The 71,269-nt window shown below is 45.1% G+C and overlaps 5 protein-coding genes across 5 annotated transcripts; 4 read left to right on the top strand and 1 right to left on the bottom strand.

The window, feature by feature from the left end:
* The first annotated feature begins 636 nt into the window (after positions 1-636).
* On the top strand, positions 637-5,067 carry fgf8b (fibroblast growth factor 8b). The gene is made up of 5 exons (XM_079998463.1): positions 637-1,201; positions 1,290-1,326; positions 2,553-2,733; positions 4,006-4,112; positions 4,228-5,067. Exons 1-5 carry the CDS (start codon positions 1,146-1,148, stop codon positions 4,522-4,524), a joined length of 678 nt encoding a protein of 225 aa, XP_079854589.1. The 5' UTR covers positions 637-1,145; the 3' UTR covers positions 4,525-5,067.
* Positions 5,068-6,795: 1,728 nt separating this feature from the next.
* dpcd (deleted in primary ciliary dyskinesia homolog (mouse)) lies at positions 6,796-9,204 on the bottom strand. Its single transcript, XM_079998534.1, has 6 exons — positions 9,122-9,204; positions 8,506-8,586; positions 8,267-8,388; positions 7,993-8,126; positions 7,727-7,829; positions 6,796-7,187 (listed from the first exon to the last, which is right to left on the bottom strand). Exons 1-6 carry the CDS (start codon positions 9,183-9,185, stop codon positions 7,083-7,085), a joined length of 609 nt encoding a protein of 202 aa, XP_079854660.1. The 5' UTR covers positions 9,186-9,204; the 3' UTR covers positions 6,796-7,082.
* A 1,034-nt stretch (positions 9,205-10,238) lies between these two features.
* Positions 10,239-16,037, top strand: poll (polymerase (DNA directed), lambda). Its single transcript, XM_079999692.1, has 9 exons — positions 10,239-10,371; positions 10,479-10,624; positions 10,775-11,072; positions 12,486-12,600; positions 12,847-13,179; positions 13,387-13,560; positions 13,707-13,835; positions 14,580-14,748; positions 14,861-16,037. The coding sequence occupies exons 2-9, from the start codon at positions 10,498-10,500 to the stop codon at positions 15,220-15,222; spliced, it is 1,707 nt and encodes a 568-aa protein (XP_079855818.1). The 5' UTR covers positions 10,239-10,371; positions 10,479-10,497; the 3' UTR covers positions 15,223-16,037.
* Positions 16,038-17,103: 1,066 nt separating this feature from the next.
* wbp1lb (WW domain binding protein 1-like b) lies at positions 17,104-28,418 on the top strand. Its single transcript, XM_079999926.1, has 4 exons — positions 17,104-17,203; positions 23,314-23,413; positions 25,034-25,195; positions 25,849-28,418. Exons 1-4 carry the CDS (start codon positions 17,144-17,146, stop codon positions 26,697-26,699), a joined length of 1,173 nt encoding a protein of 390 aa, XP_079856052.1. The 5' UTR covers positions 17,104-17,143; the 3' UTR covers positions 26,700-28,418.
* A 14,302-nt stretch (positions 28,419-42,720) lies between these two features.
* cnnm2b (cyclin and CBS domain divalent metal cation transport mediator 2b) lies at positions 42,721-69,079 on the top strand (the record flags this gene model as incomplete). The annotated part of the gene is made up of 8 exons (XM_079999130.1): positions 42,721-44,206; positions 60,454-60,597; positions 61,420-61,557; positions 63,008-63,177; positions 64,081-64,174; positions 65,090-65,152; positions 67,769-67,947; positions 68,786-69,079. 8 exons carry the CDS (start codon positions 42,721-42,723, stop codon positions 69,077-69,079), a joined length of 2,568 nt encoding a protein of 855 aa, XP_079855256.1.
* Positions 69,080-71,269: the final 2,190 nt, after the last annotated feature.

Below are 71,269 nucleotides of genomic sequence, written 5' to 3'. Positions count from 1 at the left end.
TGTATCTATCTATGTATCTATCTATGTATCTATCTATCTATCTATCTATCTATCTATCTATCTATCTATCTGCCTGTCTGTCTATCTATGTATCTATCTATGTATCTATCTATGTATCTATCTATCTATCTATCTATCTATCTATCTATCTATCTATCTATCTATCTATCTATCTATCTGCCTGTCTATCTATCTATCTATCTATCTATATATCTATCCATTTGTGTGTAATCTTTGGCAAATTCAAGGTCCATCCACCAGTTTAATTTTTTATATTTTGAATAGTTGTGAGTCAGTGGTGCACAGTTATATTCTACATTATATTAATTAAAGGCGGGTCGTTTGTTTCAAGTGGGCCCCGGCATTTAAATGCATTTAAATACATTTAAATGCATTTAAATACATTTAAATGCATTTAAATGCTGAGGGAGGGAGGTGAACACACACGTGTGGGAGGAAGGTTGACAGTGGAGTCCTGCCAGTCCAGCAGCAGCAGCAGCAGCAGCAGAAGCAGCAGCAGCAGCAGCAGCAGCAGCAGCAGCCCCACCACCAGCAGCAGCAGCACCACCACCAGCACCACCAGCAGCAGCAGCAGCAGCAGCACCACCACCACCACCACCAGCAGCACCACCACCAGCAGCAGCAGCACCAGCAGCAGCATGGGGGGACAGCAGCCGCAGCAGCAGCCACATGCATGCTCACGGCCCTTGGCTTCCAATGGCGCTCGTTTAAATTAACCGACCGTCACGTTTTGTCCCCGAGGTTGATTCCGGGTGAAGAGCTCAGCCTCGAACGCCGCCATGCTCACCCCCACCCCGGCTTCTGTGCAGAGCTCCATCCAGAGATGCAGAGATGGAGACTTGTCACTGGGTCTGATGGAGGAACCGCCTCACTATCTCCCCGGACTTTGACTTTGGGATTAGTTCAACCGCTCCTCTAGGTCTTCTGGGACTTTTTATTTATTTATATTTTTATTATTATTATTGTTATTTTTTCCACATTGCAAAGAGTGGATTCTACACCCGCTGCCTGCCGCTGCCGGGGACTCTCAGTTATTTTCGGGTGTGCGGGGAAGAAACATGCAGCTGAGGTGAAATTCCCACCGGGGCTTATTTTCGGGCTCCTGCGCTCCATCAGTAGGATTCATGAAGCAATACACTTATTTCAAGATGAGGCTGAGGACATCCAGACCAGGTTATCTGTAAGTAAAGACGCCCCGAGGGTCAACTGTGTTCAGTGCCTGTGGACACTATATTCAGACTGCAGGTGTTTTCTCTTCTCTCCATCAGGTTACTGCAGTTTGCAGCGCTTTGTTTTTACGCCCAGGTAGGACATCCCACATTTTTACACATTTAAAAAAAAAATTGCCATGGTCGGATATTAGTTCATATCCATGTGATTTTTGTTGTTAGTTATTTAGAAATATATATTTCCATTTGAGGCAAAAATATGTTCTGGGAATAAAGTCAGAATTCTGAAATTAAAGTCCGAATTCTGGGAGGAGAAAAAAAAGTTTGAATTCTGAGAATAAAGTCGGAAGTTGTAGATTAAAATCACGATCCTGACTTAAAAAAAAAAGAAAATGTGGACGAATCAGGATTTTTGCGGAAAGTCAGAATTATGAGATTACACTCAAAACACTTTCTTCTTTTTTTTTTTTTCCTCTCTAACATGTGAATATTTCTTCCCATGGGGCCCTAATGCGCAATTTCAGGACAAAGTGAAGCTTTGCAGGTATTAAGGCTGAATGCTTAGAGATTTAGTCGTCAAGCCTTTACAACTGCAATAGTGTGCAATAACAATGAAATGGTTTTTACTATGAGTTCTGTGGCAATTGGCCACAATTCAAACATCTTGAAAAGAGGTAAGGCCCAGTCTAAAGGCTAAGTGTAAAAACATGTGCGCATGGCGTATGGCTGTAGTAAAAAACCTTAAGGAAAGAGTCCAGGGAGAGAAAGGGGTGAAAGATCATCCGTGGTATAAAGACAGGCTATCAGTGGGATGTCACCCCGAGTGAGGACTCCCTCTAAGCATCCACCTTTCCTCCACCCTGTCCAAGGCCGCTCGGACTTTATTGTAGACAGTTGGACATAAAGCACAGAAAGCAATTAGTGTCCCCATACAGATTTCTTTACTGAAATGCACTGAAGGATCCAAGTCGACTCACCTCGCAGACTTGGATTCGCCACAAAGACTTTTTTGAATTTCTGTTCGTGGGATTTTAGACTTTAAATGTCATATCAGCCTGAATTTATGATAGACCTACAGGTATTTCACACTGACAGCTGAAAATGAGAATCGAGCTTCATTGGCCGGCCATGCTTACACATACATACAAAGGAATTTCCCTCCGGTTGTCGGTGACTCTCAGTTTTCATCCAGACCATAAATCAAATGTAAAAGGAAAAAAGTCAAGAAACATATACACACACGGAGCACAACCGATAATAAACAGCGTTTGCAGCGGATGCGACAGGAAAGCAGCGTATCCGTATCATCATATCCATCATCATGTCCCAATGACTTACCAGTTTGATGATGGGTTTCTGCAGAACTCCGTGCAGTCCCCTCCGAATTTCAAGCACCATGTGACGGAGCAGAGCCGACTGTCGGACCGGATGAGCCGCAGGTTGACCAGGACCTACCAGCTCTACAGCAGAACCAGCGGGAAACACGTGCAGGTCCTGGGGAACAAGAGAGTCAACGCCAACGGAGACGATGGGGCCGTGCACGGTATGACCCCCACCGGCTCCCAGGGCAGATACTCACTTGACATCCCTTTACGAAACGATCATCGTATTATAGGATATTATCATGTTCCCCAGTGTGGCTCACAGTCTCGGCCCCCTCCTTTTCATTTGGGCCTCGTTTCATTCAATCAGCCGATACAGTTTAAAAAACATAACTATTCTCAAATTTTAGATGACACACTCGACAAGCGAAGTACTGAACAGTTTCATTTAACATTTAAAGAAATGAGAGTTAAACCCTAAAAAAACACTTGTGCTCTCTTGATGACCAATAGCCAAGTATTGTGGGAGAATTAATGTCATTTTGTGGGAAAATGTTCCAAGGGCAATAAAAAAAAAGAAAGTGTCACTGTAATTATGTGGTGTGTTTGAGTCTGGAACCAAGACACCTGTTATGAGGGAGTCAAGACAAGCAGGCTTTTCCCACTCGCAAAGGAAAACTGTCTCACATTTTAAGGGAGTGAATTCCTGTCACCAAAGTATTTTTCTGTGTCTAGCCATCTTTCCACCACAGCTCCCACCATCCATCCACGTCTCAGTGCCCACCGCTCGCCTTTTTTTTTTTTTTTTTTCAAGGGTCGTTTCGCGAGGAATTTTTATTGCTTTACAGTTCAATGTATGACTCAATTTATAAGGACGGGTGAAGTCAGCATCTTCACTTTATCCCTTTTCCCTTTGGTCGTCTCCGTGGTGCGATCCTTTGTCCTTTGAATTTCTCTGCATTCACTCACACACACACACAGGCACGCGCGCGCGCGCACGCACGTACACACACACACACACACCAAGCGAGCAGGGGTCGCTCCCAAGTGGATGTTATTCTCGTTTCAGGCCCAAACCTGTCCACCGCTCTGCTGTGGTTGAGTCTGTGATGGCAGCATTCCCACTGATCTCTATCCCCTCCGAACCCTCAATTCTGAATTCTAATTTCTCAAATGATGTTATAACGCTTATTTTATTGTTCCACAAAAATAAAGGCCCGAGCCGCGCCACAGAGGAAATAAATATAATAATAAATAAATAAGGATTAGAGTTCATTCCTTTCAAGTGTTCTGCGTTGAAATCCTTTAGAAAATCTGAGTGCACGTCTTCACGCAAGACATCAAGTCCTTCATGATGTAATGATAAAAAAACAAAAAAAAAACAAGGAGCTATTATATATACGATGCATCCGTGGGGTTAGTCGGAGGCAAAAGCGTGATGTTTGTGTCTCATCGCTGAGATGTGTCATCACGTGACTTCCGTTTCTCCGCAGCCAAACTGGAGGTGGAGACGGACTCGTTTGGGAGTCGCATTCGGATTAAAGGGTCAAAAACGGGCTACTACATCTGCATGAACAAGAAGGGCAAGCTGATCGGCAAGGTATGCTCAAATTGACCCTATTTAAGCTTCACGTACTGTAAGTCGGCGGTGGAACTTCAAATTTAAGTCCTTATTTGCAAAACAACTGCTGCGGTGCTGTTTTCCCTTTTCCCAGCGCAAGGGGCGAGGCAAAGACTGCATCTTCACCGAGATAGTCCTGGAAAACAACTACACGGCTCTCCAAAACGCCAAGTACGAGGGCTGGTACATGGCTTTCACGCGCAAGGGGCGTCCCAGAAAGGCCTCCCGGACCAAGCAGCACCAGAGAGAGGCCCACTTCATGAAGCGCCTTCCCAGGGGCCACATGTTGAGCGAGAGGAGGCCATTTGACGTCCTTCCCCTGCCTGTTCCCGTCCAGCCCTTGAGGAGGAGGACAAAACATTCCCACCACCAACGCCCAGTGGAGCACTGAGGCGGGGAATCCAGAACGGGACAAACCAATGAGGAAGAACCACTACGGGATAAACACAAGAACTCAAGCCAGTATTCAACCCTACATTTTAGCACTCCGCCGTGTGAAACGATTTTTTAATTCTTTGTCCTGGTTTTTTTATTTTTATTTTTATCTAGAGTTGCCTATCTAATCCGCTAGTTGTTTGCATTTTGAGAGAGAGGAACTTAGAAAAAGATATACGTCTTATTAATTCAGGGCACAATTTAAGTACTGAACAGCTCAATGGAATTGAAAATGAATGGACATGAATGGACAATTCATGAATGTTATGGAAAAAGGGAAAGTGCACACGGACATTAGGCATGGCAGCTATCTGTGGATTACCTTGTGGTTGCAGCATTTATGAAGACAATTTTCAGTAGACATTATTTTTCCTTTGGAGAGACCTTTTGGAGAGACATTTTAACCTGTTTTTTTTTTCTACGTATATGAATATATTTTTATTGTAAAAATTGTAAATTACTTTAAATGATGACATATTTATTTTATAGGGTATATTAAAACCACTAAAGAATGAATAAACAGGCTTGTGTTTTTTTTTTTTTTTTCCCTCTAATGTTTGGTGGTTTTAGGATGCAAAGCCAGCATGGAATGGTGGTTGCCCTAAGAAAAGGTGTTTTTTTTTTGTTTCCCCCCCCCCCCTTCTGCTTCTTCCTCAAGCTGGAGACCCAGATAACTAAGGGGCAATATCTGTGACAGGCTACTGAATTCAATGTGCTCAGCAAGTGAGACCTGGCGCTGAATGGCCCGGGCTATGCATTAAAAGCGATGAGGTCAGCCCACCATTTTGGCCTAAACAAAGGTTACCACCATGTAGTTGCATTTCTCACGATCGCACACCGTAACCCCCAGATCAAATGGGCCCTTTGTAAAAAGCTCATATAAAAGGGCATGTTATACAATAGTGGGTTCGAATAATAACACAAGGAGGGGTCAGTTATCAAAAAGAAGCCAGTCACACAGGGAGGGGTGAGGAGTGGGAGTGGGAGTCGAGGTGGTGCAGAAAAAGCACCAGAGCCTGTGTGGCAAAATGTGGCATCGACTCAAAAAGGGGGAGCGGCTGGGAAGAGGCATTCTGGAATGAAAGGGAGCAGAAAAGAAACCCAGGGGCAGTTGAGCATGACCATCAGAGGCCAAACGACAGGGTAGGAAGAAGACCTTGAACAGGGAGACTGGGCTGATCTCCCAGTGCACGGAGCCGGGAGACCAGTTTATTACTTGTTTGATGCCGCTGGAGAACTCCCAAGCAGGAATTTGTTTTGGTGGAGCTTTGAAGAGTGTAAAGTAGGGAAACCACTAAAGCTAAGTCAGAAGAAAGAGATGCATATACAATGCATCTGATCGGTCACACAAAAGGTTCAGCCCATTTAGCAATGAGGGATCAACAAGAGTACAAAAACAAGTACATTTTACAAATGTTTAAATGTCTCGGAATCTATTTTGCAATTAGCAAAAATTTTATATTTTGGTATAAAAATCCATCACTATTTTGGAGAACGACAAGACCGATTCAAAGATGTTTTTGTGTATCTATGTTTTTCCGCTGCCAGTACACAAAGCACAATAGTGAGAGGGACTTGTGGCTTTATGTTTTGCCTTTTGCACTTGCTCACTGGGTTTTGACCAGTGGCCAAAAAAAAAAAAAAAAAAAAAAAAAAATGCAAGGAATCACAAGGTGGAAGAAATCTATATTTAAATGGTATTGCCTCTTGTTAAACGCCATTGTTCCTTTTTTTTTTTTGCCACATTCCAAGTCTGTCTGACAGAACCTTTCTGCCCGGCGAAGAATTTGGCAAATAAGCCAACGTGAAATACATTGTGCACGTGTTATTGTTAGCGCTCGTACAAGGTCAACTCTGGAGAACGGCAACACAAGGTAGGTAACAACCAAACCGAGGCCCCTATGAATGGTTTTCAGGGTGGCCCCCGCTACATCCAAGGGACATCAGGGTATTCACTTAACACAAATGGGAACTTTGTGTGATGGTGACCCCACCGTGAACAGGGACGACGCTTTGTGTGTTCAGAGTGTTTTACAAGGACCTCAGGGAAGAGGTGCTGGTCGTGCGGGGAGGGGGTTACGTGACCCCTTTCACAATTACGGTCGCCTCGTCTTGGTAGGTGGAGGGTCACACGTCGCAGGAAGCCGGAGGAGATACGTCGCTGAAATGTTAAGGAACGCCAGTTGATCCTCGAATGGACGACAAAGGCACGGCATTGAAATCAAACGCTTTGCGAAAGCACTCACCATTTATTAAGCGTCCGCCCGTTAGTGGAGCAACAAGCACCATCACAAAGTTAATGATACGTCACTTACTGGCATAACTGGAAAGTAGAAAATTTAACTCCTGCATTAATTCATCAGGCGCTCCCGCATTTACATGAGGACTTAAGAAGTCAAATGAATCAATTTTATGGAAACAATGAGAGGCGCTCAACCGAGGCACCGTGTGGAGAACTTCGCTTTGAGTTCGATGCAGTGTCCCTTCCTTCCCTTTCTTTCTGCCACCGGATTTTTACTGCGTTTTGCAGTCCACGTCCCCTTCACCGGTCGCCTTCAGCTTTTTCAGCTCCCGCAGTAGCTCATGCTCAAGGGTTAAGATCTCCTTTGGTTTCTTGTACTGGGGGAGAGGGAGAGAGCCATTCATTTTGGAGCCTCCCGTCGTCTTCCAAACACAATGAACTCACATTTGTAAAACAACAACAAAGAAATGAGAAAGAACAAATCAAATATCCTGGTGAGACTATGATGGATCACACCATTTTAAATGTGTTAAGTTGACTTTTGTAGTTGGCTTATTAATTATTGTATTGTGTATATATATATATATATATATATATATATATATATATATACACACACACACACACACACACACACACACACACACATATATATATACACACATACATATATACACACACACACACACACACACACACACACACACACACACACACACACACACACACACACACACACACACACACACAAACACCATTCATAATAAATCATACATATATATATATATACACACATATGAATTCAATTTAATTATGAATGACTTATTTTAATATATATTTCCCATGCTTAATTCTAAGCATGGGAAATATATTTTCACAGCAGACATTTCATTCTTTCTCGTTGCTCAGTACTTACACTGATAATTAAAGTGTTGTTGGCATGAGTGAAGCTGAGGGCAGAACAGTCCAACGGCAGCTGACATCGGTCTAAGTCAGGAACGCTGAATTTTTTGTAATACCTGGAAAGACAAGAAGACCACGTAGGTTTCCACTTTTTCGAGCTGGACCAATGTATTGTCAACAGCGCCATCTGTAGGGGAGCTATACAAACACGACATGCAACAGTTGGGTAAATACACAGAAAGACACAAATACTGCTAAAATGTCTGCAAATCACTTTACTTTTTATTTGAGGTCTTGACAATGCAGCATCTTTCCGAAGGCTCCGCTGAAACACTGAAAACCTCTTTTGGATAAGGAAGGTTGCGGATTCTCCACTGAAAACTAGTCTTTGTGTCTTTACGTATGAATACGGGCTGTGGAAGTGACAAGAAAATACACTTTATAATCAAATCAAGAACTTCAACCCTTCCTTTATTATTATGAACTCATAGGAACACATGAACCATTTTTAGGGGCCAGCAATGACTTGAAATGCATGACAATACAAACCCACATTGGTGCAGTTTTCCTTGATCAATTCCGGGTCTAAAGGTGCAACAGGTGCAAGTGAATCTCCAACCTCTATCAGCCACTGGCCTTGAGCCCCGAGAGGACTTTTAGAACGCCACTTTCGCACTGCAGGGTGCGATCACATATTAGAAAAGATCAGAAACTTCACGTCTTTAAAATAAAAAAATATTAGCAACAAGTTGCCACAGAACAGCGGAAGAGCTTTCACAGAATCACTCTTACCAATCAGCTCATCTGACATGAGGTCATATTCCTCTGCCATTTCTTTTCCATCTGTAAAAAGGTAGTGGACCTTTCTTCTCCCTACAAAGGGAAGTTATAAAGGCAAATATGCAATATATGTGAATGTTACTAGAGGGTGGAGAGTGAAAAGTAAAAATGAAGCAGTGAAAACATGAAAATAATATTTTAAAACAGTTGACTGTAGTTCATTTCAGGTTCTATGTTGATCCTAGATTATCTCGCGTTCCTCAAAGATAAAATACATTTTCACTTGAGGTTTAAATAAAACAACAGGATTCAACCTGAAATGGGGATCCAACCATCATTTAACCTGAAATGGGGATTCAGTTATCATGTAACCTGAAATAAGGATCTAACCCTCATTTAACCTGAAATGGGGATCCAACCATCATTTAACCTGAATTGAGGATCCAGCCATCATTTCACCTGAAATGAGGATCCTGAAATGAGGATCCATCATTTAACCGCCACCGTTCGTGCTAGCTTGCACGCTTGGAACAGCACAAGAACATCTACAAAGGGAGTTCAGCCAACGCGGCATTTTCAACTTCATAAAATGTTGTTGAGCTACCTAACAGATCATTACTCCACTCACCATCGTGGATCAAAGCAGTTGTTTTGGCAGATTTGAGGAGATTTGACCACGGCTGCACTGCCATGTCCGCGCTGCAGAGCTCCACTTCCTGCAACAGTACGTAGCCACGGCAACCGAGGTCAAAGTTTAGGCTGTTTCCCTGGTTGTGACGTCACTGTCCCCACCGGAAGTGGTTCGTTGGGTTTTAAACGGTTAAGGCGGTTTATTATCTGTATTATCAGCAAAAATCATAGGTAAAATAGAAGACACGCTTCTATTTGTATTTATTTATCTTTTTGTTCTTTTATCGTATATGTAATGTTGAGAGGGATCCACGGGCCCCTATGGGCTACTACTTTCTCTCAATAAAAACCTTTAAAACACTGCACTTGTCACACTGCAACTGTCCCTTTGTCTTTGCCCCGTTTCACATATATTACCCAAACACTGATGATAAATTGTTTGGGTTTTTGTTTCCCCCTCATCGCAAGCACACTCTTCCTCCAAATTAAATACACAAATGGAATAAACCCAGAGGGTTCATAAGCAAATACTACTGTCATTATACGCTTCAAGTGAATAAGTATTATACTGTCTTCATACTTTGGTTTCATTGAAACAAATCCTTTTAGCGTGTACTCTGTAGACAAGACATTCAAAGCTTTTATTCATGCAGACATAGGTAATAATATATGCATTTATTGCAGAACTTTGACGACCGAACACAGATATCAGGAGGTCAAAATGAAAACACGAGGCCGTCTTCTGGGATTTTATTGCGCACATGTGAGATTAAAACTATGAAATCTAACAGCTCCGTGTACGCGCGGGCTCCAGATCAAGCGGCTGCGATACCTCCCGCAGACCACCGGGGGTCGCTGCGTTGCCCGTTTTCAACGTCCCGAAGCTTTGAGTTCGTCCGCAGCAACCGGGGTCAAAGTTCAGAAATAAGTCACATCTCAATTATATGTATGTATATATATATATATATTTTTTTTAAATAACATAGACATTTTTTTTTGTTTTGTTTTTGGGTGCTTTTTTGGGTCAAATTAAACGTTAATAAAATTTGAAATTATATTTCACACGAAAATCTCGGAATTAACCCGGAAGCAAAACAACTAATTCGATTTTTATTTTTTAGGTACGAGTCGAGTAGAGACCAAGAGAAGAACAAAACATGGAGCTTTCAACGGTGTAGTGATTCTACTACACACACATATGAAAGTTTCAAAACAACAGATGTAGTGAAACACGGATTCCTCGAACGAGTGAGTAGATTGGACCCAATACTTGTAGTACTACGTAATACTCGTCGGTGTCCATCTTTGCTGACGTTAGCTTTGTTGTTACGGCTTCCCGGTGTTGGGGTGTGCAGGCCGCTCTCTCGTCCCAGAATGGAGCCTCTTCGCGGGATCGTCAAAGCTTTCCCCAAGGTGAAAAGAGCCAGAGCCCAAGAGGAGAAGGACGCGCCGTCTTTAAAGAAGAGATCTGCGGTCGATGAAGTTACAGGTTCTGACAGAGGTTTGTTGTTAGTGTGGCTGTCAGTGGGTGGGGTGGAGTCAGGGGGGCTGACTTTTTTCAGACAGCCTTCAGAGTTTCCCCTTTATCATCACGCCATACTCGTATGACTGCATGTGACGAATGCCCATCTCAAATCTTTTTGTATTTCAGGAGATATCTTCAGGGGTGCCACAGTATACATCGTTCCCGCCGGCATAGGAAACGCCAGATGCCAAATCTTCCGAAAGCAAGTCCAGCAGAACGGAGGAAAGACTGAGGGCTCACTCGGCCCCGCCGTCACTCACGTGGTTGTGGACGAGAACATGGACAGTGGTCGTGCCCTCCGCCTGCTGAAGGTGGATTGCATGCCGCCTGCAGTCTATCTGGTAAAATGCAACTGGTTGAGCTCTTGCATCACTGAGAAACAACTACTGGATACGGCCGACTACAGCCTTCTCATCCCTGATAGGTAAATACAATTATTATGTTTACAGACTGCAAGATGTTGCTGTAAGTTTTCTTACTTGTAGATGTCACATATATTGTTGGCAATATAATAAAACTTGTGTATGTCAAGACTGGAAAAAAAAAATTACTTCTATATTCACCGATCAGCCACAACATTAAAACCACTGACAGGTGAATTGAATAACATTGCACGATGTTGGATATATACTGTATAATATATTGGATATATTAGGCAGCAACCAACAGTCAGTTCTTGAAGTTGTCGTCTGTGGCAAAGATTAGGATCTGAGCCACTTTGCCAAGGGCCAAATTGTGATGGCTAGACGACTGGGTCAGAGCATCTCCTAAACAACAGGTCTTGTGGGGTGTTCCCAGTATGCAGTGCTTAGTACCTACCAAAAGTGGTCCAAGGAAGGACAACAGGTGAACGGGCGACAGGGTCATTGGGACCCAAGGCTCATTGATGCACGTGGGGAGTGAAGTCCAGCCCCTCCCACAGAAAAGCTACTGTAGCACAAATTGCTGAAAAAGTTAATGCTGCTATGATAGAAAGGAGTCAGAACACACAGTGCATCACAGCTTGCTGCGTATGGGGCTGCGTAGCCGCAGAACGGTCGTAGTGCCCATGCTGACCCCTGTCCACCACCGAAAGGGCCTACAATGGGCATGTGAACATCAGAACTGGACAATGGAAGTAATGGAAGAAGTTGGCTGATGAATTCCCTTTTCTTTTTCATCATGTGGATGGCCGGGTGTGTGTGCATTGTTTACCTGGGGAAGAGATGGCACCAGGATGCATTGACCATGGTCTGGGCAATTTTCTGCTGGGAAACCTTGGGTCCTTGCATTGATGTGGATGTTACTTTGACACTTAGCACCTACATAAACATTGTTGCAGACCAAGTACACCCCTTCATGGCAACAGTATTCCCTGATGGGAGTGGCCTCTTTCAGCAGGATAATGCTCCCTGCCACACTGCAAAAAATGTTCAAGAATGGTCTGAGGAACATGGAAAAGAGTTCAAGGTGTTGACTTGGGCTCTAGATTCCCCAGATATCAATCCGATGGAGCATCCGTGGGATGTGCTGGAACAACAAGCCCGATCCATGGAGGCCCCACCTCACAACTTACAGGACTTAAAGGATCTGTTGCTTGCTAACGTCATGGTGCCAGACACCACAGGACACCTTCAGAGGTCTTGTGGAGTCCATGCCTCGACGGGTCAGAGCTGTTTTGGCAGCACGAAGGCGAGCTACACAATATTAGGCGAGTGGCTTTAATGTTGTGGCTGATCAGTGTAGTAGCTAATGTCAATTATACATTTTTAAACCCATAAATAATTATATAAGTGTGAATGTTGTCGTGTCCGAGGCTGGATTATCTTCTAACAATTTTATTGAACTTTCCTGTTAGGCAATCTAAATTACAACATAAAGTTAAAGAAGATTTACCCAATGTCCATCATGCAAAGCAAAATGAAGTGGAGCAACTGTTGGATCCTACAAAACAAAAGGAGTCCAAAGACATGGTAAAATCACTTTTTTGTCTAGGAAAAAAAAATTGTGCATATATATATATATATATATATATATATATATATATATATTTTTTTTTAATCTAATCACATTGTTTGGTTTCTTAAGTCAGCATTTATAATGGTAAAAAGCAGAGTCCATCCTACAAATTGATTGATGTGTACCTCAGCTAGTTTGTGTTCTTACATTTTGCATTTCAGCTTTGTTGTAATCTGTTATGTTCTTTATTTTTTAAATAGGCCTCAGCGAGCAAAGAAGATGTGAAAGACGAAGATGGGGTCTCACAGAGTGACTTGGAAGCACTACTCACAGGCCAACACCCCATAGAGGAGACTGCTGGCATCAGCCTTCATCTTGTTCCAGACATGGCTCAGCAGGAGCCGCTCTCAAAGAAGTGGGTCTGTGCCCAGTCCTCCGAGTCCAAAAGTAATAATCACAACAAACACATTACAGACAAACTGGAATTGCTGACCAAGGCCTACACTCACCAAGGGGACAGGTGGAGGGCCCTGGGATACTCCAAGGCTGTCATTGCACTAAAAAGTTACCACAAGCCCATCACATCATATCAGGTACTATGGAGATCAGATATCAGATATAACCACTGTGACTGAAGTGCTTATTTTTTTTTACAGTTTGCATTGTGTATTGGATAATATGAAAATGTATTTCTACCCACAAAGTGTGGTTGTTTATTTTCAAAAGGCCACCCGTGGTTACCTTTGATTATGTTAATACCTATAATTTTGCATTTTGCGATTTGTTTCTGTTTGTTTCAGGAGGCTTGCCAGATTCCAGGCATTGGAAAGCGCATGGCCGACAAAATTGATGAGATCATGGAAAGCGGTCACTTACGGAAACTAGATCACTTTGGGGAGGCTGTACCCGTTCTCGAGCTTTTCACTAATATCTGGGGTGCAGGTGCCAAGACTGCACAGCTATGGTACCAACAGGTGACAAATACACTGATTATGTTGGGGCTGAGAAAGAGAATCATGCATTGATTCCCTAGGGTTGTGTAATGAAATAACAGCTGCAAGACGGTATCTTTGGCTTACAAATCTTGAACGTTCCTGTCTGTTTAAATTTTCTTGTTCAGGGATTTCGCACTTTAGAGGACATCCGGGAAAAGGCGAAGCTTAGCAACACTCAGAAAATAGGGCTCAAGCACTATGATGACTTTCTTGACCGGATGCCCAGAGAAGAATCTTCTGCCATTGGAAAACTGGTAATGTAACAATAAGTAGTATGCCTTATTGAGACGCTTAATTGTAAAAACACTGACTTGTCTTTGCACTTATTCTCTTACTGCTGTTAAATTTTAAATATGTTTTAAGAGCGAGTCAACTCATTTCAAAATGCCCTCCTTTGTCTCTTGCTGCCACTTGTGGAAAAAAAAACAAAAAAAAAAAACTGGGGCACTGTTTAGAGAGCAATAGGAGGCAGTTTTGATTTTAAGGCCTGCCGTCTCTTTACTATATGCTGATTGGAAAAACAGACTTCGTTCTTCCAATGTAGTGCTTCCCAACGGGGGAAAACTTGCTCTTGAAATTTGCGGCACCATAAGTCAACCAGATAGCTGTTAACTCTCAGAGGGCTGTGTACAAAGCATGTTGTTTTCATACAGTATTACTTGGATTTTCAATTTTGCTTAAGCACTGCCAGATACAAAAGACAGATATAAAGATGACTAAAGCATGTGTCCTCCCTTTAGTTTGTTAAAATATATGCTGCCTCAAGCATACCTCCCACTGTCGGGTGCATATAACGTAAACATAAAAACGGTTCTAATTGTATGCAGTCCGCCATTCAGGAAGACAGGAAATCTCATTTGTGATTTTTAGTGGTGACATGTATCAATTGTATTCATAATTATTATTATTTTTTTAAGTTAATCTCTTGCTGACTTTTATAGTGGAAAAAAATGTAATAAACGTTTGTGGTTGTGGTGGGGGCTGTGGTGGGGGCCCAGGTAAGAGAAGCGACCCAGGCCCTGGACCCCAACCTGCTGGCTGTGGTATGTGGCTCCTATCGTCGGGGAAAGGCAACATGTGGAGATGTCGACGTCCTCATCTCTCACCCTGACGGCAAGTCCCACAAGGGGGTCTTCAGTAAAATATTGCAGAGCCTACATCAAAGTGGTAAGACATGTCCTTCTCAAAGCACTGACGATACTTCCCTTCCTTCTTCAAATGTACTTAACCTCATATGACACAAGCCGAGACGAATATGCGGTTCCCCTGTTTTTCACAGGTTTCTTGACGGACGACCTGGTGAGTCATGAAGAGAATGGCGAGCAGAAGAAGTACATGGGCGTGTGCCGCTTACCAGGACCCGGCCGCCGCCATCGCAGGCTCGACATTATTGTTGTTCCCTATAACGAGTTTGCCAGCTCTCTCATGTATTTCACCGGCTCGGCACACTTTAACCGCTCTATGAGGGCCCTGGCAATATCGAAAAACATGAGCCTATCAGAGCATTCGCTAAACAAAGATGTGTTGCGTCAAGGTAGTGTGAAGGTATATAGTGGAATTCCAATTCCCACTTCTGCAGAAAAGGACATTTTTAGCCTTTTGGGCATACCATTCAGGGAACCTCATGAAAGAGACTGGTAATTTATTGTCGATCATTTTGAGCCAAACAATATACCTTGTCTTATTTTTGATAAGGAATAGTAGGGATAGTGCTACAATTAAGGCTGATGACCAAACTGTTTTTATATTGCGACATCAAAGTTGGTGACATCCTGGGGGTTGGTTGTATGTGTGCGCCCCTGGGGTGCGGCGGTCTCCTCGTGCTCCCTGGGACTGGGTAATGCTCACCTGTGGTGATTCTCTCCCTCTTGGAGTAGTGATCAGTTGTTTATAGACCCAAACATGATAAATAGTTCTCCAAAGAGGGGGGTTGTTTGTGGTGATGTATAACCAAAAACTGTGCTCTTGTCATTCTACAGGTTGTCCACAGGACAGTTATTGTAGCAGTTCTTGATGATTTAAGAATTAATAAAGAGCTGCATTGCAGGTTGAGAAGTTGAACTCCACTTGCAGACTAACTCTGTCCTAGATGCAATGGTACAAATACTCTGTGTTGTATGCCCAGCATGTTGTATGCCCAGCATGCTGACAGCACAGGTTAAAAAAAAAGTTATTACATCATTCCAGACTTGGAAAATTCATTAGTTCATAAGTTAGTGGTCGACATCAATCTAGAAAATTCTAAATGTGCAGATATCATTTTAATTCAGACGCGTTCTACATTTTAATCAGGATTGTGATAATATTAAACACTACTTATGATGCTAATTATATTGATTAGCCAACTAAACTGCATATAAGGGGTGCCATCAAACTGTTGTTCAATGTGGGTTTGTAGTTTTGAGGCTTTGAGACTAACTTATCAACGACCATACAAATAAACTTGTTTTCATTTATTTTGTTTTCTTCCTCACGCACCATTTTGAAGTTTACATTGTACGTCACAACTTTAAGGTCAAGATCAAGTAGGTCAAGTGCAATTTATATGTACTTTCAATACTTGTGTTATTAGTACTATTAGTATTGTTTTCATTTATTGATAGTATGTTGATCATAGTGTAGCAATACTTTTTAATGATAGTCCTGTGAAGATCACACCAGAAGGTCAAATGTGTGGATGAATGTAGCTCGATGACCTTTGATACATGTCCCTCTTTCATATTACTAAATTCATTTTACTGTCATTGAGAAATCAAAATGCAGTTCTCATAGGAATGCAATTTTAATGATTCTGACTTTCTTTACAGTTTTAAAGGTATTCACAGATAGTCTCAGTTTTTTTTACCTCTTTTTCAAAGAACATTGATACATTGATACGTCATCCACGAGAAACAATATATCAATTACTATGATAGATTGTAAGGTCAGTATTTCATTCATCCCCGAAAGGAAATTCCGGTGTTGAAGCAGCACACATCAAAGCAATGAGCAATAATGATAAAGTTATAAGAGAACCCAAAAATAAACTTAAAAATAGGCAAATTGGCGATATTCGACAGACCTAAAAAAAAAAATAACACCACACAGACTGTCCAACAGACTGGCCGAGCATATTTTGATCCTGTCAGCGCATTATGTTGACATAAAACAAGAGAAAGGCGAAGGTGATTTAGACGCGCGGCTCGTCCTTTACGCTGGAGGCGCACTGACGTGTGATTGGCCGTGCTGCTTCCGGGTCTGCGCCGCGGACCAATCGGCGCCCGGTCCGCAAATCTCCGCCAATGTGCGCGGCGGAGAGCGCGTCACGTTGCCGCGCGGCGACCCGGCGGAAGGGTCCACGCCACACCCAGCGGAGCGAGCCACCCACCGGGGCAGCAGCTCGCGTAACACGGGCGCTCCGGAGCGGAGCCTCCTCGAGGAAAGAGGATTTCGAGTTTAGGGGCAACATTTTTAGGACGACACCACCCCCTCCACCCACCCTCCCTCCCCACCCACCCCGAGCGATGTCTCTCCGTACGTAGCGAGCACCGGAGGAACGAGGGCCGGGCGCTCCGCTCTGAACATGGGACTGTTCTTGCACGTCGTGGGCTCTGTCAGCCCCACGGAGCCCACGGAAGAAGGGGTAAGAGGCGCTCGAAACGCGGCTAACTAAGCGGCTAACGTTTGCTAGTCTGTCGGGCGGGCGCCGAGCTAACACGCCGGCGGGATAGCGTCCTCTCCCGGCCCCCCACCACCCACCCACTCAGCCGAATCATAAAACCCGGTTCACGGGGGAGGCTGCGGCGCCTTCCACTTGTGTGAGTGTGAAACGGGATTCGGAGCTCCAGAGGCTTGCTAGGTGTGTAGCCAACAGCAGTTAGCAGTTAACTAACAGCTCACAGGACCTGCCAAACAAGGGGCCCATTTTTTAAATCATTATCAAACCGTTGGCATATATTCAACAACAGTCACACAGACATAACTAATATTCTGTATATCAAATTTTACGTATATAATATGCACTGCCGCACTACAATGCACCAGCTATTATCTAGAAGACAAATATATTGTGTCGTTAATGATAAGGTACATTCGGTGGATTTCGAAGTTGGTGAAGGAGCCTGTGACGGTTTCCTGAATTGTTGAAATGGCTTTAGCTCGTAGAGTCTAAATTATTATTGTTATTATTATAGAACATTTTTAATAAACTACTGGTCAGTATGATGACTGCCAGTGAGGAATCTTAATTAAACCTTATTTAAATCCACACCTTTCTGTGCTTTGGCAAATGATACATTGCACAACCCACTGGAACATTCAAGACCATGGCAATCATTGTAAAAACTTCAGTTTGAGTTGTACATCCGCAAAGTAATCACTAGGAAGTTCAAACATTGGTATTTAGCCGAGAGCTATTCAAATGCACAATTTCTGACACCTTTTTTTGATGAGCCTATTTATAATATATTTATATAATGGAAATAAGTGGTTATAGTTCTCTCAGCTATACTTATTATGTATGAACATTTGTAGGTGTATATGTATGTGACAAATATACCTCTTGAATCTATAATATGAGCTGACTACGGACAAGTGTTAGATTATTTTCAGAGACACATTTAAATGTATCCTTTGATTAACTGCTTATGACATCTACATTGTACACAGCAGAAAAATGCTTTGAAAATATGGTGAAGTAGCCAATGTAAAAGCTAATGTAAAGAGCCAAGTGGTTGCTAGATGTTTTGTAGTAAATTAGCCAATCTGGATATGAAGCTGATGGATTAAAATATAAAATGGACCAGATTTTCACAATGGCTTCTCTAATAAGTGCTTTACAAAATTCAGCATTTGTAAAACTGTCCTTTTGCATCGAAGTGCAGTTCCTGGAGTTTTTTTTCAAGTTAGCAAACTTTATCCTTCATAAAAATAAAAGCTTTGTTGATTCAAATGTTTTTTTAAATGGGGCTTTCAGTATTAACCAACAAAAGATGCCAGTGAAAAATGGAGTATATCTAAAGTTTATACTGTAGATGCATTTTACTGGATTTCTGATTGTACAGTTGTTGTTTTTTTTTTTTTTTTTTTTTTTTTAACGATAATGTATTGAACGATGTCTGTGTCGTCATCCAAAAATATAATATTTTTTTATTTCTGCTCTTTCACCATGCTTGCATAAAAATATAAGTATATGTGTTGTTACCACTGGATAGTATCCACATATAGGCTTGCTGAGGTCGTACATTTCTCGAAAATAATCTTGCTGTACAGGGTCCACATGCATCAGCAGCTAAGGTCTAAAGGTCTTCTCAAGGATTTTTTTGAGTTCATCTAAAGTAGTTGTTCTCAACAGGTTCCAGATTTGTCAGTAGTCATTAAGCCACGACTCAATTATAATTTAAAGAATGTTCTCATTCAAAATGAATAGTCCAGAAATTCACATCAATTCAATAATTAAGTTAAATAAAACAAAAAAACAAACTAAGACCCTAAGACCCCCCCCCCCAAAAAAAAAAGCCATTGAAACAATAGCAACTAATTAATTGCCTGTGTTTCCGAAATACTGTTTGATCTAGCCGGCAATAAAATCCAAATAGGCTAACAATACGCAGTTAATAACAGCTAAACCACTGAATTGTTTTGCCATTGCTTTGCACGACTTTGACGCACAGTCAGTTGCCCATGGTCCACTCGAAATGGACCCACGACCAAGTTTTGGATCGCGACCCACCATTTGAGAAACACTGATCTAAATCTGCTGTTACGATCATAGTACTCTAAAAACGTTGACTAACTAACAAAGTCGTGGTGACCGAGCGTTCCGATGCTGATTAGCCACACACAAAGGGAAAGTTATGAACATGCTGTGTTATCCAACCTACCACAAGATGTGATACTAGAAGTTTGCTGCAGCAATGCCCCTCGCTTGGTGCAACTTTTTATTTATGGACTTAATTATTGACAGAAATGAGATGCACAGGCAGACATCCGTGCCTGTTGTCCCGACTGTGACATAGACTGAAGGCGGCGTTAAGGCTCCCTCTCCAGATGTAAAATTTAAATATAAACTGCACAGCTGCGGCATTTCCTATTTATTGTTTGCTGTAATTATCTTTACCTGTCACAAACTGGCTATTACCAGCTTACCCTCAGCTCCGTAACGGATGTGGTCAGAGGATTGTTTCGCAAGAACACTTTTATTTCATCACTCAGCACTTTTAAAGCGGCTGAAGAGGTGGAAATATTTATAGAAAGCAGATCTAGATTCAAGGCCTACGGCAACTAGAGTTTAGGCTTGATTTCAACACGGACACATCTGTAAATACTGGCAGCACAAGTTTGCTGAAGTGAATTAAAAACAGTTTAAAACTGCGCGGACGGACGGATGTAAAGTCACGCGGGTTTGGGCCCATTTGATTTAGTCGTCATTTTTTATTACCCGTGTAGACCGTGTGATCGTTACATTTCCTTTTTTTCCAGAAAGGCAGCTCACCTGAAGTTTTTATTTGGGCCCAGGGAAACGATTAGCGACTAAAAGCGTTCTTCCAGTTTGACACGCTGAGAAACATTATGTTATTAAAGTCTGTCGGGATTGGGGGAACAAAAACAACAACCATGAGTCCGCAATGGACCTGGTTCGCTGTCCGTTTCGGCGGATTGTAAAGAGAGATCGCTGTTGTTGTGTGCCGAGCGCTTTACCGTCCCCGAAGCACAACGTCCCCCTCATGGCTGTCCTGTTTCCAAGATGCGTTTTCTAGACGTATGGGCCTAAATTTATAGGGGGGCGAACCGAGTTGGAAAAGGTCTCGAGGTTGTAATTTGTATTGTTTCAGTCAGGCCTCATGAATTTGAAAGTGATATATCATGCACTTCTCAGACACGCCGGCGAGATTCGGAGCAGTTTGGCAGCTCAGCGAAATGTCTGGTGCAGTTTTTTTTATTATTTTTTTTCTTTTATTTTTTTTCTTTTGAAACCTAAGACATTTTGTGGAATGCGTTTGATTAATGGTCACTGCAATTGTGCCTGGAGTGTTTTGTTCCGTACTGTCTCTACCGACTGTGACCTTGATAACTGCGGAGAACATTTTATTGCCTCTTCGAGAATAGACGTATAAATCTCTTTTTTTAAAGTCACTTTGGGACCAAGACGTTTGCACTTGGCTGTATTAGCTGAGCTCCGGCATTGAAGCCTAAAGGACGGGTTTTCTAGTTTTCAACCCGGGCCTTATTAAAACGTTGGTTCCCATCATTTATAGGTTTTTATAGCGCGGAGCCTCGCTGAATGCTCTGCTGTTGGCTTCTCGCTGCGCTTAAGTGAAGTTCAATGGGGTTAAATCGCCCTCTCGAAAAACGGGAACCAACGTTTTAATAACAGTAAAAATAGCGAAACCTATCGTTTAACGGCCCCAAACAACCTCTGCCGGGGTCGTTTCTGTTTCGTGAATCAGCCCACTTCTGGAATCCAGCAGACCTTTAGATACGTAGTCACCCCGAGGAACACTCTATGCCATATTGAACTTCTCGCTATCTGCCCGTTTCAGCAGCTTCTCATTATGCGAGTGGCTTTTTTTCAAATTTTCAGCCATTTCTCGGCCAAGTAACAAAATCTACCTTTTAGTTAATCTGCCGCGGTGGCATGAGAGGCGCATTGTTCAACCGCCGCCTGTTGGGGGTGAAGACAGAGGAATCCAGTCAGACTCCTCGCTCCGCCACTGTCTGTTTATGACCTGATTTGTGGAAGACTTTCAGACCCATCTCAGTTCACCTTGAGGTCGAGGACAAAGTGGGTTTTTTTTTTTTTTTTCTTTGTGAGGGCATGCGGTAAATTTCCCCGATTGCTTTTTTTGGGGGGAAACAAGGTGATCTTGAATAGGTGTATTTGACTAGGATATTACTTTTTCATTATATATTTTATTATTAGAGGACACCCAGCTATGAAATGCTTTATGTTGGAAAAACTGCTGAAGAAAGTACGTTGTTAAGGATTAAAGTAGCGTGTTGTCCTCTGCACCTCATTCCAATGGGCTCAAGTCTGCCATGGTGGTCGAGAGTAATGAGCAGAAGATGAGTGTTCGTATCTTATCTTTAGCGGGAGACATTTCTGATCTCTCTCTCTCTCCCTCCCCTCCACCCTCTCTCCCTCCCTCCCTCCCGCTCTCTCTTAGTCGTGCACACAAAGCCTCGTTTTGTATACAGAGGCAGAGCCTTATTATCTGGCCGCACCTCAGCGAAACGCTCACTCCGCTGCTGCTCGAGAGTTGCAGTAGAGCGATTGCGTGTTCCCGTCAGCCTCGGAGAGGGAGAGGGAGGGAGGGAGGGAGAGAGAGAGAGAGAGAGAGAGAGAGGGAGAGGGAGAGGGAGGGAGGGAGAGAGGGAGAGAGAGGGAGAGAGAGAGGGAGAGAGAGAGAGATGGGGGCTAAAGCATAAAGAGCGAGAGGGGGAAAGGCGGAGGACGCTGACATTAACTTGTTTTCCTCTTGTGGGATAATGAGGTAGAAGGATTTGTGGAGCCTAGATCATCATGCCGCTCAGTCTGGGACCAGCGCTGGTAATCTATCCAATCAAAGCCTGGAGCTTCTTGCAACTCTGCTGGTTAATCATGAATCTAATTTGGGAGAAAACAAGCCTCGGGCAGTACCTTGAAAAGTCAATAGGCAATTATCTTTCTCTATCAGGTTCTTTAATCAGGTGTGAATTATAACCCAACTAAACGCCCTTATAGATTGGTGGAATTGAGTGGTTTCATTTTTTTGTTTGATAAGTCGTGGGTATCTGTATGTGTGTTCGATTAGTTCACAGTGAAACCCGCAAACAACTTCTGACCTTTTTTGATTAATTTATTATTGCTGTGAAATTTTTTGGATTCGCGTATAAGCAAAACATGGTTTTAGAATTTGGACTTTTTTACTGAATGAAGTTCAGTGTTTGTATTAAAAAGTGAGGATTTGCCGTAATGATTGTAGGGGTGTATCATATAGCTCCATACGGTTAAGAATCACTTTCATTACTGTATTCATTCTCAGAGTAACCATATCTATATTTATTTCACAAGGAGAGTCAGAAAAGTTGTGATTTATTGTTTTGTGTCGAAGCCCCAGTGGACTGGGTTGTTTTCTCAACGTTGTAATGCAGTATTGTATCTGGTGAATTGAATCAGCATCCGTTTTTCAAGACATCTGAAATTGCAATAATATGAATATTGGCTTTAGTAAAAAATAGTATGGCCTCTGCATTTTAGCTGACAGCTTTGCGTATAGCTATTGTTACGCCAAAATTAAACAAGATGTAAAGTAGGTTTAAGAAACTAACTCGTAAAATTGAAAACTAATTTGCCATCAACAGCACAATTTTAAAGGACCAAGTGTTACATTTTGGGCTGGATATCCTTCAAAAAGGCTCAATCGCGGTACCTTGACTCCCAAACAATACTCTGAATACCAATTTTCCTTTTATTATTCTTGAAATAATAAAACATGACATACTGTTTTAAATGAAAATGTATCTGCTTACCTTTTAGAAATATATCTGATATGATATATCTATCTTAAAAAAAGAAATGAAAAATTACACTTTTTTTCCCCATCCAGGATTATGAGGAGAAATCAATGAATTCAATTTCAGTTTTTCAACATACCTACATCAGACACAGTGTAAGCTCGTGGTGGGAAGGTGACATTTAGGTAGCTTGCTCTGATTGTACTCCTGAATGTTTACATTTCTTTTTGGCAATTCCACATGTTTCCTGCACTACAGAACCTACTGCACTGCGAGGGGCTGAACAACCACAGCTACGTCTGCGAGTCCGGCCACTGCTGTGGAGAGTCCAAGTGCTGCAACTACTATGAACTATGGTGTAAGTGCTCGTCATCCCTCTGTGTCTGTGTGTTATACCTGTCACTTCAGCAGTAGAGAACAACAACTCCTAGTGCTGGACTGCACATGGAAGAGCTGCATGATGGCACTGGAATACACATTTTTATTTATATTTTTATTGCATTTCATACCTTTTGTGTGTTTGTACAACATCACCTCAAACGTAATTGTTCAGATGATGATCCAATTTATGAATTATTATTCATGCTCTCATTTAGACAGATTGGGTCACTATCTCTTCATCTGTTTATTCAGTTTTCTGTCGTCTAGGGTTCCAGTCTGCCGCTTACATTTTAATCAGATCAAACACCGGGGATTGTTCGTATCGGATTGAATAATGAAATGTGTCAGTATTGCACGTCCAGTCACCACAGAGACGTTTCAGCAATTTTATTATTTTTCTTCTTAAAAATGCCACTCGGATCCTCGACGTGTGTTTTAGGCTATATTCACACTGCAAGGCTCAATTTGTAATTATTGCTACGGATCAGATTGTTCATTTATTTTTTGTTTGGCTGTTCACATTATTTTTTTAAATGTGGCCGATATCAGATTCCAGTGTGAAGGGGCCACGGTCCTAAACCGACCCGTGTGCGCAGAAGTAACAAAGATGTCACACGCAGCGTGCTGTCGTATGGAAGTAAACGCGGCAGGCAAATGCACCGCGGGGGTCCGGGCGGTGTGGGGCCGTGTACCTCGGCTCAAGCTCGCGGATTAAATCTTTTTTGTGTCCCCGGTCTGTGAACATTGTGTATGCGCTGCAGTCTGGTCCGTGATAATAAAAAGGTTTATTTATTTACCCCTGCTCTAGAGTGACTTAAAAGTCTCATGAATTCCGGTTTGACTGTTCAGACCTAGGTAGCGTGGAAAAAAATCTGACCTGTATCCGATCGAGAATGACAAAAACTGATTCAGATTGTACGTCCGTTGCCGACAGATTGTCCAAACGGTCGCATCTACGCTGGACATAACGTACTGACCCTAAACCGTGACGTAATGTATCCGTAAAAGCCTTTTAATGTGAGAACGACTCCATACGGAACTTCTCCGTAAAGGATGCCCATGTGTGAATGACCACCCATGCCTTGGCCGGATATTTTTCATCCGGCAATGTTATGGATTCCGCATGTCACAGGCTAAAGGTGTCACAGGTTTAGTATTTGCTATGCAAAATCATTTTATCTCTGCTCCAAAGTTTATATATATGTATGAAATAGAGTAAATGATTCTTCTTGCAGTATTCTATGTACTATAGAGATGGTGTGTGTGTGTGTGTGTGTGTGTGTGTGTGTGTGTGTGTGTGTGTGTGTGTGTGTGTGTGTGTGTGTGTGTGTGTGTGTGTGTGTGTGTGTGTGTGTGTGTGTGTGTGTGTGTGTGTGTGTATTCATTCTGCAGCACTGTTTTTCACCTAATTTCATTTAAGAGGGTTTGCATTGCATTCCTTTTTGAGTTTCCACAGAAGAAAGTCACCACAGTTTATACCCCTATCCATCTTTATCAATAGTCGTGTTTTTAATAACCGAAATCATTATTCATCACCAAATTGCTTGCGAGGAGCAACGCCACCATTCCAGCCCGTGTCCTTTCCTCTCCACCGCAGGGTTCTGGTTGGTGTGGGCCGTCATCGTTATCCTGAGCTGCTGTTGCATTTGCCATCATCGCCGCACCAAACACCGGCTCCAGCAACAGCAGCGCCAGCACGAGATTAACCTCATCGCTTATCGGGAGGCACACAACTACACCTCTGTGCCCTTCTACTTCAGTAAGCCCATGCCTGGAGCCACCGCATTGTTCCAATTACATCTCCGGGTCCAGACATGAGGATCGTCTGTGTTTCAGTTGGCGTCATTTCTATTTGAGATTTTAATATTTATAAGGTCATTGACAACTGAACAAGTTTATCAATTTAAGTTTTTAAGTTTTATCTGATGCGGCCTGTTATGTTTTACCGGGAAGCATTTCTGAGTTGAGTCGTGCTAAGTCGTGTTGTATTTGTTGTCCTTTTGTGGAGGGAGGTTCTGCCTCAGATATACTTGGGTTGTGTCGAGCGGCAGCAACCTGGTTCCATTGAGCATTAGAACCTGTTTACATGCCCTAGATTCGAGAGAGCGAACAGCGTTGCGTTCCTGATGTTGTGCCAAAGTTGCAAAATCATCTTGCATAGCTCTGCATATTCTCTCAACTGTGACCCCACCCCCCATTCCCCTTTGGTTAAAACTGTGTTTGTTATTTGACCTGGTGATTTTCATTGTGGCACAGTATTGTTTTCAGAGTTTAGAAAAGCCTGGATTTATTATTATCATGTATATATTATTATTTATTATTATCATGTTAAGTTGTGCTAAATTTACTGATACAAAAAGCCTGTCAGTAGACCAACATTATTGAAGTTGTTTCCCTTTCTCTCCCTTCCAGGGTTTCTTCCAAACTACCTCCTGCCTGACTATGAAGAAGTGGTCAACAGGCCCCCTACTCCTCCCCCTCCCTATAGTGCCTTACACACTGTCCCCACCTCACCGGACTCTAGCCCCCTTTCCAGTGAGCAACAAGAGGGCCGTTGCCCGGCCATCCAGTCCACTCCAGTCCCCCCGGTCTCCAACACACTGTGCTCCAGACCCAGCCTGGAGGAGTTGGACCTCAGCTCCAGAGGCTTTAGGCCCAAGCTGGAAAACAAGCCCCTGCACACGGCACAGAAGCCGGGCACGATCACACGGTTAGATACGCTCCAGGACGGGCTCGCGAGGGAGGGGCGAGGCAGTTTGGAGAAAAGGGACGGAGGTGGCGGCGGTGGCGGCGGCGGTGGCGACGACAACGGGGATGATTCCTGCAAGGACCCTCTGCTGAAAGACCTGGGGGGCTCTGAGCTCTCTGCCGAGGACAAGGAGCGTCTCCCTGGCGGCAGAAGGAGACGCTTCACGGGGGACTCTGGGATCGAGGTGTGTGTGTGCGGACCGCGGGGGAACGGCGGCTGTAGCGGAGCAGGGGCCCTTGAGGAGGGCAAGGAGCTAAGAGAGCTGGAGAGCCTGCTGGGCTGCGAGGAGGGCGCCGACTTCTGCGACAGTTGTGGTCCCCGTGCGCAGCTCGGCGACGAGGAGAAGGAAACGCTGGGGGGGCCGGAGGGGCAGCACAGTGGCGAGCTGGCAGACGAGCCTCTGACCGCTCCGCTGACCAGCAGCGCCTCGCCGGTGTGTCTCCTCCTCCACACCATCAACGAGCAGGAGGGGCCGCACAGCGGAAGCGGCAGCGGCACCGAACCCGAGGGCTGAGGTGGAGTGGAGCGGAGCGGAACACACCCCCCATGGAGGGAACGAGAGGTCGCTTGAGCAGGACGGAACCCAAAGAAAGGGGGAGTACATTTTGTGCGAGCGGGATAACTAAGTGCTTTCAAAATTAGTTCTTCTTTGAATTTGTGTATCTAGATATTCCGGGCGCGGGGGCTGTTACGAGCTGGAGGCGGAGTCTCACTGTAACCTGCCCCCTGGCTGAAACTGGTGGCCTTAAACTGTGTGTTGTGTGTCTAGGCTCCATTATGCCCAGAACTGATCGTTCTGCACCCACGCCCTCTCCTTGGGCTCGTTGTCATTCTCGCCGGCACGGCGAGAAGGGACTGCTGACAGTGCTGTCAATCGGCTCCTCGCTGGTTGTGTGCAGCAAAACAACAAACTGCCGTCGGACGCTACGGCACGCAGAAACGACACAGAGCGGGAACACACTGGACGAGTGCAATGTGTAATCACCAGAGTGTTTATGCAATTTGATACGATACAGGCACACCAGTTAGACTTGTGCTTTGAAAGTGCTTTTTCAGTGATTTTTAAAAACCACACAGCCTTGTTTTTGTCTTGTGTTTTTGCTGCTCTATTTACCCAGTTGGTGATAGAGGGATTAAGTGCATTAACAGTTATCTGTGTCAAGCAATTCCTCTTTAGGACAAAGCATTTGTTTTGAGGAGAAAGACAAACTTGCTCTTCTTTGTCGCTGTGACTCAAGCCATTCATTTGTAGTGGACTGGCTTTCTTGGTCGTGTTTTGCAGTTATTATACATATCTTCAGGACTATGTGGTTGTCTGTGAATTGCCTACGATGAACGCTATACATTCTGCTGATTTTTCACAGCACCTGAAAAGTGTACAAGTCAGTACTTGACTTAAATTTGACTTAAATGTCTTAACTCCAAGTTCCAACTGTGAATTTCAACTTCAGAATTTGGAGTTCATCATAGTTTGGGATCATTTGGGGCTGCTCATATAGCACATTATTAAGGATTTACCAGTAGCACATTTTTAAGATTCTTATGGTATGTTTCAGCACAATCACAACTTTGATAACAATCTATAGTTAAGACGTTTTTTCCGGTTTGAAAAAGGCAACAGGCATTTTGTTTCGAACAGAGCCTTTTATATTGTCAGATTTTCTAGTTGCTGGTCGTTCTTCATTCTGAGAAATTGAATTGCACCGAAACCTTTATGGGAAAGTAGATACAATTTGTTCAAAGCCCAGTGCACTGAATGCCTTTTTAATGTTTACCTCTTAGTGCATACAACCCTAAAATGTTTGACCAGTTGATGGTTCCTCCTTGCGATTAGTTGTAATGCGAATCAGTTAAATCCCTTGGTGATTATTCAAATTATATAAGAGATGGAAACCACTTTTTATTGTATTCATGACGTTCTGTGACATGTTTTTGATCCAAATGGGAATTCTACAAGTTTGTTTGCACATAATTTGTGCAATAAATAGCTTTGTCTATCTAGAAGGGTTTTTTTGGGGTTTTTTTCCATTATCAGCTAATCTGTTTCGGAAAAAAAACCCTTGTATGACTTATTCTGTCAGTAAATATGTGAAGAGTACATGAAGCATTTGAGAAATGTAGACAAATGCCACCCATCTTGCCAAAGGTAGTTTTGCTCTGTCACCATATTGTGTAAGGTGGTAGTGCACATATATCATTTGAATGTACTGTTCATAAGCCATTTATTACAACAGCCAAGATGGATGTATGTTCAATAAACATATCTTCTTTAAAAAATATTTTTCACGTTATTTACAGTTATGGGGTGATTATAAGAATAATATTTAAGGCCCACAGTATGAAAAAACAGAAATGCGAAAGGCTCTGCTGAGGAATAGACTGAAATAAATGTGTAAACCAGACTCTCTAAGATTCTCAACCTTGGGGTCACAACCCCACTTGGGGTAACTTGATATGCGGTTGTGGGAAATTGCCAGAACTCATATTAATATTTGTTACATTCCTAATAAAATGTACTGAAGTAGTAGTAGTGAAGTATATATAATTCATAAATTATCCATTTGGAGCTCTTCCCATGCTCCATGATATGAAAGTACCCTATGCAATACAGTACCCCAGCAATTCCCAACCTATGGGCCGCAGCCCACTGGTGGGCCGCGTGGGTATTGCAAGTGGGCCGCCAAATTATGGACAAAACACAGATTTTATTGAAAAGATAAATAAATATGAAATTAAAAAAAACGTAACAGAAAAAAAAAATCATTTCATGGTATTTTTTCTTTAAAACCTTCAAAAATGCATCATCACTGATAGGAACTTATGTTAGGGCGTTCTACATCCAAGCTGGACCACGATCAACGTGCATCTGTACATTTTTGAACTTGAGGTGATGGATGGTTGGCTAGCGTCAGGCACACTGAAAAGGAAAGAAGCCATTGGCTCTTCATCCACAAGCGAAGTCCCGGGTTGGACAGTACCGCCTGTCAAACAAAAAAAGAAAGGTTCGGAGACAGTATAGCGCTGAATATTTATCAATGGGGTATTTTTGGATAGCCATGAAAGACGAACCTGTGCTGTGGTGTGCTTGGAGATTTTACCATACAAAGCTTTGAAGCCATGTAAACTGCGCCGTCACCTCAAGACTAAACAACAACGGGACATGTCCAAGCCGCTTGAATTTTTCGATAATAAACTCGAGGAGTATCAGGGCAAGAAGAAAGTCATTGAAACGTCATGTATGGGCATTGAGAACGAAAAGGCATTGGAAGCGTCCTATCGAGTCGCCCGACTCATAGCCAAGGCTTTTAAGTTTTAATTCTTCCTGCCACAAAAGAGATGGTGGGGTCAATGTTGGGAGAGCAATCATCCTCATCTCATTGTCTGATAACTCAGTCAGACGCAGGATTGACGAGATGGCACAGAACGTGTCAAAACAACTGATAACGAACGTACGGGAGAGTCGTTTTTATTCCCTCCAACTGGATGAATCGACAGACATCTCAAATCTGTCAAACCTGCTTGCCTATGTAAGGTATGAAAACAATGGAGAGATAAAAGAAGAGTTCCTGTTTTGCAAATCTTTACTGACGCGTCCACCTGCTCTTCGACATTCTGAGCGCGTTCATAGTTTCAAACAGGATTGATTGGTCCAAATGTGTTGGAGTGAGCACTGACGGGGCCCGTGCGATGCTGGGCCAGCACAGTGGAGTCATCACCCGAGTGAAAGCTGTGGCTCCACTCGTAGCATCTGTCCACTGTAGTACACACAGAGCAGCACTGGCTGTAAAGAAAATGCTGCAGATCTAAAGACTGTTCTAGATGCGGCGGTCAGAGTCAACTTCATCAAAAGCCACCCACTGCAATCACCTTTATTTCCCGTTGTATGTGACGAGATGGGCAGTGACCATAAGCAGCTTCTGTTACACACCGAAGTCCAGTGGCTCTCAAGGAGGAAGGTACTGATGCGACTTTTTGAATTGCGTGATGAGGTGACGGTGTTTTTTCTCGACACAAAGTTTGAACTCACACATCGCTTCAGTTATTTGAAGTGGCTGGCTCAATTGGGACACCTGGCCGACATTTTCAGCCACTTCAATGGACTCAACCTCAGTCTCCAAGGAAAAGCAGTGACCATGTTCAATGTCCAGAATAAAATAGAAGCGACCATAAGAAAAATGGATGTACGGGCCAGGCCAGTTAACCAGTCAAACTTTGAGTCGTTTGAGAATCATTTGGATTTTTTGACAAAGGAAGAAATGCGGCTTCCCGTTAGATTGATCAATCATATCAAAGAGCACCTGCATTGTTTGAGGACCAAGCTGAGCGAGTACTTCCCCATCCCAGATTTGCAGTGCAGCTGGATCAAAAACCCCTTCGCCAGCCACAGTGACGAAACCCTCGTAGGCCTGAGCGTAAAAGAGAAGGACGCTCTAATGGGTCTCTCATGCGACAGCGCATTCAAACTGGCTTTCTAACGGAAGTACTTGACAAACTTTTGGCTTCATGTTGCTTCTGAGTATCCCGATGTCCCGATCCCGAGCTGTGGGATTTTTTGATGCCTTTCCAGACGACGTATCTCTGTGGCTTTTCGACGCTTGTGGCATTGAAGACGAGATACAGGAATGAACTGAATGTTGATCCAAATCTTTCGCTTGAGGCCGTCGTCCCTGAAGCCAGACATCAAGCATTTGGCGTCTGCCATGCAACTGCAGCCTTCTTATGAGGTGAGTTCATATTAATGTGCTCCTGTTATTGTTTGTTTTACGTTACGAACGTTACGTGAAAGTTCCATAGATATAAGGTTTTTTTAAGGATATTTTTTAACCCACCTCTTTTTTTGTTTTACCACTACTACACTGTGTGTATGAGAATGCATATGATTGCTAAAATATACGTCCTCTGCGAACGCACTGTTTGGCTCTGTATTACTTCTGGTCGGATGTGGGCCACGAATACTTTTGAGATTTTCAAGTGGGCCGCGAGTCCGAAAAGGTTGGGAGCCACTGCCGTCCTCAAATTCTCATGGAAGAGTGGGATACCTGCACTTTGACCAGTAATGCACTGTCAATTTTGAAAGTACTGTAAGAAATATTTTCTTATATTCTTACTTATTGAGACCTAAAAACACCCCTGGTATAAGCATTCATGCAGCCTTATCATGATAAGCCTCAAAATAAGGTGTGGGCGTTCAACCTGCCACCAACACAAACTGGACTGAATCGGCTGCTGTTTGACGAAGCGGGCGACAGGAGGCGCTGGTGATGCAGAAGTGACGGTGCCGCGTACGTAGTGACGTCATGGTGATGAAAGAACATGGACTTTGGCTACGTCTCAAACAATGGCCGACACTAAGAGGTAGAGCAACTGAAAATAACCCTTCAGCTAGGCATTCCAAAAACCTCTCTTCATGTCGTTACTCTTGTTATTTTTGTGCGTGCTGTATTTTCAGACGGTGGCGTTGTTATGCTTTTCCAGAATATTCTGAGGGTTATTTCAGGTCATAAGGTGCAAAGCAGCCTCGTCGTAGAGATTCACATAAAGCTCCTTTATGTTCCCACGTTGTTAAAGTTAAATCACGGTTTGTTGCAGTGACGACACTTCCCTGTTTCCCACGGTGCGTGTGCATAAGGTACGGTGGCCCTGAGGGATCAGCACACTGCAACTTAAGAAAACACTTGAAAATAGACAAAACACAAGAGAATTATGAAAACCAACAGAAAACATTACCATTAACAGAAAACACAACCGCATTAACAGAAAACACAACCGCATTAACAGAAAACCCAACGTCATGAACGGAAAACACAAACGCAACATCAGGAAACACAATCGCATTAACAGAAAAAACAACCACATTAACAGAAAACAAGTGCATTAACAGGAAACACAACCGCATTCACAGAAAACACAACCACATTAACAGAAAATACAACAGTGTGGCGAAGTTCACGAACGATTCTAATCAGTGATCGCTCATTCGGCAAATCACTGATTCGATGTGTATCCCTCTTTTCACCCAAAAGATCATTCGCGAACTTCGCCACACAGCGTTTCCCCCCTTGTGCATGTGTGTGCTTTAAAACCTTGGCTATGACTGCACGTATCAATGGTATCTCGTTTTCCTTTTGTCCGTTGTGTCAGGATTGCGACGGCAAGGTTCTGAAGAACACTCCAGACCTAAAATCCAGTGCTGTGGTCCCTGTCTTCATCCGCCAGGCTCTGAAGAGGGTGCGTCCTGAAGTCACCGACAAGCCAGTAAACTATCATTCCACTTGTTTTCCCAAAAGCATATAGACTGTAAGTATGGAAGAGTACGACTAGGCTATTACGTATATACTGGAAATGTTGTTTCTCCATCTTTCACTGCCCTTTCTCCCCTCATACGGGTACTGTGGCTGTGGCCCCGGTGGTCCCGGAGTGCTTGGAGGGTTGCAGGATCCTGGACCTGGGCGGTGGAAGCGGCAGGCACTGCTACATGCTGAGCCAGCCGACGGGGCCAGAGGGGCCCACGTCGCCGCCATCGACGCGACCGAGGACCAGGTACACAGCTATAATACGACGGATGACTGAGTCGATATTATAGTCTGTTTCCCCACAGAGCAGCTTTGTGCTATACTTGGCAGAAATGCTTTATAACAAACTATTACCTGCACTGGACCTTAACATTTATTTCTGTACTATCTGCTAGCACTGTTCTTATCTTGTGATATTGCTGGACTCTAGCAAAATGTTGTTACGCTATAAAAATAAGTTACACTGCGTCACTTATTTTTAAAGCAAAACAGCATTTTTTACACAAGAGTGTGTCCAACAAGAATTGCAAAGTAAATATGAAATATATCACTATTCACTATCACTATTTTGGCAACGCTGCCCATTCTATACTCAGGTGGATGTGACCTTCTGGCTCTTGTCCTATTATATTCACCACAACAAAACATATGTGTCCCCTAGGGACCATTATTTGCTAATATTAAAGGGCAACTAATGTTATACTGCTTCCTGTTGTGCTTCCTGAACAGGGATCCCTCTTACAGGTCTGTGTGCATTTATTTTATTTTTCTCTCGCTCGACGTGGCCAATAAATTGAACACCACCTGAAAGAGTTGGTTACGACAGACCCAGCGTCGTCGTAAACACCAAACACCAAAACGTGAATTCTAATTAAATTACTTTACGTATGTGTTGTTCCAGCTGTGTGGTGAATCACTCTCCAGATAACAAGCCTATCGCGTTCCCAAGGTGCAATGTGGTTATTGCATTTTCCACTTTCCGGTAAAATTGTATGGGATCCATCACCATATCAAGTATTAATCTTAAAGTACTAGATAAGCAACATGATAAGGTCATCAATATTTATCAGCGCGGTGGTGAGCTGTGCTGCAGTGACGTCTACAGCAGTGGAAGACTAACAGATGAATTTAAAAATCACAAAGTTGGACGGGGTATTTGGAGACTCTCGCTTGACACCAGTCACCGTCAGACACTGTTGGAGAAGTGTGAGCGTTGTAACCTCTTAAAGTTTTTAATACACTGCAATGCACCTTATCTCCACGGGTGAGTGCATCCATGGCCTGCCAGCGCCATCACCGTAGATAACAAAGAACTGCAGGTCCTCCTCGGTTTGTTTTTATGCGTTTATCAGTTTGGCTTTCTTAACTCGTGAATCCACTTCTAAATCCTAAGAGTCCATTGGGCGTAACATATATACGTATATATATATAGTACCTTAATTACGTCAACAGCTATGTATCCATCATTTAGTTCCAGGGGACTTCAGGTTCATCTCAGCCACGGGTCATGTCGGGTCATGTACAGCAGGAACATCACAGGGGCCGGGGTGAGAAGACGACAGCCTTCACGAGGCCTCTCCTGTGAGTAGTGAGAAATGGTGCAAGACCAACTCACGAAACTAATGTCGCCAAAGAATCATCGAGCTGGCAGACCAAGGCACAAGCCAATGCCAAAACCAAGGCAGAGAACATCCTCTTTAGGACGGGCGGACACCCCCACCGTCGAAAACCAAGGTCTGCCGGTGCTCCAACTCAATGTCGAGGGCCTTACCATCGCAAAACTCGAAGTCATCAGGCATCTCGCCGATTCCAACAAAGTGGCAGCGGTCCTCCTGCAAGAGACACACTGGGTGTCAGATGAAAACCTCAAGCTTCCTGGGTTCTCCCTCGCTGGATCCATCCACAGCAAGAAGCATGGAATGGCAACCTTCGTCCGAGATGGTTTGAGCTGGGCAGCCACCAGCCAATCTCCACCTGGCTGCAACATCGAGTGGCTGGCCACTAAAATCCAAGAAACATCTGTCGTGAACGTATATAAGCCCCCACCAACAGCGCTGACTGCATCATCACTTCCATCCGTGACTGCTCCTGCCATCTATGCAGGTGACTTCAACTGCCAACATACGGATTGGGGTTACCAACACACATCACAGGATGGAGAAGCACTGAGTGAGTGGGCCTCTAACATTGAGGCACTACTGCTGTACGACCCAAAGGAGCCCCCAAGCTTCTGCTCTGCACGTTGGAACTCTTATACCAACCCAGATCTGGCCTTCGTCATATGCCGCAGTAACGACCTGAAACCGGAGAGACGTGTCTTGGACAGGTTCCCTCGCTCACACCACCGGCCATCCATCATCAAAGTACCATCCCTAGTACAGCCGGTAGCTGGCAAACCGGTCAGGAGATGGAACTTCAGGAAGGCGAACTGGCAGTCGTTTACGGTGGAAACAGAAAGAAGAACTGCTGGTCTCATGGACCCAGAAGCAGAAGACGTGGATGCTGCATACATTGCCTACTGTGAAGTCCTCCTAAGGGCAGCAAAGCACAACATCCCACGTGGCTACAATAAAAACTATATCCCGGGCTGGGATGAGGAGTGCAGCTGCCTGTTGCGCCAACACCAGCAGGCGATCACCAGGGAAGAAATGGACGCAACAGCAACAACCCTACTGCAGAAGCTGGATGACACCCGAAGGGCAAGGTGGACGGAAGTAGCGGAATCCATCGACTTCACCCACTCCAGCCGGAAGGCGTGGCAGACCATCAACTTGCTCTCAGGGAGAAAAACAACACCTCGTAGGTGTCCAGTGACTGCAGATGCTATTGCTTCCCAGCTCCTGAAAAATGGTCGCTTCCCTGATGCGGACAAAAACTTCGCACGACTGACATCGTGTGAGGTATCATCCCTCTCCAGAGCAGCCAGCGCTGATGCTAATCTCTCAGGAGACTTCACAGCAGCCGAGCTAAAGGCAGCAATTAAAAAACTGAAGCTGGGCAAATCACCAGGTCGAGACAATATCCACCCAGAGTTTGTTATGCACCAAAGTGAAAGAACATCTCAATGGCTACGCACATTCTTCTCATCATGCTTCCGGAGGTCCAAGCTCCCGAAGACCTGGCGCCGTGCTTCCATCATAGCCTTGCCAAAGCCGAACAAACCCGCCGAAGACCCGAAGTCCTACAGGCCCATATCCCTGCTCTGTGTCCCGTACAAGATTCTGGAGAGGCTGATCCACAGCCGCATTGAGCCAGTGGTGGACCCTCAACTCCCACCGGAACAAGCCGGCTTCCGCAGAGGCAGGTCAACGGTGGACCAGGTAACGCTACTCACCCAGGACATCGAGGACAGCTTCCAAGATAATGAGAAAGCTGGAGTAGTATTCCTGGACCTGACAGCCGCTTATGACACCGTGTGGCACCGTGGACTACACCTGAAACTGTTGAGAACAATCCCGGACCGGCACATGGTGAGATTTATTATGGAGATGCTATCTAACCATAGCTTCATCCTACAAACCAGCGATGGCCAGACCAGCAGGCTCAGAAGGCTGAAGAACGGTGTCCCGCAAGGCTCTGTCCTCTCACCAATGTTATTTAACATCTATATTCACGACCTGCCAGACACAACATCCAAGAAGTACGGCTATGCGGACGACCTGGCCATCATGCTTCGATGCCCAACATGGAACACTATGGAAGAAGGCCTCAACCGAGACATGGGCATCCTGGCAGACTACCTCCAGAAGTGGCACCTTCAGCTCAGCATGGGCAAAACAGTGTCTGCAGCTTACCACCTCTACAACCGGGAGGCAAGAAGGGAACTGGACGTGCATGTTGGCAACATCCGCCTGGAGTTCCAGCAAGCCCCCAAGTACCTCGGCGTATGCTTGGACCGGACGCTGTCCTACAAGCAGCACCTGGATGAAGTGAAGGCCAAGACAACCGCAAGGGTCTCGCTCATCCGCCGCCTTGCAGGCTCGACTTGGGGAGCTTCCCCCCAGACCCTACGCATATCCACGCAAGCCCTGGTCCTACCCGTAGCGGAATACTGTGCCCCTGCCTGGAGCAGAAGTCCACATGCGAACAAGGTGGATACTGTCATCAACAGCGCCCTCCGGATAGTAACTGGTTGTCTGAAACCCACCCCTGTGTCCTACCTGCCAGTCCTAGCTGGTATCGCCCCACCCAGTCTCCGACGGGAAGCAGCTACCCTCGCCCTGGCAAGGAAAGCCCAGAAGAACGACTGGCACATCCTACACAAAGCCACAACAACACCGGCACCACCATGCAGGCTCAAGTCTCGCCATCCCTACAACAAGGCAGCACAAGAGATGCTACAGTCGATCCCTGACGACTTGTCCAAGGACGCCTGGCTGGCAGCATCCTGGAGACAATCGTGGGAGTCAGCTGCGCCCTCCCGCATCCAACGATACATCCGGGACCCAGGAGGAGGTGTAAAAGGAGAAGACATGCCACGCCACCTATGGACCTCGCTGAACCGCCTGCGTACTGGCGTCGGGCGCTTCAAGTCCTCTCTAAAGAAGTGGGGCCTATCCGACAGTGCGTCATGCGAGTGTGGCGAACCTGAACAGACTGCCGAGCACATAATCACCAGCTGCCCCCTATACAGCCCACCCTCAGAAGCTGGCCTTTTTGACCTAGGACTGGAGACGAGGGCGTGGCTATATGACACTGAGTTGGCCATCTGATGATATACGAAAGAAGAAGACAGGGGCCGGGGAGAGCGTCTCCTTTGATTCTAGTACAACTTCAAGGTCAGTGATTACTCTGGAACAGCGGTGGTTGGTTCGTGTATTTCACGTAGTAATGTTAAATCAATTCCTGATTCGATGCATCGTTTTGTTTGCAGGTTAGCGAGGTGGTTGAGTTGGATGGAGAGGTGGCGACGATCCTGCTCCATTCCAGGCTCTCTGATGAGTTCAGTGTCCGACCCTCAGGAACTTCCTCTTAACCTTGTCAGTCCACGTGGAAGGTGGGTGGAAATATATTTCATTGATATATTTTTAGTAGTAGAGCTCGATATATGATATCGATTTGTGCGCAGTGCATTGCACTGCTGCCTCACAGCAAGAAGGTCCTGGGTTCGATTCCCGCCTGGGGCGCTGTTGGTACCGTGCTCCGGCGGGTTATCTCCCAAATAGGAGCCTTCCTGTGTGGAGTTTGCATGTTCTCCCCGTGCTCACATGGGGCTTCCTCCAACTCACGTCAGTAAGGCCCCCCCCCAAAAACATGCACACACCATCGTCTGACCAGCGATGGACACTCGTCACCAGGTCCCCGGGAGCGTCCACGAATGCTGCCCACTGCTCCTGGCTGTGGCCCCGGAGGAAGGACAAGCCAAGGATGGGTTAAATGCAGAGGCCTCATTTCACCGGCCACCATCCAAAGCATGTGCATGTGTGTGTGTGTGCAAGCATGTGTTGTAGTGTGGTGTGGTGTGTGACAAATAAAGATTGTTCTTCTGTTCTTCTATGTTTATAGTATCAGCTCCAAGTTCTTGACACACCCTAGAAGCCCTATATATACTGTATATATATATATATTTTTTTTTTTATATACAGTATATATATACTGCTGATGGTTGGTTATATTGTTTAGTTTGCATGCTGCATCGACACAAACATGTCTTAGTGATATATCATGACAATACAACTTTTCTCTCAGTCTTTCTCACACACACACACGCACACACGCACACGCACACGCACAGGCACAGGCACATGCACGCACGCACGCACACACACACACACACACACACACACACACACACACACACACACACAAGACACACACCCCTGGCCAATTCATACAGGTGTAGGTACCACGCGGCATCTGCAGAGAATGCTCAAAATAAGCGGAAAAATGCGATATCTAGCAAAATACAATTTTTCACATATTTGCTAAATTGAAGATGTAAACTTTCATTAGCTCAAACCTTAAACTTGACACGATCAGCAAGCATATTAAAGGGGACCTGTTATGCAAAAGTCACTTTTTCAGTGCTGGTGCACACAAATTTGGGTCTCTGATGGGCCTACTAACACACAAACTGTGAAGTAAGACAACCCAGTCAGTTTTTTGTGAGCTGTCTGTTTCAGAAAACATGTCCTAAAACGAGCCGTACAGCTTTGTGTCCCAGGACTACCTAGCATTGATACACATTAGAAGAAGAAGAAGAAGAAGAAGAAGAAGAAGAAGAAGAAGAAGAAGAAGAATCTTTAATTGTCACACAGCACACCACACTAAAACACACGCACATGCACATGCTTTGGATGGTGACTGGTGAAATGAGGCCTCTGCATTTAACCCATCCTTGCCTTGTCCTTCCTCCGGGGCCGCAGCCAGGAGCAGTGGGCAGCATTCATGGACGCGCCCGGGGACCTGGTGACGAGTGTCCATCGCTGGTCAGACGATGATGTGTGCATGTTTTTGGTGGGGGTCCTTACTGACGTTAGGTGGAGGAAACCCCATGTGAGCACAGGGAGAACATGCAAACTCCACACAGAAAGGCTCCTATTTGGGAGATAACCCGCCCGGAGCACGGTGCCAACAGCGCCCCAGGCGGGGATCGAACCCATTAGAATTTGAACCTCCCCCCATCTAACTCCACCCACGGCTGGAGCGCGACCAGAACCGCTAGCATCGAAGCTAAGAGCTTATCATGGGAAGTCCTCTGTTGGCTGCAGAGACCAGCACAAATCTTTTAAAAGAAAGAGGAATTAATACCAACTGTCCGTGACCAAGCTGCAGAAATGTATTTAATGTATTTTAAAATAAATTCTGCTGTTTCTTTCTGTGTGTCGGTGTGTGTGTGTGTGTGTGTGTGTGTGTGTGTGTGTGTGTGTGTGTGTGTGTGTGTGTGTGTGTGTCCACGGTAGGTTGACTGTACTGTAGGCTGCGGAGCGCAATCTGCTCCACGTTTCTCCAAACAAAACCGTAGATGTATGTCATTTATTTTATGGCATCTCCGTAATTGAATGAAACAAAAAAGCCAAAGCCCTGCTGTATCCCGCCGGGCTCCAAGCTCCACACTGCTCCGGACACTGTGGTGAAAGTCAGAATGAACTTTTGAACGAGGCCTTGTAGATCTAATATGAGCGAAGATTAAGCAACTAGGTCGTTTATTTCTCAGCTCAAATTTGTTCAGAAACATCTTGGTGGATTTATTCTGGGAAATCAGTGAAGGTTACAGAGTAAATACAATGGAAGCCATGATCAAACACCATTGGCTTACAGAACTAGGGGCCTCTGGAGGGTGGCTCCTCCCACTGAAACAACCCGTTTTCAGACAGGGTGGATTGGACAGGTTAGAATGGCTCGACTGCATAACCTGATTGGTATGTTCAGCAAAAAACTTTAAAAGCATGTTTTTGGGACCTCAGAAACCGTATATTAACTTAGTGAAAAGGAGCATAATCGGTCCTCTTTAAAATGCTCCTAAAAAGCCATCCTCTCAACAGCCTTGGAAGGAAACGGATGGATGGATATGGCGCACCTTATGAATGTTGCGCCGTCACGGCATGGTAGCAGATGCCAAATGTTGTAATAACCCATGAATGGTGCCATCATGCAAGTTTTTCATCGGCACAATTTGTAAAGTTATAAATGAAATACTGTTTTTCTTGTGTGCGCCGTGATTGGCTCAGAGACAGAGAAGGCAGGACATCCGGTCGCACTCCATGTTCTCACTCTTCATTGGTTAAACAGCACCAAAGCAGCACCTTTTGAGGGTTTCTGGACAATGTTTGCAATTGTTTTGGGTCGTTATTTGATTTCCAATGAACATACATTAGCATAAAGCGAGTATATTTGTCCACTCCCATGTTAACAAGAGTATTAAACACTTATTCTATACTTTTTCCTATACTGATACTTATACTACTTTTACTTAACTCAAATATCCATTTAAGGTACATTTTGAACAGATAACAAATGTGCGATTCATTCTCGAATCAATATTTGAATCGATTGACAGCCTAAATAAATAAATAAACACCCATGCGTGCGCGCGCGCACACACACATGCACACACATATATATGTGTATAGATATACACACACACACACACACACACACGCGCGCACACACACACACACACACACACACACACACACACACACACACACACACACTTTCACACGCACAAGGTCAAGCAGCTGTCTTGAAGTCATAACCAGACTGTGGACTCATGCTGGGGAACCTTGAACAGGAAGGAATGTTCTCCTCTCAGCCAATGTAATGGCATCTTATCAGGTCTCATGGACACTGCACGCACACACGTGTATCCACACACACACACATCAGTTTTTGTACATTTTCCAACATGCACCCCAGTAGCTAATTCGATAGTAATAACTCAAATTCCATGAGGACCATTTTGTTTTAAAAGATCACCGTGTAAGGCGTCCAAATTTTGTAAATATTTTACCCTGAGGTATTAACCTTTGGGTGGCCTGACTTAAATACTTTTAAGGCATTTATTAGTTGATAATGGTAATAAAATCGTTGGTCTTGTTCAAAGAGCGCGCAGTCGCATTATCTGATAATGCTGTTGTCATCATTAATGAATATCAAATAAATAAAAACGCGTACCGCCGAGTAAAGACTAGACATGAATTGGATTTTGAAGTTTACAACTACAGTGTAATTTACTACACATATACTGTGAAATTGAAATTTTACTGTGTCCTCAATAAAATGGGAAGGAGTGTGAGATATTTTTGAAGACTGCAAGTATATATATATATATATATATATATATATATATTTTTTTTTTTAAGTTTCCATTTTATGTTGAGGAAATTCACTTGGTATAATTAATGAAAATAATAGTGATGTTGGTTAATGTTTATGTTGAACTATTCATCACAGGCACTGAAGTCCTTTTGCGTTTCTCAACTGAGAGATCAGCATCATCAAGCACTGGAGGGCGCTGTGACCCGCCGTCAAAAGCATGCTGCAAGTAATGAGGCAGACAGCAAGAAGACCCAGGCTTGAAATTAATTGTTAGAAATGTGCGAACAGAGATGGGGTCTAATGCAATTACCATTTCGGGTAACATCTCGATTTCACCCTGGGTATTAATCTAAGTGTTGATTGTGGGATTCCCCAAAACATAATTTTGCCATTTCTTCAATAAGGCAGGCTGCAGAGTTCAGGTGTAGAAAGATGGAAGTCCAGGTCTAACCTGATAATTATTCTAGGTTTTAATTTTGCTTTGAGAAACTTTGAATGGAGTGCGTATATATCCAGTGCTACGCGCTTGAATGCGGTTTTACCTCGATGTGGTGCGCTGAGGCTGGCGCATATTATATTCAGATCTCACTCTCGCTCCAAACTGTTAGGTTAATGCACGTGGCGCTGCATTGCGCATTTGCCTCCAGCGTTCGTTAAAAATGGTTCTATATCTTTACGATTTGTGTGCTGTCTTCGGAATATCGCGTAGGTGTATTTGCTCAAACAGTAAGTAAGGCATGGCATTTCAAATCGCCGTGTCAAAACGATAGATGTAAATCGTAAACCAACCGACTTAGCCTGGTAGTAGATGACAGCACAGTTTGGAGAACACGCCTCGTTTTCTTACATAATTGGCCAACGACCATCGATCCGTGTCAGAGATAAACGCACAAATAACCGCACGAATGAGTACACGGCACACATACGTACGGAAAATGAATACAAACATCTTGAGGAGTCACGGTAGCCTTACACTTTTTCTGGGGTGATGATTTAAAAAAAAAAAAAAAAAAAAAATCCGGAAAATCGAATGAATCGAAATGAATAAAAAAAATGAAATAAAAATTAAAAAAAAAAACGTCACGCGGAAAGTCCTGTCCCCCCCCCCCCTTTTTTTTTTAAAATTTTATTCATTTTTTATTACTTTTTTTTTTAACCCACGGGCGACTCTCGTTCGTCGCTTGATTCGCTGGCGAGGCGGCGGACGCCCCGCCCCCCTCGACCCGCCGCCCCGCTCGATTGGCCGCCGCCGTCGCCCATCCCGGGGACGCGGCCAGCGGCGCGGGGGGAGAGGCGCGCCCGCTCGCCCACCGCAGCTCGCGCCCGGGGTGCTTCAGTGTCGGCCGCGCGGTGGAACCGAGCGAGTCCCCTCCCCCTCCCCCCCCCCACCCCCGATGCCCGAGCCACGGCGACCGTCGGCGGAGATGAGGGCGCGCTCCGACGGGCTCTGATCCTTCGGCGTCTCCTTCATTCATGACCGATATGTCCCGGGCGTCCGCGCCAGCACCCGCGACTGCAAAAATGGCGTCATTCAACCGGGTCCGGGCTCTGGCGATCGTTCTGTTGGCTGTCAGCGGCTGCTTGGCCACGCCGACCGTCGGCAAGGAAGGGTCCGAGGAGACGGTGATCATCGGACTGCGGCTGGAGGACACGGACGACATCTCCTTCATGGACCGGGGCTACCTGCGGGTGAGCGAGCGCTCCCGCGTCAAACTGCGGGTGTACGGGCAGAACATCAACAACGAGACGTGGTCCAAGATCGCGTTCACGGAGCACGAGCGGACCCGCGGCGGCGTGGACAGCTCGCCGGGGGACAACCGGAGCCAGGAGGACACGGCGGGCGCGCATCCCTGCGGCATCAGGACCTCCGACATCATCATATTGCCCAATATCATCCTGAGCCGCAAGACGTCGGGGATAGTCGAGATCGAGGTCAAGCCCCTGCGGAAAACGGAAAGGAGCAAAGCGTATTACCTCTGCATCGCCGCGTCCGCGTCCGCGCCGGCCGCGGCCGGAGCGCACGACCCCTGGACGGAGCACACCTGGATCTACCACGACGGGGAGGACACCCGGGTGACCGTGGTGGAGGAGAAGAAGTTCCTGCTGCCCTTCTGGCTGCAGGTCATCTTCATCTCCATGCTGCTGTGTCTGTCGGGCATGTTCAGCGGGCTGAACTTGGGGCTGATGGCCCTGGACCCCATGGAGCTCCAGATCGTGCAGAACTGCGGCACCGAGAAGGAGAAGAACTACGCCAAGAAGATCGAGCCGGTCCGGAGCCAGGGGAACTACCTGCTGTGCTCGCTCCTCCTGGGGAACGTGCTGGTCAACACCACGCTGACGATCCTGCTGGACGACATCGCCGGTTCCGGCTTGATCGCGGTGGTGATGTCCACCATCGGAATAGTCATTTTTGGCGAAATCGTGCCCCAGGCGATCTGCTCCAGACACGGCCTCGCCGTCGGCGCCAACACCATCTTCCTCACCAAGTTCTTCATGCTGCTCACCTTCCCCGCCTCGTACCCGGTGAGCAAGCTCCTGGACTACCTGCTGGGCCAGGAGATCGGGACCGTGTACAACCGGGAGAAGCTGCTGGAGATGCTGCGGGTCACGGACCCTTACAACGACCTGGTGAAGGAGGAGCTGAACATCATCCAGGGCGCCCTGGAGCTCCGGACCAAGACCGTGGAGGACGTCATGACCCCGCTGAGGGACTGCTTCATGATCCCGGGCGACGCCATCCTCGACTTCAACACCATGTCCGAGATCATGGAGAGCGGCTACACGCGCATCCCGGTGTTCGAGAGCGAGCGCTCCAACATCGTGGATCTACTGTTCGTCAAGGACCTGGCGTTCGTGGACCCGGACGACTCCACGCCGCTGAAGACCATCACCAAGTTCTACAGCCACCCGCTGCACTTTGTGTTCAATGACACCAAGCTGGACGCGATGCTGGAGGAGTTCAAAAAAGGTGAGATTTATTATTTATGTTGTTGTTGTTGTTGTTGTTGTTGTTGTTGTTGTTTGAGTTTGGCCATCCAATTTGCCACTGGCAGCTGCAGCGGCCAACTTTTGCCATTGAGGGACGATGGAGAATAAGGACACACCTGCACCTTCACCTTCACAATCTCATGCATGCGAGAGCAAAACCCCTTTCACGCTACAAGACCGTCAGTGATAAAAAAAGTGAAATCCGGTCTAAAGGGGGTTTCTACTCCCCTTTTCCACCACTTCACAAGACATTCTAGGTACCAAAGGGGAAACGAGGGGAGAGGGCCTATTGTGGTCCAGGTCCCTTTTGTGTGGCCTCCCTAAAAAAACAAACAACAAAATCCCAAAAAACAAACAAACACTGGATCAGAAATCTCATGGGTTGGGTCCAGCACTGATTTAAACACATTTACTACACACCGCCAACTTGGGAGTTTTATTTTTAGCTCACCGATGCTGAAGGGATGGACTTGTTAGGTGTTGAAATTGAAATTTCAGGTGATGTGTGTGTGATGCTTCCATCCGGATCATTTAAAAGCAGCTCGATGTGAACATCTATTTTGATATTGCACTTTTGACGCAAGCCCTAGTAAGTGAGGGGGCCCCCGAGGTGCTGCACTTGTTGTGGCCTCTCTGGGCCATTTCCTGTGCAGGAGTTGTTATCTTCCTCCATCACTTCCACTCCATGTTAATGTTCACACGGCTCTCCTCCTCCTCCTCCTCCTCCCCCTCCTCCTCCTCCTCCTCCTCCTCCCCATCTGTCTCTCTTACACTTTCCTTCCCTTAACTTTCTCCCCTCTCCCTCTTTCTCTCCAATCATTCAACATTTTACTCTTGTCCCTCCCTCCCTCTCTCGCTCTCTCGCTCTCTCTCTCTCTCTCTCTGCCTCTCTGTCTCTCTCTCTCCCCTCTCTCTCTTTCTCTCGCTCTCTCTCTCTGCCTCTCTCCCCTCTCTCTCTTTCTCTCGCTCTCTCTCCTTCTCTGCCTCTCTGTCTCTCTCTGTCTCCCCTCTCTCTCTCTGCTCTCTCTCTTTCCCTCGCTCTCACTCTCTGCCTCTATTTCTCTCTCTGCCCCCCCCCCCCCCTCTCTCTCTCTCCCTCCCTCTCTCTCTCTCCACCCCCCTCTCTCCCTCTGATTCGTAAATGCATCAGGATATGTGGGAATGGTGCAACGGCGGTGCTAAGGTTATCAGGCGGGGGCATCTTGTTTGAGAACCTGCTTAAATCCCTCGATCTCTCCCTCTCTTATGCCGGTCTCTTGAGTGATGGTGGCGATAACTCCTTTTGTCCAGCCCTTGGAATGCAGTCGTGTGGATAATGAATAACAGCCTCTAACACCCTCAAGCCCCCTGTGTGTGTGTGTGTGTGTGTGTGTGTGTGTGTGTGTGTGTGTGTGTGTGTGTGTGTGTGTGTGTGTGTGTGTGTGTGTGTGTGTGTGTGTGTGTGTGTGTGTGTGTGTGTGTGTGTGTGTGTGGCACTTAAGAAAGATGTTTACCTGGCTCACTCAGAGTTGACCTGATGTTTTACGCAGCTCCTTGTGACCTTTGCAAGGTGATTAGCGGCATATCGGGTGGAGATTATAAGACCCTTATTTCCATGTGATGGCAAATGGCGATCCGTGGTGCCCTTATGAAGCCCCCCCAGGGATGCGTGGGGAACCACAGTACCGTGTGCAACAAGTGTCTTATCCTAAAATGAAGAATGGAGTTCTGGTAGAAAATGACCCCATGCGGGCCCAGCATGCAAAGCATGTGAAGCAAGTGTGATTGGTGTATTGTGGGGTCATTAGAACATTTCCATTCGGCATAAGAGGATTTATTGGGAAGAAGTAGGACAAATCAATGAGCTCCATTACGAGAAATTAGCTCAAGTCTTTCACGCCAAATTAGAATTACATAATATACTCGTAGTTTTTTTGTTTGTTTATTTTACCAGCACCTGATCAGCGAGAATTATGCGCTCGCATTTTAACAGATGGCCGTGCACGGATGGTCCTGAACAGACACGCTCTTATTCTATATTTTGTGTCTCATTATATTTCGCTGTTTCTTTTTGGGGTTTTTTCAAGTTCTAGTATTTCAGGGTGTTATGTGAGGAGGATGTTGATGATGACGATGATGATGATGATGATGATGATGTCATTTTGAGTGCAAATCCAGCCCAACGCCAAAATCAAGAGAAGGGACCAAAAAAACAAAAGGATTGCATCCAGATCAGGTTTGTCAGCAGACACCCAAAAAACCTGATCAAAAGCTGGAGAATGCCGAAGCCGCTAAACCCTACGGTGTTTACTAACACAGGATTTCCACTCAACAGACCGACTTGCCATTCAGTGATTCTTCATTTCCGTTGCTGGAATCAACTTGACTTTTCATGTTTACATGCTGCTCATTACAAACCCACCTAAATCCACGCTAATCACAGCCATTTTCTTTACATCGCCGACCTGAAATGTGGTGTTTGACAATTCTTTAATACTTGGATGCGTCGAAAGCCAATTTTAAGTCAATATTCTGTCGAGTAAGGAACGGCTGATCAGGATCTTAAACGAGGTATTGGAAACGGAATTGGTGTTTTTCCAAATTTAGAACGTTATTTTTTATTTTTTTCTCTCTGCTTGTCTTCCACACCAACAAAAATAAGAATGCCGTATTTGCCCTCCATTTTAATGGGCAGTGATGGAGGATGTTGCGTCATTGGTTTTGTCCCCGCGTTGCCGCTGCAGGTAGAATTTTCCTCCGTTTTTTTGTTTTTTTTCTTTTGTCGAAGTAATAAGCAACAGTTGAAAGAAAAGCCGCCCGGTCAGCGTCACACGTCAATCCGGCTCCGTCCGCAGTTCAAAGTGCTTTGTATTTTAAGTCATTGTTAATTAATTTGATACCGCTTGCAGCGCGGCGCAGTCCTCCAAAGTCGGGTTCGAAACGAAAAAATTAAAAGAGAAAGTTGCCTCGTCTGCCGTCTATCGTGCAGAGCGGCGGAGCACATCGGTCAGCTGGATTGTTTTTTGCTTTTCAACAGAGTTTCAGGGTGAGGTTATGATTCGGGATTTTTGTGCATTTATAGAGGATGCTTTTGGCTGTTGTATCATCGCTCTTCTTTTCATTCCTTTTTGGATCTGTTATTATGACGAAACGGCTCCTTGACGCCCGTGCGAAGCGTTATCGATGAAAATGAAGGAGGAAATGGGAAATTGACCTCCCGAAATTCATAAGTATCGGCATGCGCAGGAAATGCGATGTTGGTGAATTTATAGTTATTTCATATGGATGCGTGACCGGGATAGTATTTGATCATCCCATATTATTTTATTATGGTGGTCGACTTCTGTGTCTGCTTTCGGAATTTCAGTAACACAGCATGGTGTAAGCATGGTTTCATTACTAGCACACCAGAATCTGGACCCCGGTTTTCTCCCCGTGCAAAGGTTTTGCCTTCGGCGAATGTTAAGGCTTAGGTCGGGGGGTTGTAAGCAAATTTATCATGGAACCTTTTAATGGAGACAGGCACCATTCTGGAAACTGCTGACCCCTTTGTTAATTGCTCTCTGTGATTGCAACAATTATTGTCATGCGGGGGCCACTTGTCAAGCCGCAGGTTTACCATTAATGACGAGGTCAGCGTGTTGCTTCAGGGACCCGACCTAAGTTGCACACACAGAAAAGGCACGCCGGCTCCGGTCGGATCCGTGTTAATTCAATTCGATTAAAATGAAAGTTGATTTGTTCGCCGGCATAAACTGGGGGCTTCCCTTCGGAGGGGAAGCGAGGAGGACTTTTTTCTACGCGGGTGCTCGCTTAAGAAACAGCTACTGCTTTTTCAGGTTATACATAGGCATTCTGCCACTTTCCATTTATTTCTCGCTGCCCCCGAAGAAGGCAGGTCACTCGCCCAACTTGAATGAGAAAGGGGACTGGGACCCGACCCAACTGAGGCTAAGTAGAGGTCTTTACCTCAACAGCCTCCTGCCCCACTAACTAACACGGGAAACATCTTTTTCATTCTGTAAAAAAATAAATAAAAAAATCACATATGCGGCAGAAAATGAGCATTTTATGGCAACATTTCTTGAAGGTTTCAACGGTATTTGAATTTTGGGCTACCCTACTATTCAACATTAGTATCCAATGTTGAAGAGTTGCTCTTGGTCCTTACACCTGTATAGAGGAACTATATGGTAGAAGGATGTGATTGAAAGTAAATACGTCAAGTTGTTGAGACGTTTGAGATTCCTTGTTATTTTGAATTCCCCTGCGTAAAAGAGCCGACATGAGACTGGGCACGTCTTGAACTACTTTTCCACTTTCTGCAATATAGGCCAATCTATGCTTAATTCAGATTCAACAGCGCCTGTGAACTGGCTTGGTGTTTTTTGTCTCGGAGCGAAACTCATTCTTTATCTCTCACGGTTTGTCGTCAAATGAATGACGTGACGCGATTAAACACTTATCGACTCGAAAAATATTATATTCCTTTTCGGGTGAATGTTTGGGGAAGCGTCTCGGGCTAAATGACCAGAAATCTTGTTTGAGTCTTTGCCTGGTAACCCTTGGTGCCAACGCTGGAACAAGAGTTGGGATTAAGTGGCGTCATGTTGGCAAGAACAGTCATGGTTCCTGGTGAGGGATACCCCTTTGAACACAGCGAGGTTTCTCCTGCGGGCCTCGCACTTTATCAGCACTGATTACCTCGAATCAAAGGTTGTCTGCTTTTTACTTACTCTCTGTTGCGGAACACACCAGCAGCGGCCGGGTAAAATGTGTGATACTCACGCTTAAACTCTGGCCAAATATGCATTGAATACGGTGAATGTGGTGAATATGGCGGAATTCGAGCATTGCCAAAGGTAAGAAATATTGGTCTTTGTTGTTCTTGGGTTTGTTGTACTAAAAGTCTGTGTTTTCAATCGGCCTACATTCTTCAAATTCTGGTACAACATGACGTACTGTAGGCCTTTAAAACCAGATTAGTACCAGAGTTGAGGGGTGTGAATCCAGCCACAATGCATTCCCAAAGCCTGTCTGATCTGGCATTATGACTTTTCCCTCATTTCACGCATTCGCGCACGTCCCGCCGTACCTCCAAGGCTCTTCAAGAGAGCCCGGCGCGTCCTCGCGTCCCCCGGGTCACTTCCAGCCTCGGTGTTTTTGCAGAGTGTGTGATGAGGCAGGCGCCGCTGTTATGCAATATTACCCTACAACTCACTCTCGCCTCAAACCGACCGACAACTGTGTCACTGTCACTGAATTTGTCCCACTTGGCACGCGGCTCCTTAGCCAGCAACCGCTCCGGTAGAAAAATACAATGTACCACCTATTCCTAAAAATGGATCGTGAATGAGCCTCTATTTCCACCAGAGGGCTTGCGTGGAGATCGGATGAACTTAGACGTGCTTCCACGAAAGACTTTTGAACCACTAACCTTTACCCCTTCCCCCTCCTCTGGCGCAAACCCTATTTGTGTATAATCCTCCAGCATCAAAGGTGGCTCCCTAAAGAATAATAACAGACTTTTTCACTGCCGTATATGCCATTTTTTGTCGTTTTTTGTTTTTTTTTCCTTAATATTACAATTATATTTTAACACCTGCTTTCTCAGCAGCCCGAGATGTTCCGCGGCACAGTGATATGCATGTGCTCGTCCGCCGGGCCTCAAGAAGAACCCCCCCCTCCCCCGTACTACACCTCTCTGATGCGGAAGACATTGGAGCTGAGGGCAAACAAATCCAAATTTCTGTGGCCAAAAAAAAAGGGACACACGCAGAGCCGTCGCAGCGTCAGCGGCCTCGTTCACTCCGCCGGTGACTCATTGGCGACATGCATTTCCTGTCATCTGTGACCACGAGAATTCCCCCACGAAGTGAAGGCTTTGGAGGTTCCGTGCATGTTGTGGAGCGAGGAGGCCGGCCAGTCTCCGGAACAAGTTGCCTAGTACCTGCAGCAACACGCTATTGAGAATACATTTTCATTATGCAATCTAGAATGCAAACCACCCCCACTCTGCCCTGGAAACAAAAAAAAAAAGCTGTTTCCCAAAAACACAGATACCAGATCTGTTCACATGCACTTATTTTAAGTGCATGCGAACATTAAAGGGCTGCATCGTTTGGGGGAAAAAAAAGAAAGGGTGCTCTGACGGAGCAATTGCTGCAGGCAGATAAATGGGACAGATATGTCGATACTAATCAATATTATCAGGAATAATTCTGCGTACATCCACCAGAGCAAATGTTTGAAAAAAAAAAAAAAAAACCCAAAAGAACCTAACAACATTTGCTTGGCAGCGGGTTTGTTTTCTGCCCTCGCTGTGCCAGTCTGTCAGTGTTTGGTAGTTTGAGCTTGGCTTCCTATGCCTACCAGTTGAAGTACGTAAAGTACTGAACACCACGCTAACTTTCAGAGAATCACGTAGGGGGGGGGGGGGGGGGGGAGAGCTTTAGTGGCACCGCATTAAAGGACTCTAATTATGTTGTCTTGTTTTCGAAGGATCGGTTCATCGTTTTTCAACCCAGGCCATAGCAGAATTTTGGGTCACCATCATTTTAAACTGTTCGTAGAATTACATCACTGAATGCTATACTGTCGTTTTACTGACTTTTGCGCTTTTGCAAACCAGCTCTTTTGCCTACATCTGTACTAACGTCGCGAGAGACTAGGAACAGGAAGTGGCGCCGCTGCCTAGTGGCATCCGGCTGTAGCCAGCATGGTGCTTCGGATGCGCTGTGGAAATTGCACAGTACTATCAAACGATCAAAAACACTAAGGCACATGGCACTATAATATATAAATGTGTTTTAAAAATAAACTTGCCTTGCCTATAATGCAAGCTTCCTGTTTTCTGAAGGAAAACAGAAAGGTGTGTGGCCGATTGGCCGCGTTTCGCGCAGTAAGAAGCTGCAGCACGCTGGCACAGTACGTTTCTCAGTGGTAATGCTCGGAGCGGTTCTAAATGATGGGAACCAATAATTTATTAAGGCCCGGTGTGGAAAAAAGACCAATTTCACCACAGATTCTCGCAGAGATTTCAACCACAAAACCAGGTCTCCTATTATGATGTCACCTCCCATTTGAGCTACGCTCTGTCAGGAGAACATTAGTGCTTGGGTGGCCTACTTTGTTACATTCATTTATGTGCCGGACATTTCTCTCCCATATTTTGATTGTGTATTTGTGATTTACTATTAAACAGAGATTTCAACGCGAATCATAATCTTTTAATATTGTCCCGTAATGTTGAAATCATATACCTTATATTATTACTTGAAATATATACATATTTTTATTAAATATGAAAGTGCCAAACCTGGCTTCTACCTGCTCAATTTGCAAAACGTTGGAAGTGTGCTGGATTTAAATTGCTAAATGACAATTAGAATTTCAATGCTGCGTGTAACTGGTAATGTGCTCCACAAGGTAGGAGTGGTTTATATTGCAGTACCTGTATGATGTCAGATGCATTTCTTTCATATTTTTGTAACAATCCTGTGTGTTGGCTCAAGCAGCCGGTGCAAACAATGAGTAGAAATGAGCGTTTTATCTAGCCCTTGCATTTATCCCAAACATTTTGAAATTAAACTATATTTTACAGTCTTCCCACATGTCAAACGAATGCAGCGGGTATAATGTTTCGATTTGAAATTGTAGGGAAGAAGTCCAAGTTGTACCAAGTTTTCTCTCATTTCTCTTGAGAGTGTGGTTAAATACAGTATGATACGTGCTGATATAAAACATTTAATCTCCTTTACAGTGATCTTCTCCAACGCACTTGCAAGGACGGTGGGAGAAAAATGCGGGCATGTTTGTTTTGAATGTAGTTATGTATTTAAGATTATTATCATGGTCATTTTGGTTGTTGGGCATGGCGTCATTGTTATGGAACGAAAGGAAATTGCGACTATTAGTGTGGCCGTATGATGGCGATGATCAAAATGGCTCATAACGTTATTATCACAATAAGCGACATAATTGTACAAATTCATGAAAACCTCTTCTAACTATCTGTAAATAAATCCACCCTTATGACATCCGGGAGTAATAGTATGAAATCAGGGCGGAGTGATGGCGCTTTAGAGAGAATTATGGACCCATCTCACAGTACATCTCAAAGTATACGGCGCTGTTAAATGCTGCGGCTGCCAACTCTAGGCCACCAACTAAAATATATGAAACGGTCATGGACACAGTCCTTACGCTCCATCCCAGCGGAAGTTCTCCTCGGTGTCTAACTTAGTTATTGTGCCGCGCTGGTCGTCTTACTCGGGGTAGTAACCAGCCTCTTTGCATTGCATTCAGGGAAGCTCAGCCACTTGCTCAAGGACTGGACTGTCCGGCGAGCCCCATCCCCCTCCTTTCCACTTTCTCTCCCCTCTTCCCTCTTTCTTTCTCTTTCTCTCTCTCTCTCTCCCTCTCTCTCTCCCTCTCTCTCTCTCTCTCTCTCTCTCTCTCTCCCTCTCTCTACCCTCCATATTGTCCTCTTGCCCATTTCCCTCAGTGTTGTAAATTACAAACGACAGAAACCTCCAGGCCTAATGCCTTTCCATGGACGGCTTCCAAGCTGCACTTTTTGGAGAGCCAAGGGCCCGGCTTCATTGATAACACCGGGCACACTGTCTGTCTCTCCGTTTACTGGCAGGAGGAAAAGCCAAAGCGGCCGTTCACAGGCCCAAACGACACCAGTACTTTTTTAAATGTTTTTTTATTTTTTCAATCAGCTGATAGAATTTACTTTGTGAGACTTTAGTGGAACTCAGCAAAAACAATTTAGCGATGTTAGTTGTGTTGTACATCAGTTTTCTGTGTCAATCCAACAGCCCCAGTAATAGATGCAACACTTTGGTTCAGAAAGTACCATTTAGGCTTCATTCACAGACATTGTGTGATTTTATTTTGTGAGATTGCACTCAGGCCTCCCTTTGTCTGTGTGGTTCAGATATATATTTTAAATAAAACAGTTATGATCAGACATCTGATCCGACTTAAAACGCTCACATGCCGACATGGTGGGAAACCATCGTCCTGCAGCGTAGGTCCTTTCTGGGAGGAAGACGCGAGAGGCGATCGCACGGGTCGCTAGAAAGCTCTTCAGAAAAGTAGGAGTCAGCAGTGGGCACAACAACGGCCCCCGGCCCCCAGATTGCCACCGATGAAGGTTGGCGGAAAAAGCCGCAGTAAACGAAACTGAGAATCTGAAAAAAGCCTGCTCTGCCACTTTCTATCGCTGGTTTTGAAGTGCAGGACGCCGCTTGAGAAAGACACGTTCGTCTCATTTCAGCCCGCGTTTGCCGTTGTTACGTCGACCCTAAAACAGCATTGTCGCGAGCACCCGCATGTCATATACGTGGTAATCAGGAGCAGTTGTTGTTTTTTTTCTGCTGTTGTTCTTTAAAAATTGCTGCAGCATTTTGTTTACAATTCTTAAAGTTCCACACGTTTTGCAGTTTAACTGAACAAGTGAAAATTTGATATTTTTTTAACTCTAAAGTATCATACAGACCAATCATGGCAGTTCAAATCACACTACAGTACCATTTATTTCACATGCACAAATGTGTCATGAATTATGAAAATGTGAAACAGGCTGCTTGGGTGTTGGTGATGAGCCCATTTTATCTGAACCACTTGGACCCTTCCAATGCATCTCGTACGGGAAAAAACCTACTTAGAGCTGCGTAATGTTGTTAAATCGTGAATATTTTGCGAGACGTTGTTGTCATAATCATCATTTGGGGTTATCATCCTTGATGAGTCACAAAACTGTCTTAGTGCAGATTTGTATCAACACCCTGGCTCTTTTCCCTATCATACACATACACTGTATAAAATATAACTTCTTTAATACTGAAAATATGATTATTCATTATGGAAACTAACATTGCTTTACTTGATCATACAATTCCAGATAATTACTGACTGAATATACTGATAGAGCTGCAACCATTAGTCGATGAATCGATTAGTTGCCATCTATTAAATTAATCACCAACTATTTTGACAATCCATTTATAGTTTTGAGTCATTTTTTAAATAAGAAAATTTCCAAATTCACTTTAATGTGAATGTTTTCTGGTTTCCTTAGTCCTGTATGACAGTTGAATGAATATCTTTGGGTTGTGGAAAAAACAAGACGTGATGATGTGGCCTTGGGCTTTTGGGAAACCGTGATCGACATTTTTCAGCATTTTCTGACATTTTATGGACAAAACGACTAATCGATTAATCAAGAAAATAATCAACAGATTAATTGATTAAGAAAATAATCTTTAGGTGCAGCTCTATTTACTTATGTTAATTCTGGACTTATTTGATATTTTATCATCGATGACAAGTGGTTGCTAAGAATAAATTTTTCACCCCCTGATTTGAGCCTCCCCCACTACATCATTTAAAAAAAACAAAAACGCCAGAGAGCGGGTGAGATGGGGGCGTTTTTTAGATTGTGAAAAGTTTCCTCCTGCCCGCTTTGTGCTGATTTCAACCAATAGATGGCGCTGAGCCACGTTTTCACATCCCTAATGCCGATTTGATCACATTTGCAAAGAAAAGTTTAAATCATGACCACTGCTGACATGTTTCATGAGAGAACATCCATACATTCCAGTTAAGAGGGTGCAGCGCCTCTCTCTTAGCAGGAGGCTCGGTGAGATATGGAATCGGACGTAAAACGACAGAACGTGTGACGCGTCCTTCCAGGTTCATTTCCTCCGAACGCTCCACATTCTAAAAGCTTAGCATGCATGGCATGGATCACTTTTTATTGGTAATTATCTCACTGTAGATTTAAGGATTTCAGCCCAGGCTAATTGAGGTATTATGCACTCGGTGCCAAGAAAGTGTGTGTTTTCAGGTGTTCAACCGCTTAACTATTTTCGCATCACATATGAAGTGAAAACATTTCCTCCATTAGAGCTTGTTACCCAAAGCAATTTGATGGGTTTAATGGCAACAGCTCAGGGAGGCCAGCCCCTTCCATCATGCAAAACAATGTACTATAGAAGGGGCAGACATGTGCATGTAGCCCATGGTGTCTGTACATTAGTTAGTTTCAATCACTTGCTTAATGACCTTAAGGAGCCATTAGATCATTTTATTGACATTTAACTACAAAGAAGTTAGTTTTGTAACTGCCAGTTAATCATCTACTGTTTTGAATCCAGCCCAAACATTCCAGAACATGATGAATCTATAAAAATAGAAGAGACGGTTAGAAATAGTGCTGATCGGTACGAGAGATTGCGTGTTTGTTTTGTGCAGGGTTGTGAGTTTAAACTCCAAGTGTACGGGCCGTCGGATGAAATCGTTTCTTTGTGAACTTTACCACTTCAAAGCGGCGAATCACCGTCACGGAGCTGCCGTAGCGTTCACAAACAGAGCAGCACCTGACCACTGGCCCATTCATGTATTCCCACTGGTTTCCCATTGATGCCTCTCCTTATGACTGAGGCCCATTGGAATCTCCACACAGGGGACCTTTTAACAACAAACACAGCCAGCTACGACAGCAAGCTGCTTCTCTGAATGAACAACAATGCCATTGCAGTGGTGTGTGTGTGTGTGTGTGTGTGTGTGTGTGTGTGTGTGTGTGTGTGTGTGTGTGTGTGCGTGTGCGTGTGTGTGTGCATGCATGTGTGTTTGTACAGTGTGTGTAGTAAAACACCGCTGCCTAGTAGCAGCAGAGTGATCTTGTGACCAAGGCCGCTTAATGATGGTTTGGAACTGTGAGCAGTCTTAACCCCTCTGCATTGCCCCAATTAATCCATATCATACGAAGTGCCAGAACCATGGTCTGGCTGCAGCCGCTGAGCGCTGCAAGAGAACCAGGAAGTCAGTGACAGCATGCCAAGCATGCAAACCCGCTCATGCAGCGCAAAATTGGGAAACTATATTTTTTCCCCGCTTATGATAAGCCGTAAGATTATTTAGTAAAAAAACAAAACAACAAAACAAACAAACAGGGTTGATACCCTATTAAGCGGCCATTTAATAATAAGAAACAACCATTCAAGTTCTTTGAATGTCTGCTGTTCTCGTTATTGGTGGCGCGGTCCGCTTTTCCCGGCAAGAGTGCCCTGATCGGCAAGTAGTGCAAGTCAGCCGCAGTGGATTTGATGAAGCACCGTAGCTAGTTGTGGAAAGGAAACTGTCGATGTGGACATTTACAGAAAAAAAACAGCAACAGCAAAAAAAATACCCCCTGCCACCTCCCGTAACCGAGGAAAAACAAAACAGTCGACTTGAAGAAGGCGAACCTTCGAGATAAGGAGGCGACGCGTTAGAGCGAAGATGAGGCTAAACCCGGATTCTGGGGGGGGGGACGGGACGTTTAAAAAGGAATTCTGGGACTTGCAGTCCACCCGACGCCGACGATAATATGGATTCCCGTTTTAGTCCCAGCGCGTGCTGTCGCCCCGAGCGGCCTCCGTGAGCAGGGCTGTTCTTTGGTGCCACCTGATCGGTACATGAAGGCGTCGACTTTTGAGGCAACTGGCAAACGACAAGGCCAGTGCGAGTCCACTGGTGTGTCAGCTTTTCCAAAAAAATAAGCTGTTTTTGCACATTTTATTTCGCGGTCACCACGCATTGCTGATACGCTGTGCTGTAGGCAGGAATGGCTCTCACAGAGTCAAGGTTAGGTTCTTCAGACAGCATCGAGGAAAGGGGTGGAATGTTAGACACCAACTCATACCTTACTTTAGCATCTTATCAAGCGTTTTGCGGGTTCTCAGGGGTATATTAGAAATTTTAGAAATCAAATTTACCTTTGACAGCGTGTCATGCAGCTTTCTTCAGGGTGACCTAAGAGGCGTCCCTCACTGGCATCTGCCGATGTGATCTTCTCAGTCCGTCCCCGATCCTCAAAAAGAAAAAAATCCATCGAAATATCACCAAGCCCAGGGCGTGTCTCCACGCTCGTTGGGAATCCTCCGCTGTGCCTCGGCCGGTACCACGCACCGATTCACCCGCGCCTCCGGATCCTTGACCTGCCAGTACAGTGGGGCTCACCAGACCGTGATGATTGGCTTTCGAACCCCACCCTGCTCCCTTAAAGACGCCCAGAACATCACAGGCATGAACACGGCAGCCAATGAGATTGCTTTCCATCAATATGAGGCATGATTGATGTGGCTCCTCTATCGAACCCCTGCACGTGGAATATCCTCTGGTACAACGGGTACCAGACCTTCCCCGGCAGACGGATATTTGATATTTCACAATTGATATTCAGATCGTTCAAGCCCTCCGGCACGCTCGTTTGGATGACAGATTGATCGCGTGTTCAGGGAAAATAGTTTCTTTGTTAAATATCTGCGGGAGCTGACACGTAGATACAAATGCATTTCGGTCACATCTCACTTTGCTCACCTTGTAAATAACTCAAGGACCCATACTGATTCTTATGAATTATTTAGCTTCCTGATGCTTATCAAAAGGGATTAAGTGTATTAAATACTCAGCATATTTACACACATCTTAATGAATATAATGCATCTTAGCCAGCTGCTTCATAATAAGAAATAATGGGTCTATTTTTAGTCTAAATATTTCGTTTAAATGTTTGGTGGCTTTGAGTATCCACAGAGGATGACATGGCTACCAAAAATAATCCAGCGTTGGCCGTCCATGTTGATGGAAAATCGGGTCAAAATGTCTTGACATTTTTTTCACTTGAGGTAGATTTGGAATAAAAGAAAAAAACGGGTTCCCATCGCCCTGAAATTACACTATATTTGTCAGTGCTGAAATATTTGGAAAAATAGGGGAAGAGACAAGCAGGAAGGAGGGGGGGGGGGGGGGGGTGATCAGTGTCCACAACATATCCTGATCCCCAAACTCCTGACTCCCACCCCAACCCTCCAAGCCTCATGTGCCTATTTATAGGCGGAAATTGCGCTATGGAAAAATATGACAAAGCTGCATTCCATAATTAAGCTGGGAATGGTGGAAAAGAGCGCATGGCTTAGTCTCCGAAGGCATGAGGAGGAGTTCTCAGGCTGGTCTTGGGGTATGGATGGATGGATGGATGGGTGGATGGATGGATGGATGGATGGATGAATGGGTGGGTGGATGGATGGATTGATTTGTCAATCGATTTTAATGAAGTATAGACTCAATGAAGCACCAATTGAAAATGTCAATTGCTATTGTGGTACATCATGTATTGCTATGCACTCAAAAGCATTTGTGGTCTGCTAATCCTTATTTTATTTGAGTTCTAATGTTTTTTTCATGTGTAAATTGTGTTTATCTTGTGCGGGGATGGGCGGTTTCAGGTGCTAGTTTATTTTCAGCAATGTCTTCGTTGGATATCGTTCCCCTGAATTATCATGTAAACCGCAGTTCACCTTTTTGGGGTATTACGACACAAGAACTTTATGTTTGGCGGAAAAGCTTTTTCGAAAAAAACGCAGCTCCCTAATTGAGTAAAGTGAAATGTACCCCCGAGCGTGGTGTGTATGGTGCATCTGCATACCAGTGTCCCACTTTGCAAACCAAGCCCTCAGACCAGTCAGACAGGCGCAGATGTGAGGCTTCATACCCCAGACGACACGACTCGGAGGCTCTGTGCCAAGCTTCAGGCTCCACGGGTCCAGAGGGTCGGCTTTCCAGATCGAACTCAGATTCCTTCCTTAAAACGCTGCGATTACGGCAAGCGAGGAGCTATGAATAAACTGCATATTTAGTCACATTTTGATGTGATCCATCCATCTGTTTATCTTTATCTTTCTTGATGTACATTAAATGCATGAAGAATATTCTGAAACTAAAATAGCCGTGTGTGTGTGTGTGTGTGTGTGTGTGTGTGTGTGTGTGTGTGTGTGTGTGTGTGTGTGTGTGTGTGTGTGTGTGTGTGTGTGTGTGTGTGTGTGTGTGTGTGTGTGTGTGTGTGTGTGTGTGTGAGTTGAAATATGGTTTTACAATGACCAGGCGTTTACTAGTGATCAAAAGATTTAAATATCTCAAATACTGTATGAATGATATGAGGTATGTTTTTGAGTTGGATGTCTGGAAAAGCCTGGAAGCCTGTTTGAAACCATCCCTGAGTGGATTTACTGCCGGCATTGATCTGTGTGTGTGTGTGTGTGTGTGTGTGTGTGTGTGTGTGTGTGTGTGTGTGTGTGTGTGTGTGTGTGTGTGCGTGTGCGTGCGTTCGTGCCCGCGTGTGTGTGTAGCTCTGTGCCCGGGCTGATCGTATTAAACTGTTGAGACTCCATTTGCGCCCTGTCCCGGTTCAAACCCCTCCTTGTGTGATTAAACAAGAAGTTTTATGTTAAAATGACATCACATTAAAAACAGCGCAGCTTTCTTCCAATTATCTGAACTGATAATAATGGGATTCATAATCATGATGCTGTTGTGGTGCCCTGGAAATACAGTGAACTGGAGTGATGCCTCGCACCTGCCAACCAGGTAACACTAGATAGGACAAAAAAAAAAAAAACCCAAAAAAAACACACACTAAGAATAAACTTGTGCTCGCCCACAAATAAACGCCAAAACTTCCACCCACGTGCGCAGACCCAGGCTGTCCGCTATTTCACGCCCAGGTCTATCTGCATGTTAATGTCTCGCTCCGAGACAATCTGATCACACTGCGAAGCTTCGGCCGACCTGTTTGTTCACTCGGTGAGAATATCGCCGGGGCTGAATGGAAACTTCATTTTGCAGGGGCTAATATTAGCCCTGGCCTCTGGAAAATTCCTTTTAAATGATCACAAGCTGAGAAAAAGGCAAAGAATTTGTTTAGCATTTTGCCTGACAGTATTCTCTGAGTTCATGGCAGAGGGTTTTTTTTTTGTTTTTTTTTTTGTTTTTTTTTTGTCAGATGGTACGACCCACAGGAGGGTCCTGGGAAAGCAGATGCGGGGGGAGAGGAGAGGGTACGATGGACTCGGGGAGAGGATCCGTTTCGTCTGTGTGTTCTAGTGCTTCTCCCTAGGAGCCGTTTGCTTTGCTGGTTTACTAATACGTTAAGGTGGTCCAGAATGGCACGCTGAAGTAATGTACACCCCGATAATACCCCCCACTAAACTAAATGGTATATCCTGAAGAGATCATTTCAATAGTGTATAGATGTGAATTGCAGTGTGTATTCTCTGTGTTTGTTCCCTCCACCTTCCTTTTTTTTTTTTTTTTGTAATTTATATTTGACACGGTAGAGCATCACCTGACACGAAACTGACCTGCGATGTTTTGTTCTTTTTTGTTTGGTTTTTTTTTTTTGGCGTGTGCGACCAGGTAAATCTCACCTGGCCATCGTTCAGAGGGTGAACAACGAGGGCGAGGGCGACCCCTTCTACGAGGTCCTGGGCATCGTCACCCTGGAAGACGTCATCGAGGAAATCATCAAGTCCGAGATCCTGGACGAGACGGACCTGTACAGTAGGTTCTTCCCTCTCTCTCCACCCCCCCTGCCCCGACGCGGCTCCTAAAAGTGATAGGCGCCATTTTTCAACCTCGGCGTCACCCAAATGTCGGTTCCCATCATTCATACCGTGGCTGTAACAAAGTCGGAAGCCGTGAATGTGTTTTTTTAAAGGTGACAAACTTTTTATATATTATACCGGGGAAATAATGGCTCCAAACCGTGCGTTTTATTAGGTTTTCGGGGTTTTGCACTTCCACAAATCAGCTTTTTTGTCTACATCCGTGCTAATGTATGAGACTAGAAACGGGAAGTAACGCTGCTTTAATTTGTTAAAAAAAATTAAAATAAAGGCTCTAAAAACACACGGGACTTTATGGCAAGTTTCCTGTTTCCCAAAAGGAGATCCGTATTGAAAAATAGGGAACCTGTCCTTTAAGGATTAATTGCTTGTCCCCTTTAGTCGACATCAGGAAATCATTTTTACACGACATTTATCCCAAAAACCTCCTATGACGTTAATCGAAATCGTATGGATTGTGTAAAATTGTATTGCACACCAGTTAATTTGCAGTAGAAAAACATGCAATTTTCAGTTATTCCAAGAATGTCTAAAAACAACAATGTGCCCCCCATCTCTCCTCAGTTCTAAGAAAGGCTCCGCAGACTTCCTGAAAGTTTTGGGTTTACTTAAGTTTAGTCACCCTACAACCTATGACGACGAGCTCAGTATGCGAGGAGCGGAATGGGTTTTCCCAAAGAACCTTTTTTTTTTTTCTTTCTTTTTCTTTTTTTCCTGGAACAATCCGACAACCAGATTTGTATTTTCTGCCCCCCAGCTGACAACAAGACGAAGAAGAAAATCACCCATCGGGAGAGGAAGCAGGATTTCTCTGCCTTCAAGCCCAGCGACAATGAAATAAAGGTTAAAATATCACCTCAGCTTCTGCTGGCTACCCTGCGTTTCCTAGCAACAGGCGAGTGGACTGTGTTGCTGCTTGACTTCCCCCAGTGTGCCCTCAGCCCCTCACTGTGGGGAAGGGTGTGTGTGTGTGTGTGTGTGTGTGTGTGTGTGTGTGTGTGTGTGTGTGTGTGTGTGTGTGTGTGTGTGTGTGTGTGTGTGTGTGTGTGTGTGTGCGTGCGTGCGTGCGTGCGTGCGTGCGTAGATGTGTTTTGCGAGCTATTTCTATGTGTTTGTGTGCTTCCACGTTTATTTATGCCTCCCTTTTGTTTCGAGAGTTTTGATGGCTGTCGCATCAGTATGTTTAGTGCGCTGAACAAGCATCTTGGCCTGCGCGCGCGCGTGTGTGTGTGTGTGTGTGTGTCTGTGTGTGTGTGTGTGTGAGAGTCCGTGTGTGTGTGTGTGTGTGTGTGTGTGTGTGTGTGTGTGTGTGTGTGTGTGTGTGTGTGAGAGTCCGTGTGTGTGTGTGCGTGTGTGTCCGTGTGTCCGTGTGTGTGTGTGTGTGTCTGTGTGTATCGCTGGCTGGCCCGCGAAGCGCCGGTCGGCCTCTCGGGAATGCCGCGCAGGGCGTCTCGGCGGCCCGTGTGCAGAGCCAAACAACATGGGTGACTGTTTGCTTGCGTGTGGTGAACCAGGGGTTACACGTCGTGGTTGTAGCCCACAGCTTTGAAAACACCTCCCTGTTTGCTTACTCTGGCTCCTCCATGACATCACTTGCAGGGCTTTTTTGGCCTACCCTCAGGGTCTTTTTTTTTTTTTTTTTTTTTTTTTTTTTTTTTTCGCGGAAGTTGACATGCTAAAGTGTAAAATGTGAAATATTTCACCCGCTTTCCCCTTAGCGGCAGCTGTTAATTGTGCGGCGTTGCGGTTGGATTTGCTCTGGAACTTGAACCCAGAGGCTCAGCGTTGATTAAGGCTCCTCTAAACACTATTAGGGAGTTTAGTTCCCGGTAGTGGAACTAACAGCCAGCCGACACATGGTGCCCGGCAACAAGATTACAAAGCTGATTGTCCTGATACATCGATGCTGAGCAGATAGATTGACTTTTAACCGCATTACTCGTCAAGGCGCACGTTTCACCCGTTTATTACCCCCTGAACATTTTCCCCGTGATGGCTCGCAGCTTTAGATTCTTAATATTGTCCCTATGTTTTCGGCTTTTGGAAAATGTTGTGCCACTGACGACTACCGTGGCACATATTTCTGTCAAAGTTTCTGGATTTTGCCACACGTCTAATTCGTTGCCCCGCCCCCCACCTCCCCAAAAAAATAGGCATTTCAATGTAAACCTAGAATTGCGAGCGATCACCGGGAAAATGGGTACGGGGTGATGTAAAATGTGGATCCTGATGGGGGAACGGGTTGAAATACTGTAATATTCACGTTTATAATGTCCCCTGAAATGCATTTCTAGCATACGCGTGATAGACTTTGTTAAAACCTTTGCCTCCCTCCCCCCATCCAGAGGTGGAGCCTTTCGGACCCGTGCAGATGTCGGAGAAGATCCTCCTGCGGCTCCTCAAGCACCCCAACGTCATCCAGGAGCTCAAGTACGACGAGAAGAACAAGAGGGCACCAGAGCACTACCTCTTCCACAGGAACAAGCCCGTGGACTACTTCATCCTCATCCTCCAGGTCCGTCTTCCCGGGGGGCCTCTGCCCCATAACCAGTGTCGTTCCCGACTTCTACAATAAAACGATGATGATCGCTTGACATTTTGGGCATCTAAGATGACATTACATTATTTTTTTTTCAACTTTTTAAAGAATTGAGTTGAAAAAATACAATTCTCCGTTTCCATTTTCAGCACTTTCTTTCTGTTATCTCTGTTACACATTCTCACCCAATGTTATTATTTTACTTATTTTATTATTTACTTTTATTTTATTATTTAATTTAGAACTTTATGTAATTGAATGAAGTCTCTTTATTATGTATATACTTTCCCTTTAGGGGAAAAAAAGTATTTCCTTTATTTTTTCCATTTCTATGCAGATTATTATTATACTTACACTATTTATCATCCTTGAAAACCCTTGAAAATATGTCAGGATGTGTCAGTGGGTGTCTAGGGGCATTTGGCCCCAGGCTCCACATCTGGGGCAAAATCAGATTTGCTTGTTCATAGAGGTTTGTTTTATAACCATGTTGGGACTATTCAGAAGACACGGCTAATTCAATATTTGTGGAAAAACAAATTGAATAAAATAATATTGGAGCCTTCACTGTTTCAAACCAGATCATATATAGATAAGAAAATCGGAATGATTCGCTTTCGATTATTTATTTATTTTACATCTGACTCACCTGATTTGATTTGGCTATCTACAAAAATAGGAGAGGAGAGGAAATCTGTTATCTTTTAGTCATTTCTTATATAAATAATCCAAGCCCCTTGCCTTGTTACACATGATATAAACTGCGTTTGATCCATTTTTCCTGGATTACCAAGCGCACCGTGTAGAGGGATGTGACGTGATGAGGCTGTCGCTCCTGTCGCCGTGTCTCACGCCCGTTCTTTGTGCGACTTCCCACAGGGGAAGGTGGAGGTGGAGGCGGGGAAGGAGGGGATGAAGTTTGAAGCCGGGGCGTTCTCCTCCTACGGGATGATGGCGCTGACTGCATCACCGGGTAAGACGCTTATCCATTTCGCGTTCTCCCAACTAAGTTAAAGGTCCGTTTTTGCGTATTTCTGCGTGAATAGATCACAGCAGTGTTTCTCAGCGTGGAGTCCGGGACCCCCACCAGGGGCCCTTCAAGGGGCTCCACACTTAAACTTCACAGTTATGTCATTTACAAGACATTAGCACCGTTAGAGAATGTGCAATAATGACTGTTTTGATCCTAGTTTCACTGTTATCTTTGTAGCTATAGTATAGAAAGGTATGGACGTTTGGAATAATTGGTATCCAACAATTAAAAAAAAAAAAAAATCTTCTCCGATTGGGGGCCCAGAGACTAAATCTCATCAATTGGGCTCCATCGCCTACTGCAAATCAAACTCAGCCTCCTCGGTGTGAAAACGGCCCCCCTGGCGGCGCCACACCTGGACCCCACGGCTCACCCTTCCAGGGAAGGGCTCGGGTCGGCGCAGAACAGGCTGCCACCGGGATCACCCTGGCGCCCTCTCTGACGCGATGCCTTTGAGTCCGTGGCAAACAAGCGGCCGCGCTGCCACGACCGGCGAGCGCAGAACGCCGAGAAAACCCACCTATTAATGATGCAGCGGAATTCACTGGCACTCTTCTGGGAAAAGCACTTGCTCTGTGCCGCCGGTTTCATTCAGCAGTGCACCCATTTGCCCTAAGCTCATTCATAAACCGCGGCGGTGGGAACTGAGAGACCCCTGCTGGCCTGAGCCCGGAACTACAACCTCCTGCAGACACGTCCCCCATACGTCCACCGACTCTGACTTTTAGCGTGGTGGGAAATTTGGAAGAAGTGGGTCAACTTGTTTTATTTTGTTATATTTATGCCAGTTGTTTGTCTCCTCTGTCTTCCCTTCTCTGCTTCCCTCTCCCTCTGCCTCTCCCTCTCCCTCTCAAGTCCCTCTGTCCCTGTCCCGTACCTTTGTGGTCAGCAGGGCAGAGTCATTAGCAGGATCTCCAGGTACGGTATCTCCTTCCCTCTCCCCTCCTCCACCCCCTGTCCCGCCCGTCCGTTCATTTCCAACACCACTAACCCCCACTCCCACGCACCCACCGCCCCCCCCCCCCCTCGGCACGTCCCGTCGCGAGATAGCCAACCGAGCGTTTTGTGTTGTGGTGTGTGTTGCGCGCACCTCGGTGAAGCAAACAAACCGACGGAGGAGCTGCAGGCCGAGGGTGGTGCGGCTCGGCGCGCGCGGCTTCGTTTGCATGTGGATTTTAAACGTCCTTCGCATCTGCATGCGGCACCGTGCGTTAACCTCCGGCTCCCGCTTTGTGTCGTTTCTGTATTTCATTGTTTGTTTTATTGCTGTGTTGGTGATTTCTGTTGCGTGCGTGTGACTCTTTGGTCTGATAGGCTTTTTTTTTTATTTTATTTTATTTTTTTTTTGTTTTTTTAGATATGTACCTCCTTTTTTTTGTTTTGTTTTTTAGTGCGTGGATTGTATTTGTGTTCGGACATAAAGACGGAGAGAAGAGTCAGGGAGGTGGGGAAAGGGGGAAGCCGGGGGAAGAGGAATGGACGCGGCTAAATGCATTGCACCTTCTTCCCTCGAAAAGCCATTCGTCAAGCGGTTGAATGGTGTTGGGGACGAGAGGCCCCAGAATGCATCCTTTCTCCTCCTCCTCCTCCTCCTCCTCCTCCTCCTCCTCTCGCCTTTAACCCCACCCCCGACTGCACAAACAAGACCCCGCGCAGGACACTGCTGGGCGCTCATGCAAACACACACATGCACACATGTTTGCATGCATGTAATCCCCGACGGACACACACACACACACACACACACACACGCACACACATGCATGCCCGCACACACAGACACACACACACACACACACACACACACACACACACACACCCACGCACGGAAATCATGTATCCCGAAACAAACACCATTCTCTTTCTCACCCAATCTCTTTCTCCCAGTCTGCTGCCTCGAGTCTGTCCATGACCTACAGTACACCTCTAACATGCCCCCTCCCCCTCAAAGAGTGTGTGTGTGTGTGTGTGTGTGTGTGTGTGTGTGTGTGTGTGTGTGTGTGTGTGTGTGTCTAGGTGTGTTTGGTGTGCGTTCTCCCAACACTATGGTATTCTGTATTGACCTGGTCCCTCTGGCCTCTAGAAAGTGGAGTACTAATCCACCAGAGTTCACATGCCAGGTCTTTAGCCCACTGCGCTGGGTCTACACACACACACACACACACACACACACACACACACACACACACACACACACACACACACACACACACACACACACACACACACACACACACACACACACACACACACACACACACACACACACACACACACACACACACACACCACCACCACACACACGCACGCAAGCAGGCACAAACACACACATTTACTCGATCTCACATACAAGCACACACCTGCATGCACACACCCATACACATAAACACATAGGGGCTTGAGGACACACGCACGTGCGTGCACACACACACACACACACACACACACACACACACACGTCCACACACATTTACAGACACATACACACATATTACATGATGTCCCTCTACATCTCTTTTCTCCCCTTTCCTTTTTTCTCAATTCACACACGCAAACACACACACACACACACACACACACACACACACACACACGCAAACACACACGTACGCACGCACACTCACACTCTCTTTCAAACATGGGATTACATACATTCCACTCGGCGTAGTAGCATTAGTGCGCCCGAGCCTTTTCACTTTGTTGTGTGTGATTCCTTCTGTAACAAGTGGAAAACATAATCTCGCTTTAATTAAAAGAAAGAAGGCGTCTCACATGCGGCCGCATCCCTGCGGACCCCCCTCACCCGAGGAGCGCTGTGGGGGGAACCGGCGTCCATCACATCTTCAGGCGTCACGACCACACCGGGTCCCATGTCTGGAACCTGGACATTCTGGCTCCATGCGACACTTTGTTCAACTATGAAATTATTATACACACTCGGCTTTGATGTGAGGGTGTGAGTGTTGCTGCTGTTGTTGTTGCTGTTGCTGCTGCTGTTGTTGTTGTTGCTGTTGCTGTTGTTGTTGCTGTTGTTGTTGTTTCTGTTGTTTTTGCTGCTGTTGTTGTTGTTGTTGTTGTTGTTTTGGCACACATATAGTAGAGCAGTCACAGTTACACAGCAGTTAATCACAGTGAAGAAACGCTGCCTGCTCAGTTTGGGAAGGGCTTTGGCTGGATGTGGTAGGTCAGTTATTTTGAGAATATACGCACTTGGTGATATTTCAGCCGCAGGGTATTCAGACTTCTGTCCGGTTCCTCTAAGAAGCAAAATACTGATCTCCCGTCTGTAGTTTGAGCAACAAATACAAGAATAATGTTTTCTTACGCCTGTGGAAGACAAAGATGCGACTGCAATATTTAACAGAGGAGAAGACAAGTAGGGAGTAGATGAGGAGAAGTAGTTGCAAACAGGTAACATGCTGTATTGGTATAGTAAATAAATGTATTGCTGTAATAGAAAGTATCAATTAAACATGAGTCTAGTGTAGAACATAAGCGGCCTCTATTAAACGGAGCGAACCTCTCTCCTTGCAGAGAATAAATCCCCCCCGCGACCCTTTGGACTCAACCACTCGGACTCTCTGAACAGGAGTGACCGTATCGAGGCCATCACGCCCACGCTGGGCAGCAGCAACAACCAGCTCAACGCCTTCCTGCAGATCTACGTCCCCGACTACTCTGTGAGGGCCAGCTCCGACCTGCAGTTCATCAAGGTGGGCCCCCACCCCAGAGGTATCACAGGGGCCCATGGGTGGTCTCAGTAATGTCATGTCATTCTGTGACGACCAAGGCTAAAAATGGTTTCAGCCTGTTTTTTTTTGTTTTTGTTTTTGTTTTTTTTTCCAACTCCATCAGTTTTTCTTTGTTTTTTTTTTTTTTTTTTTTTTTAATCATTTGAGGATCTTCTCTCTACATTTTACAACCACCAGGCCAGCGAAACAAATTTAAAAAATGATACAGAATTTAGTTTAAAACCAAATTCACCAAAACTAAATACACCAATATATCACTAATTCACGAACATGCCTTCGATTTTATACACTCTAAACCAGGGGTAAACCACGGGTACACTGGAGTTGCCTAGTGGTTTTGTGAAGGAACTGCAGAGGGCAATATTTTAATATTTGTCATTAACACTATTTTTTTTTTTATTTTTTTTTATTTTAGTGAGTGAGTATAAAGGTGAAAAAATACACTCAACACAACCTGTCTATTAACCACACGATCTGCCTGTAATAAACTATAGGCAGATCATGTATATGTGTGTGTGTGTGTGTGTGTGTGTGTGTGTGTGTGTGTGTGTGTGTGTGTGTGTGTGTGTGTGTGTGTGTGTGTGTGTGTGTGTGTGTGTGTGTGTGTGTGTATACACAGTATATATATGTATATATATATATATATATATATGTGTGTGTGTGTGTGTGTGTGTGTGTGTGTGTGTGTGTGTACACAGTATATATATAAATACACACACACACACACGCATACACGCACACACACATATAGTATAACGTGGCAGTGTATTGTGACACTTGGCGTGGTGCCTGTGTGCAGGTGTCCCGGCAGCAGTACCAGAATGCCCTGATGGCGTCCCGCATGGACAAGACGCCCCAGTCCACGGACAGCGAGTTCACCAAGATCGAGCTGACGCTGACCGAGCTCCACGACGTGGTGATGGAGCCCCCCTCCGGCCCCCCCACCTCCGTCACCACCTCCACCAGCTCCAGTGCTACGTCCACCGCGGTGCCGGTGCTGGCCAACGAGACGTCCCACCTGCTGAACACGCAGCAGAACTGTGTGGGTCTGGGCCGGATCAACCACAGCGCCCACAACGAGGGGCCCATCTAGAGCCCAGTCCGCCTGGACGGACACCGGGGGTGGGGGGAGACGCCCCGCCAAGCCCCCCACAGCTCTGTCGGCTAAAATACCACCTCCAGCCTCACCCAACACCCAGGAGCTCCCCCCTGTCTTTTGGGATACATAAGGAGGGAGACAGCGGGTGGAGATGAGGAGAAGAGGGTGGGTCAGGGGGAGATGGGGGGTTGGAGTGAGACCCCACCCCCCTCCTCCCAGTCAGTGAGACGCTTGAATAGAAGTGTGAAGGGGAAAGCGGGTGGCGCTGGGGTCACCCCACCCAAACCTAGTCAGAACCCCTCCTGTACTTACGACAGGCGCCAGCAGAGGGCGCACTTGGACCACATTTTGGACTGAGCTGTTTATTAACGTGGGACAATCCATTCCATTCCAGAGGGGGAGAGTTGGACTGGTGATCAAGAGATAATCTGCACACATCAACCCTTTAGCTTATGCACACACACACACGCACGCACGCACACACGCACGCACACACTCACACGCACGCACACGCACACGCACGCACACTCACACAAGCCGTACATAGTCAAATGTGGCCAAAGACTTTGGTCCTCCATTTCGTAATCTACACTGGACAGCCATTCACACACACTGACAGAATATGTTTCACTGATATATATGTATATATACTGTATGTATGTGTGTGTGTGTGTGTGTGTGTGTCTGTGTGTGTGTGTGTGTGTGTGCGCGTGCGTGTGTGTGTATGTATGTATGTATGTATGTATATATATATATGTGTGTGTGTGTGTGTGTGTGTGTGTGTGTGTGTGTGTGTGTGTGTGTGTGTGTGTGTGTGTGTGTGTGTGTGTGTGTGTGTGCGTGCGTGCGTGCGTGCGTGCGTGCGTGCGTGCGTGCGTGCGTGCGTGCGTGTGTATCAAACAAAACAACTTCCCAGATGCTTTTTTTCAGGGAGGCTTTGTTGACGCTGAAGGACTCAAACACCCAAGCAAACAGAAAGCAGTGGTTGGTCAAAGACTGTACCAAATACCGCTTTGAAAGAGACCATGAACCAAGAATGTTTTCCTGTATTTATTTATTTTATAATAATGTATGTACATATATAGATATAAATATATATGTATGCGTCTACACAGATATGACGTGCGCTGGCATACAAACATGCATGAGCATGTGGACGGTTGTTTGTCATATCAGAGGCATTCTACATATTTAGAGATACACATACATTCATGTTTATGAATAGGTGAGGGTCTTTTACAGATATGTATATTACAGATCTTGTTATTTTTACTATTATCCTAAATCAGGCCTATGGTACAGTATCTTTTTCACCTTTATAAAAAAAATAAATCACACTATTGCCTTTAAGATAAATCATATAATCAATTATTTTAACAAAGTGCAATGAAACAACTTTATTTAAGAGATGATTATGATCAAAAAAAAAGAAATCAGTGTATTATAAATTGACAGATATATTTGTATGTACGTACTGTATGTATATTTGTTGTTTTTTTTTTGAAAATTGCTAAGCTGCAGCCGTCCACAAGCAGAGTTGTCCGTCCGTCGTGTTTTCCTCTCTCTCTCTCTCTCTCTCTCTCTCTCTCTCTCTCTCTCTTACTCTCTGTGTCTCTGGCTCTCCACTCGTTTAGTCTTCCTTCCTCTCTCTCTTATATGTGATGTATAATCATACACCCTTTGACCTCAAATTTAATTCAATTTCTATTCATGTAGTTGCGGGATGGGGGTGGGGGTGGGGGGGTGTATTGAATGTGCTGACCTGGCACTTATGCATGTGGACGAATGTTTCTTTTATTTTTGCCAATTTTACAAATAATCAAACTTGATCTTTGCACAGTATTAATGACCTCATCTAACATGTTGAGCATCATCAACTTCACGAAAAAAACGAAACCTCGGCATTAAAAATGTCCATGAATGACACAGGCCTATTCTTTCCAACATCTATACATACTGTGTGTGTGTGTGTGTGTGTGTGTGTGTGTGTGTGTGTGTGTGTGTGTGTGTGTGTGTGTGTGTGTGTGTGTGTGTGTGTGTGTGTGTGTGTGTGTGTGTGTGTGTGTGTGTTTATAAAAGTATCTGCATGTGTCTAACACTTCATTAAATTACATCCAGGTCTTCACAACCTTAGACATTAAAAATGTCAATGAATGACACAGGCCTATTCTTTCCAACATCTAT

This window comes from Zeus faber (genome assembly GCF_960531495.2).
Source record: "Zeus faber genome assembly, chromosome: 4".
NCBI classification, from domain to species: Eukaryota; Metazoa; Chordata; class Actinopteri; order Zeiformes; family Zeidae; genus Zeus; species Zeus faber.
Note: the sequence above shows the minus strand (reverse complement) of the source record. Positions and strands in the feature narration are given on the sequence as shown.

Coding starts and splice junctions, on each gene's coding strand:
- fgf8b (XM_079998463.1), top strand. CDS start 1,146: ATGAAGCAATACACTTATTTCAAGATGAGGCTGAGGACATCCAGACCA. Junction 2,734..4,005: donor AGACGATGGGGCCGTGCACG/GTATGACCCCCA, acceptor GTTTCTCCGCAG/CCAAACTGGAGGTGGAGACG. Junction 4,113..4,227: donor AGGGCAAGCTGATCGGCAAG/GTATGCTCAAAT, acceptor CCCTTTTCCCAG/CGCAAGGGGCGAGGCAAAGA.
- dpcd (XM_079998534.1), bottom strand. CDS start 9,185: ATGGCAGTGCAGCCGTGGTCAAATCTCCTCAAATCTGCCAAAACAACT. Junction 8,587..9,121: donor AACTGCTTTGATCCACGATG/GTGAGTGGAGTA, acceptor TTCCCTTTGTAG/GGAGAAGAAAGGTCCACTAC. Junction 8,127..8,266: donor TCAAGGAAAACTGCACCAAT/GTGGGTTTGTAT, acceptor TCACTTCCACAG/CCCGTATTCATACGTAAAGA.
- poll (XM_079999692.1), top strand. CDS start 10,498: ATGGAGCCTCTTCGCGGGATCGTCAAAGCTTTCCCCAAGGTGAAAAGA. Junction 13,180..13,386: donor AGCCCATCACATCATATCAG/GTACTATGGAGA, acceptor TGTTTGTTTCAG/GAGGCTTGCCAGATTCCAGG. Junction 13,561..13,706: donor CACAGCTATGGTACCAACAG/GTGACAAATACA, acceptor TTTCTTGTTCAG/GGATTTCGCACTTTAGAGGA.
- wbp1lb (XM_079999926.1), top strand. CDS start 17,144: ATGGGACTGTTCTTGCACGTCGTGGGCTCTGTCAGCCCCACGGAGCCC. Junction 23,414..25,033: donor CAACTACTATGAACTATGGT/GTAAGTGCTCGT, acceptor TCTCCACCGCAG/GGTTCTGGTTGGTGTGGGCC. Junction 25,196..25,848: donor CTCTGTGCCCTTCTACTTCA/GTAAGCCCATGC, acceptor TCTCCCTTCCAG/GGTTTCTTCCAAACTACCTC.